Source organism: Haliotis rubra, unplaced genomic scaffold (assembly GCF_003918875.1).
Source record: "Haliotis rubra isolate DU_JTF1 unplaced genomic scaffold, ASM391887v1 Scf769, whole genome shotgun sequence".
NCBI lineage: Eukaryota > Metazoa > Mollusca > Gastropoda > Lepetellida > Haliotidae > Haliotis > Haliotis rubra.
Window position 1 is genome coordinate 67,529 of NW_025767489.1, and position 66,545 is coordinate 134,073.

At 40.9% G+C, this 66,545-nt stretch overlaps 1 protein-coding gene across 2 annotated transcripts; it reads left to right on the top strand.

Annotated features, from left to right (window-relative positions):
- The first annotated feature begins 6,936 nt into the window (after window positions 1–6,936).
- On the top strand, window positions 6,937–51,966 carry LOC124260542. 2 transcript variants are annotated; one of them, XM_046694869.1, is made up of 7 exons: window positions 6,937–7,337; window positions 31,488–31,843; window positions 34,149–34,209; window positions 39,799–39,942; window positions 41,042–41,128; window positions 44,263–44,392; window positions 49,561–51,966. In XM_046694869.1, exons 2-7 carry the CDS (start codon window positions 31,538–31,540, stop codon window positions 49,640–49,642), a joined length of 810 nt encoding a protein of 269 aa, XP_046550825.1. In that variant the 5' UTR covers window positions 6,937–7,337; window positions 31,488–31,537; the 3' UTR covers window positions 49,643–51,966. The 2 variants fall into 2 exon arrangements, with proteins under 2 accessions (XP_046550825.1, XP_046550824.1); XM_046694868.1 differs by having other exon boundaries at window positions 6,938–7,337; window positions 31,488–31,849.
- The last annotated feature ends 14,579 nt before the right edge of the window (window positions 51,967–66,545 follow it).

Consider the following 66,545-nt stretch of genomic DNA (forward strand, 5'->3'; position numbering starts at 1 on the left):
ATAGAGAGCAGCACTACGCCGTCAGCAGCACTACGCCTTCAGTTTCAAACAAACCAGTGTCTCATTCAACAAGCAACACCCACACCGTCAGTTTCAAACAAACCAGTGTCTCATTCAACAAGCAACACCCACACCGCCAGTTTCAAACAAACGGGTGTCTCATTCAACAGGAAACACCCACACCGCCAGTTTCAAATAAACGGGTGTCTCATTCAACAGGAAACACCCACACCGCCAGTTTCAAATAAACCGGTGTCTCATTCAACAGGAAAGACCCACACCGTCAGTTTCAGACAAACCAGTGGTTCATTCAACATCCACACCGTCAGTTTCAAACAAACCAGTGTCTCATTCAACAAGCAACACCCACATCGTCGGGTACGGTGTCGCATACTTAAGTCACCGAATCTGACCAGCCGATCTATTAACTTGTCTTTTACAGATATATAGTATGACCAGAAATTATTGAGAATTTTAGGAATATGTTTAATTGGATTTCTAGTATAAACAACCTTGACCAGCTATCAAGTGCTTGGTTTCATTCAAGAGAGACAACTCCGTTAATCCTTTTTCATTAGTTGTGAAGAGTTATCCCCCTTTGTTTACTTGCTAGCGGACGACATTTTCAGTGATCCTCAGTATGGATGATTTAGAGAAGAGGAAGTTCATTTTAGAGTATTATAACAAGGACATCAGATCAGCTAAAGTGATTTCAAGTAGAACAGGCATCCCTTTGTCCACTGTTTATCGTGTTTTGAAAAATATTGCAAATGGATATGGCATTGAGCACCAGGGAGGCGCAGGTAGGCCCAGAAAATTGACTGTCGGTGACAGGAGGCGGCTTGGTATTCTTGTTTCTAAAAACAAACGAAGTAGTTTAGAAAACTTAAGGCTGGATATGATTGATAGAGGAACTGTGGCTGTCTGTAAGGAGACAATTAGAACTGAGCTGCATGCAATGGGTTGGCAGAAAAGTCGAGGAATTCCATCACCGATCATGAAACCCGAACAAAAGGAGCGAAGGTTGAACTGGTGCTTACAGCATAGAAATTTTAACTGGGACAATGTGATTTTCTCAGATGAAGGTTCTGTGTGGCTGTTTCCTAATACACTGAAATTCTGGACCAAACAAACTGAAAAACCTTTGTATCAGCGCCCAAAGTACAGTCCGAAATTTAACGTGTGGGTGGCATATCTGTGTTAGGGGCAACGCCCCTCTGTGTATTTGAAGGGAATATGAACAGTGAGCGGTACACAGATATTCTCGAGGGACATTTACTTCCATCTGCTCACGTGTTCTATGGAAATTTTTGGATTTTCCAGCAGGACAACGACCCAAAACATCGTTCAAAGCATTCACAGGCCTGGTTTCGGACCCAAAATATAACATTATTAGATTGGCCAAGCTATAGCTTTGACCTAAATCCAATAGAACATGTTTGGGGACTTATGAAGGAAAGTGTCAATAAGAAAAATCTGACAAATATTGCTGAAATGAAAGAAGAAGTGGTCCGATATTGGGACAGCATGGACCCCGACTTTCTAACTTCTTTGATCAGTAGTATGCCCGCATTGAAGCCTGCATTGCTGCCCATGGTGACTTGACAAAATACTAACTGTTCACCTGTCTTTGAATCTGGAGCTATGTTCTGCTAATATTCACATTTAATACGTGATTAATGAGTGAAAACAATTACAATCTTTAAATTCTCAATAATTTCTGGTTGTACTGTATAAGTCTGGGCTCCTCTCTAACCATGACTCCCGTATTCGTTGCACGGCGGGTTTCGTTGTCCAGGGACATCGAAGCGTTACGTGACATCCATGCCTTTACATGCAGACATGTTGATTCCTATAACTCATGCATACAATTAACAAATTGCATTTAAATATTAACAAGTGTTCAAGTGAAGCCACTGGCGATATTGATGATTTGTCAAATAACTATGGCGACGAGTCGGGACGCGACAGTTATGTGCTTTGATCGCTAAACCATCTGGTATTTATGGTACATTAAATGGCGGGAGAATACGCCGGGCTTTCTAATTCCCATATAACTAGTACCTTCGTTTGACGGTACATGCCCTACCTTGACTTGTATGACACCGGGTGTCGGGGGCCTGTGATGGTGATGCATGGCCACTGTCACACATCTGTATAATGGAAAAGTGTTTCAAGGGTCTATTTTCTTCATAAATGCCAAGTGCTGAACACATCTCTTATTAATTGAATTTTCTAGGTTGAAGGATTGCTTATTGAATGACCAAGGCGATCCTTCACCTTCGCTAATGTAAGCATGAGTTTTAGTTCACAACTATATATACTGTGCACGCCGACATGTCTACATGCATACGCAATATATTTTCCCTTCCGTTAATATTTGGTTGTTTGGAGTGTTTCTGGAAGTGATGACAAATCAATAGAACATTCACTGCTTACAGCTGGCGGACGTTGGATGTTCGAGGCTGGGCAGATATGTAAGTGTCCAAAGACAAGGAATAAAACTCTCCTCTGAGAATATTATGGAGCGTGTTGCAAAACCAGCAAGTTATCTTTTTCTACACATTCCCAGTTGACAGCAGCTGACTGCTGTAGGTCAGTCATTATCACGCCTGGACATATTGAGTGTTGGCATATGGGTTACAAACACCTTGAACAAGTGGAAACAATACGTGCGATCATGTGTTAATACTTCTACAAATATAAGTCTTCAACAACAAATGTGTCTTTAAAGTAAGTTACAGTGAGCCAATATTTCGTCTTGAGATTCCGAGCGGCACCACAGATGGGTGTGTAAAGTACCATCGCAGACCAGGCTCCACCAGACTTTGATTGGAATTCAAAGATTTCAGTAAAGCGGAATGGGTCTGTTGGCGCCCTACCCGCGGATGTGTTTTACCAATGTGGTCAATGCCTACAACGAAGTCGCCATGACCTTTCTCTGACACTAGCGGGTGAGCTGATTGACGCCTCTTTGAACCGTGTTCCACTTCTATCACGGCGTTCCAACCTAATGTGGAAGCAGCAATGAGTGTCTCAGACATGTACAGCTTTGGAGAAACCTACGAAGCCGGCTGACAAACTTAGAAGCATGATCCTGAAGTTGACGCACCATGGGTTATATATCTAAAGTTACATTACGTGATACTCACGCCCTCGTCTACAATTTCAGTTGGTTGCAGTAAATCCTACTCAATCATCTGCAGCCAGCGACCAAAGGGACTCATGAGCTACAGGAATTGTTCATATTTGTCCTTAGATTAATCCTACCTAGCTGCTAAAAAAGTCACCTTAAATCGAAATCCATCTTTGTCGCTAATGGCGGACCCCGAGAGACGGCCTGCACTCAGAACCCAGATAATGTTTCATGTATTTTGAAACTCGAGCTGAATCATCCACGGTCCAATATTAGTCAAGTATTGTTATTCTATGAAACCTCATCCCAACCTCATCAATTGTCTTTCAAATGAACAATGTCATCAATATTTCACACTGGAAGCATCATATAACAAACTGCAGTAATTAATCAGACTTAACCATCGACTCCATGAACACGCGTTCTCGCATACGTGTTTGTGTAGTACTGCCGATGTTACATCATCAGACCAGCAGGAGAAGCCCTTACACACATACTGGTGCAGTTCTATCAACGTCATATTGTCAGGCGGGCACAAAGCGCTCTCACAGTCATTTTTGCGTAATACTGTTGACATCATATTGGGAGACGAGCATAAGGAATTCTCACAGACATATTGGTACAGTACTGTCGTCGTCATATTATCAAACGGACAGAATGCGCTCTTACAGAAATATTGGCGTGCTACTGTCAACAATATATTGTGAGACGAGCAGAAGGTGCTCTTTTAGACTTGTGTACTATCGAAGATGTCATATTGTAAAACGAACAGGTGCTCTTGTCGACTTATTGAACTGACGCCATGATATTGTCAGACGAGCAGTAGATCGTCTTATAGATCTGTGTAGCACTATAGATGTCTGACTGTCAGACGAGCAGAAGGTGGTCTTATAGATATGTGTAGTACTGTAGCTGTCAGACGAGCAGAAGGTGGTCTTATAGATATGTGTAGTACTGTAGCTGTCAGACTGTCAGACGATCAGAAGGTGGTCTTATAGATCTGTGTAGTACTGTAGCTGTCAGACGAGCAGAAGGTGGTCTTATAGATATGTGTAGTACTGTAGCTGTCAGACGATCAGAAGGTGGTCTTATAGATCTGTGTAGTACTGTAGCTGTCAGACTGTCAGACGAGCAGAAGGTGTTCTTATAGATATGTGTAGTACTGTAGCTGTCAGACTGTCAGACGAGCAGAAGGTGGTCTTATAGATATGTGTAGTACTGTAGCTGTCAGACTGTCAGACGAGCAGAAGGTTGTCTTATAGATATGTGTAGTACTGTAGCTGTCAGACGATCAGAAGGTGGTCTTATAGATATGTGTAGTACTGTAGCTGTCAGACGATCAGAAGGTGGTCTTATAGATCTGTGTAGTACTGTAGCTGTCAGACGAGCAGAAGGTGGTCTTATAGATATGTGTAGTACTGTAGCTGTCAGACGAGCAGAAGGTGGTCTTATAGATATGTGTAGTACTGTAGCTGTCAGACGAGCAGAAGGTGGTCTTATAGATATGTGTAGTACTGTAGCTGTCAGACGATCAGAAGGTGGTCTTATAGATCTGTGTGTACTGTAGCTTATCAGACGATCACTGATCTGTGTAGTAACTGTAGCTGTCAGACGATCAGAAGGTGGTCTTATAGATATGTGTAGTACTGTAGCTGTCACGACGATCAGAAGGTGGTCTTATAGATCTGTGTAGTCTGTGTAGTACTGTGCTGCTGTCAGACGATCAGAAGGTGGTCTTATAGATCTGTGTAGTACTGTAGCTGTCAGACGATCAGAAGGTGGTCTTATAGATCTGTGTAGTACTGTAGCTATCAGACTGTCAGACGAGCAGTCGGAGTACTGTAGCTGTCGAGAAGGTGGTCTTATAGATATGTGTAGTACTCACTGTCAGACTGTCAGACTATATATCTGGTAGCAGTTCAGACTGTCAGACGACCAGAAGGTGGTCATAGATCTGTGTAGTACTGTAGCTATCAGACTGTCAGACGATCAGAAGGTGGTCATAGATCTGTGTAGTACCGTAGCTGTCAGACGATCAGAAGATGTTCTCACGGATTGACTGGTGCAGTTCTTTCGACGTCATATTGTCACACGATCAGACGACAAACATATAGACACTTTGGTGTGGTACTGTCAACGTTAGATTTGGAGGCGAGCAGAAGGCGCTCTTGTAAACTTATAAGTGTAGTACTGTAGACGTCATATTGTCAGAAGAACAGAAGGCGCTCTTACAGAGACATCGGTGAAGCATTATCGTTTCCTTGTCGAGAGCAGAAGGCGCTTTACCGCTTATTGATTCAGCACTGTAGACGTCATATTGTCAGGCAAGAACAAGGTGCTCTTTCGGACGTAGTGGTGTACGACTTCGAACCCGTGTTTTGGGCGATCACAAGTCGTTCTTTGATCGAGTCTATCATTTCATTTTGATAACAACGCGTGCAACTCCTGATGAATTATGTCGTCGAGATTAACATGGAACTCCTAAGGCATCTTGTTTGCGTCTACCCAGTATTGGCAAAACCAGGAAAAAATAGTTCGAAAGTAGATGCCCGAAGAACTATTTGAAAAAACATTTTGGGGGACAATCTTACTCAGAAGTTTGAGTTCGGCAGAACTTCTGTGGAAGGGAAAGAGGAAGGCAATGTACACGTGTTGGGAACAGGTAACAACTGGTTGTTTGTAAGGCCTCATACTTACCTGGCCAGTCATTGACTGAATATAATGGATGTTTTGTTTCATCTTTGTCATGCTTGGGTCTTATCATTATTTACATGTCTCTTTGCCACTAACTTATATGTCTACGGTGGACTAACTAAGAAGTAACACTGTCATAATCGTTTCAAAATGAATATTTTGCGTGGAATATGATCGTCCATAAATATAAAACCATGGTGATCAGTTGTGATCGCGCTGTATGCCGGGAGCGTGCAAAGTGCAATGTGATATCTGGCAGTGCTCCAAGAATAACACAATGAGATACATGACAACTGGGCTTAAAACCTCGTTTGTTTGAGGTGATAACAGACCACTCGACCTGCATGGCTTCTTTTCGTTTACTCGGCGTTGAATGAATCGTCCCAAACTGTACATGTGACCTCTCCTATAAGGAATAAAGCCATCCAGACTGAATAATCTCGGTAAGGCAATTCAACCAAAGTCTCAGCCATCTCATAATGAAATTCTTCTTCCTCAAACAAACACATGTTGGTTCGTTATGCCTCGCGTTAGAGACGTCAATACAGGCTGGACGGTGAGGATTATTTCGTCTGTAAACATCGGCATTCCCATGTTATCGATTCCTGCAACACCAAACACATTTGACAATTGTACAATGTAATTACGACGTGACGTTTGGCGGAGCCACGCCCCAGCTTCAGACAACCCGTTTCTCAACGGATCAGTTAAAACTGCAAATATTTAATACTCAACATCATTGTAACCCCGGGCTCCATTTCTTGGCAGTTAACAGAAATTTGAAATCAATTGTTGTCAAACTGATACCAGCTGTCTCATGTCCGTTTCTCCACCCTTGTCTACCTCGCCCTATTCACAACGCCCTCCCCACGATGGGGTTTCTTTGTCCTCGCCACTGTAAGCCCGCTGACAAGAAAACTTCATTGTGTGCAGTTTTACCAATTTATTGATTAAGATTGTCATCTTTCATGACCCATGAACAACCTGAGCTCCTTTTTACGCTAACTAGCGACCTCCCTGGCTCCCGAGTCCACAGCAACAGCAACGCCTGGCAACACAGTCAGTCGCACACGGTCCAGGAACATTTGTAGCGGGCCGCTTGAGAGCATTACACTGCAACAGTTGTGGCCGCGACGCCTACAGTTGCAGTGGCATTCCCTGCTTGTAGACGCCGTTGTTGTATGCTACTCTGTCACCCCACCACGCGGTTGTTGCATCGGTTATAGCAAGGGGCGTGGCTAGTGATGCATGAACCGTAACTGCCAATCACTCGTCAACCACTGCTGTGCCGAATCTATCGGTGGGTTCAGTGTTGTGTTTACCGAGGTGCCGTACGTGCAGTGAGCGTCGGATTCTCACAGAGCGTTACTGTGAACCTTGTGCCCAGTTCTGGAAGTGCTGGTGGATCTACCCCTCGGTGTACAGGTGTCAGGAATACTGCAACTACACGTGCTTATCACACCACACAAGGTTCAGGTTGCCGAGTGACAGTTCCAACTGAATCAAGGTAAGTTTGGTGCCAGTGTTTAAACGTAATCGATAAGAGGATCCGTATACATCTTACAAATGGTTTTTTCTCTGCTGCGGTACCTTTTTTAAACCTGTCTGGAAATGGTTAAGGATATTCGTTTCGATTAGCTACTTTTTGCAACTGTGAGTTGAATATTTCATTTTTTTACAAAATCATCAAAGCTTCATGTGACCTCATCAATACCTGTATTAACATTTCGTGCATTGTGTGACTACTGTTCAAGAATGTTTCTGTTGGGGGCTCAGCTGAGATTAATACCCCATGAGTAACGAGCCGTGACAGGTTAATGTTAGAGGCAACTTGCCCCCTGTGTTCTGAAGCAAGTCCGACGCTGGTCATATAAGTCATCCGAACGTTTTGCCCCCTCTGTATGCCACTTTGAATGTATTGTTCACCATGAAACACACTCTTAACCTGTCTTGAGAAATGCGGATTGTGAATATTCTCTTAAAATGTTCCATATTAGACAAAGTTGTAAATCATCGACACAAATAAACGGGCTGTGCCTCGCCTGTGCTTGGCAAGTTTCCAAAAGCTGTTTGATATTGAAGTAACATTCAACATATTCCCTATGTTGCGTGACACTTCACAAATCCGCGTACACGATGATTTTTCTGAAAAGACGCTTCAGACAAAACTGTCACCGCCAGCTATTTCGTAATAAACAACTATTAAGCCGCACTTTTAAGTTTGCCCTTTAACTTGATATAGCAACTCGAAACCAATACATCAGCACATGGATATAAAGGCAGATTAACCAGATTTTCGAATTTGTCTTTTCTAGACGAGGCTGTAATGTGTCCGTTCCTCGCAGTAAATGGAACGCGGCGATATATTTTATGACTATTAACATCCCATATAAACTATGTCTGACCTTACATTACCTGATTGAATTGTTTGTTATCAACCATTCAGTGACGGAATATATATTTTCCCCTATCATTTACATTGAACAGTTATGCAAAATAAACCCTGTCAAGTCCAAAACCAAAGTCGAACGAATTAAGTCATCTGCAACGGTGACATGATGATAAATTCATCTGGAATTAACAACTCGATATATATGCTATTCTTTTAACTGAACATTAATTGTGATTTAGTAGCTTTTCTTTGAAAGAAACGATCAGATGTACAATAAAAATAAACTGGTCTTCAGCACGGATATGTATGCTCATTATGGGCCCATCAGCATTGGAAAGACATTTTGAAGTGATTGATATATGTACCCTAGCGAGACCTATATAACAAGTGTGCACTTATCCCTGAACATGCATTTCTTAAGTCGTGGGAGCGAGATAACACACATGCAAGTGATTATGTTCCACGTTCTTCACTCGAGCAACTCCCACAGCCTCCCCACACTTCAGCATAGAGCATTAGGACATGAAGACTGTTAAAACAATCATATTTTAACGTTATAGGATCTATCGTCCTTTAAATAAATGTTGGCAGGTGTAAATAGGTTCGACTACGAGGATTTCACGTACTGTCCTAACTGGTCAGTTAAATATCTCTGCGTTCCACACTCGGATTGTAAGGTTGGAGTTAAAACTTGACTTGGACTATCTGTACAGAACTATATAGTATGTCGGAGTTACAAACACTGGGTGCATTTGTATATAGTGCTTTTGACTACTTCCTTTCGTCTCATAATTTTGAGTGCCCTATAAAATAGTTAAAACTAAAGAATTTGAAGGGTGGTAGGAGAACATACTGGTCGGTTAGCAGGCCCCACGTGTTAGATTCCGTGATAAGAGATGGCTCCGAAATCGACAGATGCATGTGATCTATCCGACTAAAACAATGTTGTGTTTTATCATTGTGGATTGTTAAAAGGCTTTTGTCGGGATAATCGATCAAATTCTGGCCCAGAATCGACAGCAAAACACAAGACTGACCCTAGTATAGTGCCTTAGTCAGAGGCATTCACTGTGGGCCTTAGTGTCTTTGAGTTACCAGGATGTCTCCATTATACTGACAACCCTATGAAGAGATGAAGGACAAGGGGTCAGAGAGAGGCATAACACCAGATGAACCAAGCAATGGTCCAGCCACTTGCAGAAACCAGATATAGCATCCAAACTGTCACATATGTTCTCAGTTCATTTCCCCAGTGGAGATGAGGGGACATCACAGATCAGATGTCCAATACGTACCTTAGGGCTCACCAAAATTAGGATCAATGCATAACCTGCCTTACTCTGTCCTCTTGTGATATATTGCTCACACTGTCGACCATTGGTTTGTCTGGTCCAGCCTACCATACGCTCAAGTAGCCACCACACAACAGTTGTATAACAGACTGCAGCACTGTGCAACATGCAAGGGTAAGTTTAGGTCAAGATGACTGATATACAGTTTTCATATTGAAATAGCTGTCCAGCATTATCACTGATATGGAAAGCAATTCAAGGCATTACATGGACCTCAAACTAATGATTTGTGAACTCGATATCAAACTTCCTTCATTAGAAAGTATCTGTCTGCCCATGTAGAGGAAACCGGCCGCGCTGAAATAATTCCGTAATGTGGCTAAGATGAGCGTAGTCGACTCGTGAAATGACATCAGTTAGCGCTTAGCAAATGACAATTTCCTACGCACCAAGATCACAATTGATTGGTAGAGAAGGGCAGCAGCAATCTCCTGTATATATCCCCACTCCGCTGAACCGCGAGGCGTTCCTGCCTCATTAGTCCCATGCTATAGTTCCGATAAGTTGAAAGGACTAATAATCGGTCACAACATCTGCCCGGAATTAATTACCTCATTCAATATCCCGTTGATTGTAGACCGGCGTGAGATGACACATTAACCTGGGCCAAATAGCATTCTCATAGGGCTCTGTTGATCTTTGTCTTCCCATGTCCTAACCAGAACTGATATGCGTCATGATCACTCAGGTGCAATTGAACAACACAAAGCATTGCTTCATATATAAACTACTATACACAAATGATGCATATTCATTAAAATTATCCCCCACTCTATTGTTAATTCTATTGTTTAGCGGAATCCATGCGACTAATTATGCCCCCAAATAACACATGTGCTCGTCTAAGAGGCGGAACTATACATACGGCTGATATTGACAAAGAACATGTGCTGGCTGAACACATTATTCAATATCAACCAGGTAGTATTCTGACATTCAGTTCCTTGTAGCAGAATATCTTCACCAGATGCCCTTCAATTTAGCACGAGCAAAGGAAACTGCAAAAACTGAACATTGACTTTTTCCATGAATAATCATCATATGCCCTGAAGTTTTTCCATGGTCTGATCGGCAATGTAGAATTTTACCCTGGTGATTAAAAAAACTTCAAATTGCATTCTAACTTTGCAGTTAGATGAACGATTGTAAGGACCCAAGTACCTCCCCAACTTCGCCCCACAATCATCATGTGTAATTGTACTGTGTCTGGTTTTCTACCTGTCCGTGGAGAGTATTTTTGTGAAAGAAAAGAATGTCAAAGCAACCTTTACACTTGAATTAGACGTGGGGCAAGTTCCAAAGAAACAAGAAATACCCTTTGATTTCAAAGCTGTTACAATCTATCCAAACCTTTGGTCATATTATTTCCAAATGAAAAACAACACAATGTTTCCAAATGCGATTACGCATTAATAGACTTGATAATTTACAATTAAAATCTATCAAAGTCTGGAAAGAATCTATTTTGTAGTTGTCAACTATCTGAATAAAAGACTAAAAATAAAACGTTTTGACATGAAGACATAAGAGCACAAAGGCAAAGATCAGGCAAGTTCTGGAAGGCAAGTTTGAAACTGTACCCATTCAGAACCCCTCCCGGAGTGAGACCTGTTACACCAAACGATGTCTAACGTCCAAGCACCCTGTTGTTCCCTTATTGACGAGATGGTGGAACTATCGATAGGCTACAAGGCAATGGTGTAATATATGCGGTGCGAGCATGTATTTGCAGACACGTCCTGTTGTCATGGAGTCGTGTTGACAAACGACTTGAACATCTGCATGGCAGTGCTTCACCTACAGCCAGGAACAAAGTCCTCCATCCCGCCATCTAGTGCTACATTGATTGAATCCCTGGGGTAGGTTTGAATGTTATTGTAATTTATTGGAAAAGAACATTTAAAAGGAAGAACTGTTCAGCCCATCTTTATCTTTGACAACGCATTCCGGCAGAACGATGTAAGAGTTGGACAATATTGAGTAGACGGAACCGCAATCGGAAGAAGCACGTAACGCACGAATATTTCATGAGAAGTTATTGACTGCCATTGTTTATTCAAATTCAATAGAAATCGGTCAATTTGACAAATTGAACTTGTCAGTTGAATAAGAAAGCAAACTCAGAAGATTATCAATGGGCCGTAAAGAAGCATGTGACGGAAGCGATGATGAGGTCTATAGAACTGACATGTATGTATTTTCGGTCTTCTGAAGTGAATCCTTCCGTAATAATTGCCTCAGGCAAGGAAGACTCGTGCGTGTGCATTTAGCATAAATACAGAAGTCATCGGAATTAACCGATCACCAAATGAATGCTGAATAATTGACATTAATGGTTGAGAACTATCAATGAACCTTCGGGGCTTACCAAAAATATTAGATCGACATCCGGAAGTTCTGAAGAGTCTCAATAACAGTAAATCCACTTTGAAAATCCTAATTTCTAAACCCTGCCCTTAAAATGGCTCAATCGCACTTCACTATTTTCTTTTCATTCCTTATGAGGATCTATGACGGCGAACCAGCTGAAGTTCGGCGAACCCAGCTGAAGTTCAGATGTAACAGTTAGTGGGTTGCCGGCGACTGAAGTTCAGATGCCACAGTGAAGCTTCAGATGTCATAGTTAGTGGGTTGCCATGACGGCGAACCAGCTGAGATTCAGATGTTGCTATGAGTGAAGTTCAGTTGTAGTGGGTTGCCATGACGGCGAACAGGGACGGCGAAACCAGCTGAAGTTCAGATGTCACAGTTAGTGGGTTGCTATGACGGCGAACCAGCTGAAGTTCAGATGTCACAGTTAGTGGGCTGCTCAGCGTTGCTGTTATCAAGGTCACCGCATCCGTTACCAAATTACCACATAGGATGTGTTCGTTTTCTTGTTACCATTTCAGGATAGTGCTGCACTTTACATGCTTGTCTTGTATGTGACGCTCTGGTATAATCTGGCGCTGTGAGTCTTATCATCGGACACCCTTGTATAGATTTTGTGTGCGTCTTGCCATCTAGTATATAGCCCAGGTGAGGATGTTGTCATCTGATGCCCTGTTTTACGGGAGGTATGAGTCTTGTCATTCGATCCTGTGGTATATACTAGGGGTCTTCCAGTGCCCTAGTATACATTGATGGGGGAAACATTTCATCCGATGCTGCAATAAATAGTGGAGTCTAGTCATCCTGTTCTCAAACTCTGACTGGAACGTCTTCCCAGCAACTGCCTGATGTGTGCGTCTTGCCATTTTGCTTCCTGGTTTATGGAGGAAACGTAAGCTTGTCATCCATTGCATAAGATATATAGAGTACTAGTATATACTGAAGTTGCGAGTCTAGTCACCCAACGCTCCAGTGCACAGTGGAATGTGTGTCATGAAACCTAATGCCCTGGTGTATTCTACAGTGTGAGTCTTTGCATCCAATGAACTAGTATATATTGCTGTTACAATTCCCAATTCATACAGTTCCCCTGTATATTCATTAGTTGTGGGTCTTGTCATACAATGTACTAGTTTTACAGCAGTGTGGTCTCATTATCTTAAGTCAAGCTATATACTGACGTTGTGGGTCTTGTCATACAATGTACTAGTTTCTACAGCAGTGTGGGTCTCATTATCTTAAGTCAAGCTATATACTGACGTTGTGGGTCTTGTCATACAATGTACTAGTTTCTACAGCAGTGTGGGTCTCATTATCTTAAGTCAAGCTTATACTGACGTTGTGAGTCTTGTCATACAATGTACTAGTTTCTACAGCAGTGTAGGTCTCATTATCTTAAGTCAAGCTATATACTGACGTTGTGGGTCTTGTCATACAATGTACTAGTTTCTACAGCAGTGTGGGTCTCATTATCTTAAGTCAAGCTATATATATACTTGACGTTGTGTGGGTCTCTTGTCATCACAATGTACTAGTTTCTACAGCAGTGTGGGTCTCATTATCTTAAGTCAAGCTATATACTGACGTTGTGGGTCTTGTCATACAATGTACTAGCAGTTTCTCACAAGTCAAGCTATATACTGACGTTGTGGGTCTTGTCATACAATGTACTCATTGGGTCTCATCTTAAGTCAAGCTATATACTGACGTTGTGGGTCTTGTCATACAATGTACTAGTTTCTACAGCAGTGTGGGTCTCATTATCTTAAGTCAAGCTATATACTGACGTTGTGGGTCTTGTCATACAATGTACTAGTTTCTACAGCAGTGTGGGTCTCATTATCTTAAGTCAAGCTATATACTGACGTTGTGGGTCTTGTCATACAATGTACTAGTTTCTACAGCAGTGTAGGTCTCATTATCTTAAGTCAAGCTATATACTGACGTTGTGGGTCTTGTCATACAATGTACTAGTTTCTACAGCAGTGTAGGTCTCATTATCTTAAGTCAAGCTATATACTGACGTTGTGGTCTTGTCATACAATGTACTAGTTTCTACAGCAGTGTAGGTCTCATTATCTTAAGTCAAGCTATATACTGACACTGTGGGTCTTGTCATACAATGTACTAGTTTCTACAGCAGTGTAGGTCTCATTATCTTAAGTCAAGCTATATACTGACGTTGTGAGTCTGGTTGTCGTTATTCGAGTTTAAAGTAGAGTTATCATTCAAGATAAGTAAACTTTTCGTCGATCTTAATACATATTACAGACGAAGATGTGTAGTCCACATTTCACATTCAGATAGATGGGAATAGAGAGGACATGAGTGCCCCGGGCGTCTAATCTCTGTGCTGAGTTACGTCCCTTGGGCAAGCCAGAAATCTGTGATCGTGAGTTCGAATCCCGGCTCGCCCCCATCATGTTTATAGTGTCGGCACCATACTCGCGCTCATTGGTTTTACCAAAGTGTTAAACGTGTGAGAGACATATGTTGATTTCCTCCAGCATCAGACTGGCACCCCGTGATACAACTGACATGCTGTTCAAAGTGGTATGGAAACCATCTCACACCTTCACTGCTGATACAGGAGGCTGTAATTTAATCACATCCTTAACATCCGGGTCCGTAGCCCTGGGACTCCTGGTAACCCGGTCTTGTGAGTACACTCCACCTGGCTAAACCTCGTCGACAGCTCAAAGTCACACGACTTGTAACAGTGGGCCCTTCCTGTTTGTTTACTTCGTTCACATGATGGTTATATATTTGATGATGCTCCGACAAGATCAAATAATGCTAAACAGCTTGACTCTTAGGATGGGATATGATTGATATGTTGATATTAAGATTTCTTCAGATCTATATGGGACAAAACCGGATATTTTCAAAGGTAATTACATCATTATTCGCACGGATGGTCCAAAAATGTAAACAGATAAATATCTTTCAGGATAACTTTGTTCTATTTTCCATATTACACAAATTTGAGCATTTCATCCAATAACAGATTCAAGCTTTCGTCCACTTGGAGCGCCCACAAGCCATTAGGATGACATAGAAATCTCCTTAAGAAAAGTGGATTACAGCAGCGGATAAAATACTTCCCTTTACATAGTTAGTGGGAAGATCTGAATGCAATAGAAGTGTTACTTTGAGCTTTAAACCAACTTACTTAAATAAAATGATTCCGCGAAACTCTAAAATGTGTAATTTGTGTCGGAGACGGACAGACAATTGCATTGCGAAGACTTCCAAATGAGTATTCGATACAGAATCGTAGTCTTCAAGGCTGAATCACCGTGATAGGCTCACCGCTGAGTGGCGCTAGGTGCACATATTGTGTACAATATTTATTTGACCACGCACAGATACCGTTAGAGAGATAGTTGTGTTGTGAGCTTTAGTGGAAGGCGAGGAAAGACAGCGTGCTAGAAGACACGAAGCCTAACTCAGGGCGCCTGGGGACACATCAGATGTTGTTGTTGACTTGGTAGGTCTTTATTGGAGGCGAAGGAAAACTACATGTGTCTGAATATGTGAGTTTCTCAGAATGAAATGCCGTTTTCTGTAAAAATGGCTGGATTGTATAATCTTGTATGACTTTGGTGACTAACAAAGTTTATCTGGTGGAAATACAAATATCTGTTACTCCGTTATAATCAACCACTGGCTACAGCAGAGCAAAGGCACACTTCAGCTCTACCAAACAGCAGAACAACACAGGTATATTCTTGCATTGTGAGACAATCGACCAGAAGACAGTAACATATGTTACAATCGACCATAGGATACAGTAAAACAAAGGCACATTCACTCCAGCACTACCAATCAGCAGAACAGCACAGGTATTTTCCTTGCATTGTGTGGGTACAATGTGTGAAGCCCATTTCTGGTGTCCCCCGTCTTGATATTGCTGGAATATTGCTAAAACCAAACTCACTCACTCACTCTTGCATTGCGAGACCAGAAGACAGTCATAATCCGTTATTATCAACCATTGGCTACAGCAGAGCAAAGCACATCCTGCACTACCAAACAGCAGAACAACACAGGTATATTCTTGCATTGTGAGACAATCGACCAGAAGACAGTCACTTATGTTACAATCAACCATTGGATACAGTAGAACAAAGGCACACTTCGGCACTACAAAACAGCAGAACAACACAGGTATATTTTTGCATTGCGAGACAATCGACCAGAAAACAGTCACATATGTTACAATCAACCATTGGATACAGTAAAACAAAGGCACACTTCAGCATTACCAAACAGCAGAACAACACAGGTATATTCTTGCATTGTGAGACCAGAAGACTGTCACGTCAGTTATAATCAATTATATCGAAACACCTTACAATTACAGTCGATAAAGGTTACAGCAGAAGACAGTCACATTCGTGCACCCTGTTACAATAAACACAATACGGACAATTGACCTCAGATACAGATACAAACATATCTACATTCGTGCACCCTGTAACAATCAACTCAATCCGGACAATTGACCGCAGATACAGAAAAACAGAGTTACATTCATGCATCCTGTAACACTCAATCTAATATATACTGCAACACCTTACCTGACAATCAATCATTACTACAGAAGAACATAGTCATATTCGTATTCTCTTACAACCAATCTAAACTATAGGGGAAAACCTTACCAATACAATGGGCCCTCGCTTCAGCACAAAACAGATCACCTGCACACCGTAAATGCAACTCCACCTCAGCAGAACGTACATGACAGTATTGCAGCATCTTTAACACTTACAGTCGTCAATAACGCTGTTCTAATTGTACATCGATGCCAGATACACAGTTTAGATCTTGACAGGTTTTAGACCATGAAATATTTTTAAAGTTAGTAACGTCTACACCGATCTGTTATACAGTTTATCCTATCGTCTGTTGTCCTGTTTCGTTACACAGAGCTGTCTAGATGTGAAGACGTAGTAGACCAAGCCAACAGACCATGAAGATAATGGAACTCTCCTCGCCACCAATTACGCTGGGGCAAACTAACTCATGTGACGCGTGCACGGCCTCAACATTTGGTAATCGAGATTAATCTTGCAATAACTGGTTGCTTCTACACGGCCTCCAAATTACACTCAGGATACTTATTAGATTAGACTTCAACAGAACACACCTTCATGGCAAATACATCATGGCCACCAATGACCCAGTGCGGATGAGTATAGTGATGAAAACGGTTTGTAACAACGTGATAAATAGTTGGGGATAAAAGAAAAATGGGAGCTCGATATGAAACCGTTGTAATAGACGACAGTTTGGCTTTGGACAAAACCCCATGATACCATGTTTTTTTATTGTTTCTTCTAATGTCTCTGGTAACGTTGAACACCCTCGGCCTTTCAGGCCCTTCGTTTCCTGAAAATGCAGATTGAAAAAATGCGTTCGATAATTGGTGGGCACGGCATTTAATTTACTTGTTCTTTGAAGGTGCCGTTGTATGTAAACAGACATGACAACATGGAGTCTCTTGTGGCAGACGACTTCCGGCTTCCTGACACCGTACTACCGATTGTTGTATTAGTCCGCGAGTTGAACGTCACGTGACGTCAGTAGACGATAGATGGGGTCAGATGAGTGTAAAAAATATGATGTTTTGTTCGCGTTATTCAATACAGGTCACATAGCTGTAATACATATGTGCTTTCACTGGTGTCAGAGTGGCATAATCAATCTCCTCCTCTTGCGCAAATTTCTCTGCAACTTGATGTCATGTGTTTACGCAATTTTCTTTACCGGTCTGAAAAAAACGTCTGTTTATGTTATCCTATCTGCGTAAAACTTTTCCCTGGGTTCTGGTAGTAGCGAATAAAGTGTACAACAGTTGACCTAGGTATCATCCTTTTGTTGTCAGTGTGGGTAAAAAGACGCGGAGTTGCCAGTACAGCCGGTTGATAAAACATATACATGATGGAACGATATCTCTCAAACAAGATGATCATGTTCTGAATACCCGACTACAGTTTACAGCAGAATTACCATCAGGAGATATACAGAAAATAAACTTTTTATGTCCATAAATGGTCGTAAATATTGTACAGGATTCGCATATGGACATTGCAACACTTTGACGTGAAACCTGTTGTAATGTTTATGGATTTTTTTAAGAAGCCCACAATTTAGGGTCAATGTATCTCCCTTAAGTATTTAGATATCTAAGGCTGCACGTTCACTTCGAGACGACAAAAAGGTGGATGGTAATTCAACGTTTAATGTTTGCCTGTACACATTTTTGCTGGGTGTCGATCTTTTATCCTTGCTTCATCTTGATTTCTCCCACACGAAACCTCCCGTGATGAATGTGGATGACAACTGGGTATCACCTCTATGAACCGTAAAGTACAATGTATTCAATAGTAACATGTCTTCAATATTCAAACAACACCACTTTATCAAACAGAACAGTCTCCACATCAGCCGTATTCCTTGGCATGCATATTCGGCAGAGACCTCGTAATCAACAGAGAGACGCAATTCTTCAAGCAGACATTTTGTTTTCTGATCCGATAAATGAACAATTTTAAACGACACAGGTTGAATATATAAATATATAAATGAATCATGATTGAGCTTGTTTATTCATTATAGCAACGATGTAGAAAAGCAGCTCAGAATGCGATTTCAATTGTTTTTATGTACTGAAGCAAACTTCAACAGCTGCACACACAAGAATCCGAAATAACACAGCGACATCGTGATGTGGCTGGTTCATGCAGACAACGGACTATAAAACATGTAATCCTCCTTGTAAGAACGACAATCACTCTGATAGCATGGGGCGTCACAGGTGCTCTCTAGCTGTGGAGATACTATATTTATGGCTCTTATCCTCAACTGACAGACACGAAGACATAAACTTCGGAAACTCTCAAATATGCATTAAAGTGGGGAATGATTTTTTCCTTTGATGGAACCTAGTCTATATTTGGATCATATGTTTAATACTGCGTATCTCATATGGGCTTATCACAATACTAGCCTCTGAATAAGGTTTATGGGGATGCTTTCCTCACTTTAGCATCCAGAGGAGTGGTGACGGGAGGCAGTAAGGCTTCACAGATATATGGCTTGGGGGATGCTGTGTCGTGTTGACAAGCCTGATGATCATTAAAGTGTCGTAGTTACATGGCCACTCACATTTTTGATGTATATTATCGCGTATGTGCTTCAGCATCAAACCAACTTTATGAGATGTTATTTGGCCGCATCAACTTAAGATTTACTTGTATTATCTAACTTTGAATAGCTCTTAAATTACGTTTTCGCTATCACGATGATTGCGGTAATTTTAATCATTTCAGCTTTGGCGGGTGAATCCGACCAGATTCGATCGAAATGTAGGATTGTTGCGGCAGGCAATCTAAGAAAGATAAGCGATGTGTCAATAAGTGACGAGGGATCATGAATATTGCATGAACGTCTCTCCATCAAGTATTTAATTTCTTTAAATCTAGTAAACTGAGTTTGGTGGAAGGTCAGTCTCATGACCTCGTGTTTCATTCGTATGCCCTTCATTTTCCTGACTGTAATTGATTTGTGTGGTGGGAGGGAGGGGGACAACGTCTATACCCAGTCCCCCGTTACATCTCCCCTTATCGCAGGCCCGTCTGAACATCTATTGACGAGATTAAACAATTTCCTGAGTGAATTAAGACATTCAAACATTCCCCCCGTCTTCTGCCTATATCAATATTGTATAAGACGTAGTTTCCCTGTGTTCATGCCCAACTGCTGGAGAAGGGTAGGTAGGTGGGAACAGTGCCACGCACCATCTTTGTTCATCTCGGTATACTTTGATGATGTTCTCAAAAGCAGACAGTCCGTGCTCCATGGTAAATAACCTACTTCATACTCCGTGATTGGATGTCACTGGTCTTGGAAGGCAAATGTTCGCGTAACTTTAAAATGAGCCGTCTTGTCATTTTTGTCTGTAGTTCCACTGCAATTATGGCATGCTTCCTGCGAGTTTGATGCCAATAGCCACCTTGGTCTGGGAAGATTCGCCGCTGATGTGAGTTTACAGACATGTATACTTAGAATTAAGTTCACACCAGAGTACAGCAGCACATCGATTGTGAATCAGGTTTGGTTCTGTAGCCTGGTGCCTCACAGCAGCTGCCTGCTAGATTCCTTGGGCACGGAGCGCTCTGTCTTGACTGCATAAAAAACAACAGCCACAAAAAAAAAAAAAAAAAAGAAGGAAAAAACCAATAAACCCATACAAACCTTTGTTTTTTAGGTGAAGCCTGTATTGTCCCTTCTCTGCTACTTTTTATATGAATTAAACCTGTTGAGATCAAAGTTCCTCATCACTGAAAACTGTTCATTGTGTATATCAGCCATTTCAGAAAAAAACATGACTGCAAATATGGACTCAGGTATATTCATACTATATGGTGATTATTTTACCGCTACCGCATCACCCCCCACCCCTTCCCTTTTGCCTGTCTTCATCCCTTGGTGGAAACTCAATCCGATGTGAAGAAATCGGAAAGAGAGTTATTGGCTGAAACATTGCACAGAAATCGGATCTGACAAAAACACCGCAAAAAGTCCTCAGATATGATGGATCGCTTGTATTTGCCGTCACAGACAGTAATTAAGCCTTGTAGTACTTCATAATGCTTTGATCAGCTATTTTCTCATATATATTTTACCACGGACCTTACATACACGCGTTACGATGTGTGTAGAACTTAATCCTTCAGGCTGAAGCAGGAATCGGAAACCTTTTGAAAATTCCAACCAGTCAGATTTGATACCGAGGACAACATATTACACAACAGAACGAAATTAACATCCGGAAAGTCCTAGTGAGATAAAAGGAAAGCTGTGACATGAAACAGCTAGGTTAGGCTTTGAAATTGCGTCCCCCGAGCCCCCGGTTCACCAGGGACGGGGCGCTCCTTTCAAGATGTCTCTGCGGAAACCGTCGCTTACTTCTTTCAAGGATTAGATCACGTAACAGTATCCTCGATGTAGCAAAAAACAGAAACCATTTCAATAGAGAATATGAAAAATCCATAACTCACACATAAAACAAAGGCATTGTCAATCACACCAAATCCCAAGTCCGTACAGCCCATCGCGTAGGATTGACGTTTCTCGTCGTCAAGCAAATCCAGGGTGATTCCGTTTGTGTTTTACAGTAAGATACCGCTTGATCAGATAATACCCGTGAATGTGTCCTGAAGGATGTTACGCCACGTCAGTTTCCATGTAGGAATATGAAAAGAGGCTTAAAATTAAATGTACGTGTTTATTTGTAGTTTCAATAGCTGTCCAATCAACAGTCGGATCAACGACGACGTCCGTCACAAGAAAGACTGTTAGCCGTCGGCTCATAACGTATTGACCTGCCGTCTTTCTCAGCTAAATCCTTCAACATTTATGTCACACTCACTTGATTTAATAGCTAGCATCCAATCAGTGTTGAACTGATTGACCATGACGTGATCTGATGATTTGTTTGTAAACTATTCCGTTAATACAACTAAGTGAACCGTTCTTGAGGATACCAAGGCAACCAGACAATCCTCAGGGCAGCGTCATCCAACTGTAAGATCACCCATTATGCATGCAACGTACAACGGAGACAAAAAGTTGTTTACGTTGTAATGCAGAAATCCGAGACGTTGAGCCGAAGACACGAAGAAACCTTGGTTGTTCCCCCGAATAGGGCTTCTCTTCTTTAACAGCAGAGGACGAGTTAATCATATCAACTAATGCGCGCCGATGGTCGTCGTGCTTAACGTTTCGCCCTTACTATGGATTCAAACCTTTACGTTTTTACGGTTTGGCAATTTCATTTAAATTTAGGATCGTTTGAAACATATTAGGAGAGAAAACCTTATCAGGAAGAAAATTGAATTTCCTTTTTAGAGTTTATTGTCAATTACTTACGGGAGTTTGGCATAGCCGGCAGTTTGATCTCTATAGTGGTCATTAGTTGCACTAAAACACCGTCACGCCGTATTTTTAACGTTGTTCATTCAAATGAAATCCTACTTTTTCATTATTCCCTTGGTAGGTAACTTTAGGCAGTCAAATTTCTGTTTTTTGTCTGCCACATCTCAAGAGCTAAGTGGTTGAAAATTGACATTAATTGGTTGTGTTTGTTGCTCTGGGAGAAACTGGACACAGTTTTTACTCAAGCAGATGTCCACAGGGACGCTGCAACGTGCACGTCACTCATCGGAGACGACGGCATGAAGGCACGTCAAAAAACGAAAGCAAGAAAACGAACGTTGCTGAGAAACTTTCATCCAGGAAGCTATGAATGACATAAGTATGGACGACCCTTTTTCCCACACAGTAGGAAAACACGAATGCGCGCTTGGAAAAAGCTACATTTCGATCACAAGTTGGAAAATAATTGATACTTGTGTCGAAGGCATTACCACCTGAAAACACTTCATCAATTTCTTGCTCTTCCATTTCCAGTGTTTTCTTATCCCTGACTGCGTTCTTGTATGGAAGCGTGTTGGAGAATAACCCCCGCTAATGCATCACTATGTAGCTTACATTTTCTATCAGAAGCGCTGACCTGTTGCTCATTCTAACTCATTATATATAATACCTTCTATTATCGATATCCGTGGTAATCAGAAAGAGACACTGTTCTATTTAGCCCCCTTGCACACTGACTGAAACATCATTCAATTTCCGTATAATTTTTCCATCCCCTGCGGAAGTAACAAACTGCTATGAGCCCTGAAGTAAACATCATAATTGCATTTTCACCATCATGTCGAAATTCCCCTAGTTACAATACCATTATGAAAGCATGCTCGGGGGGTATTCAATGTGTAGTCGGCCCTGATCCTGAAACTGGGCTATTCCATCCCGCTAAGAGTACAAGGTTTCACAGTGCCACAGACTGGAGTATTGTACTCAGTTGGAATGATTTGCACACAGCGGTCATATTGATGAAGAAATCCAATTTCTAGTGGTTCTGTTATGTTCCCCAAGTCCCCGACCAGACTATGAGATTGCTTATAGTTGTAATGGTGTTCGGGTATGATCTCGGGGCTTTGGTAAGATGTTGATAGCACGGAACTCGCAAAGGTACGATTTGTTGAAATGAAGACAAGTTTCCACACAGAATCCTTCAGCTTATGTTCAACACGAGATATCCCCCTGTGTCTTGGAGTACAGTTATAGAACTGCACGGAGGGATATATCGGGCACGAGCAGGAGACGCTAAGTCCGGAGTGCCATATATCACAGGGTTATCTTTGCCAACATGGTTTACTGGGATAAGGAACATGTACATCAGTTTTGAAACAGATGTAGGGGTATCGAAAACAGAACGGGTAAGTATGAATTTATATGTATGCAGACACAACGAGATGAGAGATCATGGTTATTTATAAATATTTTAACTCAATCACGCTGACAGATCTGGAGATTATTATTCGTTGCATAAAACGTAACGTTGTTATGTAACATAACTTTGTAATTTGATATGCTATTTTGACATCATGGTTTTGAATTTTAGTTATAATGGACATTAGGAGCGTCAATTTACAATCCTGTTGAAATTTCCACACGTGACCAGTGATTTTACAGGATTGTGTTATTTTCAGTGATAGGTGATTGATTACCGTATAAATAACGGTTTCATGGCAACGTGAGATATAGATAGTTCTCAACCATCTACTGGGTTAGTCCAACAGCTGTTGAATATATTAATAGTCGAGGACCCAAGTCGATGAGGCATACTTGGTTTCATCCCCAGCAAGAAATATGCCTAGAATAACTACTAGACATTTCTTTAGGTTTTGTAACATGACTAACGAAATCCAATATGACCCTTCGAAAGGATGAGCTATATAGAATTATATGCTTTTGCCTCTAATTACTGAAATATGGTGAAGGCAGTATTTCATACTGTATGTAATCATACTGTACTTAACCTAAACTTTCTGTTGACATTGTGATGTTCTCATGGCGGCTGATTCCACTTAAAATGTGTCTGGGCGTTCATGATAAATATAGAAATGCTGGAATAACATCATTTATTATAATTCTCTTACATCTTAATGTTATATTGTTCCGTTCGAAAACGATCCTTAAATGCTTGTGTGATTAAGACGTGAAAACTTTGAACAATATGAACCATTTACACCATCTCTTGCCTATAAACTAATTGTAGGAAAACTGACTACCGATAGAAGAAGATATATGAGATAAACATCTTTTAGCATGAATGGCAAGGGGTTATTAAGAGCATCATGCAAATATGGCCTATTTTGAGATGCACCATACATAAATACAGCTGGGGGTGTGGGAAATATTCAACGTTACTCAAACTTCATAAACACATCCATCCTTGCGATATAGTTCAAATTGTATAGTGCACTCTACCGCTAACATGAAGTTGTCTAACTTGCGGCGATTCGCTGTGTAGAGTTGATCGCTTGGGCACACCAGAACCCTATGCCTGTGTGTTCGATTCCCCAATTATATAGCTATGGTTGGCAGCAACATACCCATGCTAGTGGGATTCACCATTGTGGTAGGCGCCTGGCCAGGGCTTTACTCAGACTGCCATGTTGCAGTGAACCGTATCTGACGACGAATGACGTGATATGTTCTCGATGCCATACTGATACCGCACGCAGTGGACACATTGCCTTATAGCGTCGTGTCGTCACTCGCAACAGTGGTAGCTCTCGCTAGGAACTGTATTTTTCATTGACTAACAGTAAGAAATCTCCCGAGTCGTGTATTCACAAAGAGTCTGTAGTATTATCTGCGTAACGTCACTCTCATTCTAGAAAAAAGCAATTGTCATCTGAGATGGAAATTTACATAAACCTGAGAATGTAGAAATGACACGGAAGTGGTTGAATGGTTTTGTTTAGATGGTGTTAGCGGTACTAGTGGCGCAGTGGGGACGTAATACAGGTACTAATGGCGCTGGGCAGTTGTAGTGATGGTGAGGTTCACCAGGCTACATCCATGAGCGGTTGTTGTGAAGACGAAAGGGGCAGACATTCGTTGTAACCCATGAAATACACAGGTGCCTGTTCTCATTGCGAGGGGTGAGTAAAAGTGTACTGGTGGTTGTGGTGATGGTAAGGTGGGGTGTGTTGACGTTAGTGAAGCCTTTCAAGATGTACTGGTGGTTGTGGTGGTGGTAAGGTGGGGTGTGTTGACGTTAGTGAAGCCTTTCAAGATGTACTGGTGGTTGTGGTGGTGGTAAGGTGGGGTGTGTTGACGTTAGTGAAGCCTTTCAAGATGTACTGGTGGTTGTGGTGATGGTAAGCCTTCAAGATTAAATTGGGTGTGTTGACGTTAGTGAAGCCTTTCAAGATGTACTGGTGGTTGTGGTGATGGTAAGGTGGGGTGTGTTGACGTTAGTGAAGCCTTTCAAGATGTACTGGTGGTTGTGGTGATGGTAAGGTGGGGTGTGTTGACGTTAGTGAAGCCTTTCAAGATGTACTGGTGGTTGTGGTGATGTAAGGTGGGGTGTGTTGACGTTAGACAGTGAAGCCTTTCAAGATGTACTGGTGGTTGTGGTGGTGAAGTTAGTGTGTTGACGTTAGTGAAGCCTTTGGTTGTAAGATGTACTGGTGGTTGTGGTGGTGGTAAGGTGGGGTGTGTTGACGTTAGTGAAGCCTTTCAAGATGTACTGGTGGTTGAAGTGGTGTAGTAAGGTGGGGTGTGTTGACGTTAGTGAAGCCTTCAAGATGTACTGGTGGTTGTGGTGTGTGACGTTAGTAAGGTGGGGTGTGTGTTGACGTTAGTGAAGCCTTTCAAAGATGTACTGGTGGTTCTGTGGTGGTGGTGAGGTGGGGTGTGTTGACGTTAGTGAAGCCTTTCAAGATGTACTGGTGGTTGTGGTGGTGGTAAGGTGGGAGTGTGTTGACGTTAGTGAAGCCTTTCAAGATGTACTGGTGGTTGTAGTGGTGGCGGAGGTGGTGTGTGACGTTAGTGAAGCCTTTCAAGATGTACTGGTGGTTGTGGTGGTGGTAAGGTGGGGTGTGTTGACGTTAGTGAAGCCTTTCAAGATGTACTGGTGGTTGTAGTGGTGGTAAGGTGGGGTGTGTTGACGTTAGTGAAGCCTTTCAAGATGTACTGGTGGTTGTGGTGGTGGTAAGGTGGGGTGTGTTGACGTTAGTGAAGCCTTTCAAGATGTACTGGTGGTTGTAGTGGTGGTAGGTGGGGTGTGTTGACGTTAGTGAAGCCTTTCAAGATGTACTGGTGGTTGTGGTGGTGGTAAGGTGGGGTGTGTTGACGTTAGTGAAGCCTTTCAAGATGTACTGGTGGTTGTAGTGGTGGTGAGGTCGGGTGTGTTGACGTTAGTGAAGCCTTTCAAGATGTACTGGTGGTTGTGGTGGTGGTAAGGTGGGGTGTGTTGACGTTAGTGAAGCCTTTCAAGATGTACTGGTGGTTGTAGTGGTGGTGAGGTCGGGTGTGTTGACGTTAGTGAAGCCTTTCAAGATGTACTGGTGGTTGTAGTGGTGGTAAGGTGGGGTGTGTTGACGTTAGTGAAGCCTTTCAAGATGTACTGGTGGTTGTAGTGGTAGGTAAGGTGGGGTGTGTTGACGTTATGAAGCCTTTCAAAGATGTACTGGTGGTTGTAGTGGTAGTAGAGGAGAGGTGTGTTGACGTTAGTGAAACCTTTCAAGATGTTCTGGTGGTTGTGGTGGTAGCGAGAGTAGAGTAAGGACGGTGTGTTGACGTTAGTGAAGCCTTTCAAGATGTACTGGTGGTTGTAGTGACGTTATGATGCTGACGTTAGTGAAGCCTTCAAAAGATGTACTGGTGGTTGCAGTAGCGAGAGGTAGAGTGTGTTGACGTTAGTGAAGCCTTTCAAGATGTTCTGGTGGTTGTAGTGGTAGTGAGAGTAGAAGTGTGTGACGTTAGTGAAGCCTGACGATGTTCTGGTGGTTGTGGTGGTAGCGAGGAGAGTAGAGTGTGTTGACGTTATGATGCTGACGATGTTCTGGTGGTTGTAGCGGTGGTTGTAGGAGAGTAGAGGTCAGTGTGATGACGTTAGTGAAGCCTTTCGATGTACTGGTGGTTGTAGTGGTGGCGAGGTGGGGTGTGGTGACGTTAGTGATGCCTGACAAGATGTTCTGGTGGTTGTGCAGTGGTAGTAGAGGAGGTGTGTTGACGTTATGATGCCTGACGATGTTCTGGTGGTTGTAGTAGCGAGGTAAGAGTAGAGTGTTGACGTTATGATGCCTTTCGAGATGTTCTGGTGGTTGTAGTGGTAGCGAGGTGGTAGAGTGATGACGTTATGGTGCTGATGCTGGTGGTTGTAGTGGTGGTGAAGCGATGTTCTGGTGGTTGTAGTGGTGATGAGTAGAGGTGGGTGTGTGATGACGTTATGACACTGGCAAGATGTTCTGGTGGTTGTAGTGGTAGCGAGGAGAGTAGAGTGATGACGTTATGACACTGACGACGTTCTGGTGGTTGTAGTGGTAGCGAGGAGAGTAGAGTGATGACGTTATGACACTGACGACGTTCTGGTGGTTGTGTAGCCTGTAGCGGTTGGAGAGTAGAGTGATGACGTTATGATGCTGAAGATGTACTGGTGGTTGCAGTGTGATGGTAGTGGTGGGAGTAGAGTGATGACGTTAGTGAAGCCTTTCAAGATGTTCTGGTGGTTGTGGTGGTGAGCGAGGTGGGTAGAAGTGATGTTGACGTTATGACGCTGACGATGTTCTGGTGGTTGTAGTGGTGGTGAGAGTAGAGTGATGACGTTATGATGCTGACGATGTTCTGGTGGTTGTAGTTGGTAGTGGAGAGTAGAGTGATGACGTTATGAAGCCTGACAAGATGTACTGGTGGTTGTGGTGGTGGTAAGGTGGGGTGTGTTGACGTTAGTGAAGCCTTTCAAGATGTACTGGTGGTTGTAGTGGTAGCGAGGTGGTAGAGTGATGACGTTATGAAGCCTTTCAAGATGTTCTGGTGGTTGTGGTGGTAGCGAGGAGAGTAGAGTGATGACGTTAGTGAAGCCTTTCAAGATGTTCTGGTGGTGGTTGTGGTGAGGAGGTAAGGATGACGTTATGATGTGACGACGTTAGTGGTTGTAGCCCTTCAGAGATGTGACGTTATGATGCTGGTTGTGGTGTAGTGGTAAGGTGGAGGTGTGATGACGTTATGATGCCTTCAAGATGTTCTGGTGGTTGTGGTGGTAGCGAGGAGAGTAGAGTGTGGACGTTATGAAGCCTTCAAGATGTTCTGGTGGTTGTAGTGGTGGCGAGTGGTAGTGTTGACGGGTGAAGTGACGTTAGTGATGCCGTTAGTGAAGCCTTCAAGATGTTCTGGTGGTTGTGGTGGTGGTGAGGTGGGTAGAGTGATGACGTTAGTGAAGCCTTCAAGATGTTCTGGTGGTTGTAGTGGTGGCGGTGAGGTAGGTGTGTTGACGTTAGTGATGCCTTCAAGATGTTCTGGTGGTTGTAGTGGTGGTGAGGAGGGTGAGTGATGACGTTAGTGATGCCTTTTCAAGATGTACTGGTGGTGGTTGTGGTGATGGTAAGGTGGGGTGTGTTGACGTTAGTGAAGCCTTTCAAGATGTACTGGTGGTTGTAGTGGTGATGGTAAGGTGGGGTGTGTTGACGTTAGTGAAGCCTTTCAAGATGTACTGGTGGTTGTGGTGGTGAGGGTAAGGTGGGGAGTGGTGGCATTAGAGATGACATGGAAGAGGTATTATGATTGTACCGATCGAGTTTGTAGTTGTAGAGATGGCGAGAGCAAGGTAGACAGACATTAGTTATGACACATGAAATATATATGGTTGAAGTGGTAGCGAGGAGAGTAGAGTGATGACGTTATGACGCTGACGACGTTCTGGTGGTTGTAGCGAGGAGAGGAGAGTGATGACGTTATGACGCTGACGACGTTCTGGTGGTTGAAGTGGTAGCGAGGAGAGTAGAGTGATGACGTTATGACGCTGGCGACGTTCTGGTGGTTGTAGTGGTAGCGAGGAGAGTAGAGTGATGACGTTATGACGCTGACGACGTTCTGGTGGTTGTAGTGGTAGCGAGGAGAGTAGAGTGATGACGTTATGACGCTGACGATGTTCTGGTGGTTGTAGCGAGGAGAGTAGAGTGATGACGTTATGACGCTGACGACGTTCTGGTGGTTGTAGTGGTAGCGAGGAGAGTAGAGTGGTGACGTTATGACGCTGACGACGTTCTGGTGGTTGAAGTGGTAGCGAGGAGAGTAGAGTGGTGACGTTATGACGCTGGCGATGTTCTGGTGGTTGTAGCGAGGAGAGTAGGGTGATGAAGTGATGACGCTGACGACGTTCTGGTGGTTGTAGCGAGCGAGGAGAGTACAGTGGTGACGTTATGACGCTGGCGATGTTCTGGCGGTTGTAGTGGTAGCGAGGAGAGTAGAGTGATGACATTATGACGCTGGCGATGTTCTGGTGGTTGTAGTAATTGGACAAGTGGGAAGTGGTAGCGGTTATTCAGTTGTTAACGACCTTCTCTGATCTATTGGCGATGATCGGTTACGTGTTCTAGCCTCCAGTAGCTACGCAGCAAGATATGATAAAATGATTATTTCAAATGTCACAGACAACTGTTGCAGAATATTTAATATCCCATTGCGGCCTATTCTATTATTTCAACACACCGGACGTTATTCATATAATCTCGCCTCAAGCAGTGCAAGACCCTGTCTACCTCTCCTCACATTAATGATCTCTCGGCACCAGCTGTTTGGAGAAGCACATGCTTCATTACTGAAGCTCCTCTGATCTCGTGGCGTAATACTCTGAAGACATAGCCCTCTCCTCGCGACATTCTCAGATGCAGTGAGCGGAGTGCAAGATCTCGCTTACTTATGTCGTGTGACTGCATGTTGTCCTGATGTTGGTATTGTCGTGTGCCGGCGTTGTGCTGGTCCGTCAACTGACTCAACATATACGTCCCATCTGATTTTCACCCAGCTAGATACCAGCTGTTAAGTCATTTCCAAAATAGACTTCACTGTCTCACGTTTGTGGTCGCACTTGGTCGCTCCCTTGTCATATTCTGTGGTAATTAACTCGTGTCTAGGTCATATCCATAGAAATCCCTCTTAAATACTGACTCGTCCTCATGCTGCGAGATCTAAAAAACGGTTAAATCTGCTTTATCGTCGGGGTTTTGTCGTCGAAAGCTTTCAATTAGTTGATGTCGACCAGCCCACACATTCATCATCCGTGGCAGGGTTTCCAAAGGTTGCTCATATCTGTCTTCTATGCGGCGTATTCCCTACCGAATTATACGAAAGGTTAAAGAAGCGAAGTAATCTTGTCTCCAAGCACTTACTGGAGTCTGTTGTTCTACAGCTTATATTCTGATTAGTTCACCTGTGCGTGTTGTAACGGATGTGTACTGTTTGACACCTAATACATAGAAACATGTACATCCCTCCAGAGCGATTTGCATGAATCTTCAAATGTGAACATAAAATTTCGTTGGAAATGTTGGCATACGATACAATAGGTTATGTTGACACGCCATTTTATGCCATATCTGGTTAGGATGTGGGTGTTAGCATGTAAAGTCGATATATGACTCGACGCCTTGTTCTGAACTTTTAGTAACGTTAAACACCCTGCTTGTACTCGCACAGTTAGATGATAGACAAACACAGACTACAGTCGATTGTCGTGAAAGTAAACTCACAGTTAATCGGTATTTATTAAGCAAACAATTGTAGGCAGATTATGTTTGGTGCTTACATGAAGTAAATGTGTGCTTGTCTGTCTATATGGAGGGGTGTATAAATATTGTCATCCTCGGTCTTTCATTCTGTCCTTCAGTTTAAAATCATTCAGTTTCCGGTGCAGTATCAATAATCTATAAAATAGGTTTATACAGTGAATCACACACGTTTCAGATCACATATATCAAGTGAATTTTGGTTTCAAATGAAGGCTGGCAGTTTCCGGGAAAATGTGTCAACGATCAATAGTTCATATACTCTTTGGGAGTGTCTGGGTATATGTGCAGACATTTGGACTCTGGTTTGTTTTTGACCTTGCTTTTTACGCTTTAAGTTATAACTTATGTTAATATACAAATTCCACGTGACCCATCCAGTTTCGCTTATGTTAGCTACTTTGACTATGCAGCTGGTAAATCGGTTATGTGAGTTGTACTATTTGTGTTATCCACGTCTGTTTAGTTTTGACACATAAGTCTGATTTGATTTGTGAGTTAATATATTTGTGTTATGCATATTTAATCTCAGACACCAAGGGGTTATTTTGTGACTTGTGAAACTTATTTGTGCTTGATTGTGTTATGATGACTCTTTTGAGAGTGAAGTATATTCTACGTGTATTTGTGTTGTGAATGTTTGTGTTGTGTGAATGAATTATTCAATTTGTGTTATGCATCCTTGTATAGTTTGGAAGTTAATCATGCAAGGCTGAAACGTCTCGGCACATCGTGACTGGAATCTACCACGCAATGTTTCAGTAGCTATTTCTAGACGCACGTGATTCTGTATTCTGACCTGAACTAAACACTGTCTTGTTTTTCAGCTGATCACGACGTCGAAGACACATGTCACTCAGACAGCCACATCCGCAACATGAGGCCGGAACAGTCTGAAACCGAGAGTTCGGCAGATCCTCTACACATTACCACATTAACTGATGACGTAGAACGCAGGGACGATGTGCCCGTGTTAGCTTGTGAGAATGGTTTGTGGAATGGAATTCAACCCAAACCGAAAAAGCAGCATTATGTTATAAAGAAAAGATTCTGGAACATGAGACGTCCCGAGAAGTGTCGAGAGGCTACTATCCTGACGACTGGTATTGTGTTGACGTGCATAGCACTGGGTCTGATCGTGGCGGGGTCGGCGAGGCTGCGAGAGTGTCAGACTATCACCATGGTGAGGGTATGTGCTGTTTTACACAAATACGACATGAAACACATGTGACATCATTTTGTCGGAATTCTCCGTTGCCTCTTCCCATTTTAGAGCAAATATTGTATGGTGAGGACCTATTCACACATGACATAGAAAACGTCATTTGTTGACAGGAGATAGGTATAATCAAAGTAAATTCGGAACTTGGTAAAGAGATATCAAAGAAATACCTTTGTATGTATTTTTATATATCTGGGTTAAATTTGATATTCAACCACCCAAACGTGTCGTAACGGAAACTATCGAGAGGCCTGGCTCGTTGACTTGGTTAAGGCTTATCATCGTATCCCAGTGTATAGATTGATTCTCATGATGTCAATCACTGGATTTACTGGTCCAGAATCGATTATTTACATACTGATATTGCTCAGAGCGGCGTTAAACAACAATCAAACAAACATGGAATACCTGACATAGAACACTGCTCTAGTAGCTTCTCTGGATGCAGCGTGACCTAGTTGGTCTACAGGATCTACCTTCCCTTGCGGAACTGAGCTCCTGAACCTTGTCCACATACAGTGATATAAGTGTCGAGTTCTAGCTTCTCTACGATATTGATCTTATTTGGTCAATACAATAACCATGGTTTTTGGTTTTATCAAAGTGAAAACAACAATAAACATGCCGCGTTCGTCGAGTCAGGGATCTCAGACATTAACTTGTCATGTAGCTGAATTTATGAAATTCTGTTCAAAGCGCCATTAAACCATCCAGCTGGTGTTCCGTAAACATCAGGAAACGTGACACATAATCTGATATCTTAATCATCTTTGTGATGAGGCTGCTGATCGTTTTATCAACTCTTGAAAACATACAGCTGAGTAATAATGGTTGTTGTAAAGCCTTCGCCTTTCCATTAATCTGAAAACTCTCAGGTTTCTTGACATTGGGAAAAGGCTTTTAGGCAAATTAACCAGAATAAAGGAAGATTTTCCATCATCCTCAGGTAATTCGTTACAGATAATATGTATTGCAGAAATAATGCTCAGCACATGGCTCGGAATCATCTTTAACAATAATATATCGGACTCTGAAAAATATTAATGATGTGACATGGACTAAAGAAACATAATCAAGATATTGGATTTAAAACGTGTAAAGGTCAACGGAAAACAAATTATATGAAATATTAAAGAAGTAAGGCGAAATGTGGGATTCAGGAGCAAAGTTGTTAACTTCCGAGGAAAGGGTTGCTGTGGTAACAGTCGACAAAAATAGGAAATGGTTGGTCACGACGTTGGCCTCACTGGATATGAGTTAGTATATCCCGACGGCGTATGAGGCATTATCGGATTATAGAACGAGTGTTAATGCTGGATGTATGTATAACTAATAATTGATGAACTGCATCTGAAATTGTCTGTGGGCCGAAAGCAATATAGAGATGCCTTGTTTCAATATGAATCTAGATTTACTATAGTGTCGATAAACGTAATGCAATACAAAAACATAGTATGATCAATGATGAATAATGAATAATTTGGTAAGACTTTACCATTCATTTTTCAAGCTACTTGTAAGATTCGTTGCGCTATACCAACCGGAAATATCTCCTTGCATCCTACCTAGCCATTTAATAAACATCGGACATGTTAGGCTTAAAGTTCAAATTAAGCTATAGATCTACATTTCTGGAACTTTAGAGCAATGAGCACATAAATGAGTGGCTGAGTGTGTTATTGCGCCGCTTATGGCAATATTCCAGAGACACCAGAAACAGATTTCACGTTTTGTACCCACTGTGGGGAATCGAACCCGGGACTTTGGAGTGGTGACGCTTGAACCACAAATGAATTCACCGCCCTTATGGCAGGGTATGAAACTCCCAAAATATTCAGCCAGACCACAGGGCTGGTTAGATTTAAAACTTGCCAGCCCTGACCAAAACTTACCTGCCCACAAAATATCTTCATATATACATGTATAAACCTTCACCGGACTGTCGGGCAGGTGAATTTGAGAATCTGGCAGTCCGTGTTCAAAATAACCCGTCCCGGGCTGTCGGACAGGCAGGTATTTCGAACGCTGTTATGCATAAAATGCTGGTACAATAGTAGTACAAATATTGGAGTTGTGTATTTTATGTACTGACATACTGATACTTTGATATATAATGCCACTGTAATGAGGGCAGAGTTCATCAGCATGTACGTCCCCGTTGCATGCTGACAATGATGGATGCCGTGCATCAGTAACACATCAAATCAGAGAGATATCAAAGAACACACCATGTCTCACCAAGCCTTTAGTACTGCTTCTGTTGCAGCTGAAGCACCCGGTGGGAGAAACCACAGTGGAACACATCGGGGACGAGTTCTTCACATACAGTGAGTAGTTCATTTATCTCATTGCAGCTGTATGGACGCATGTATACAGGTAGATCAATCCAAGACATGAATAAATAGATCACCATTAAAACCTGAAGATTTGTTTGCTTGTTAACCAGTATGGCATGATATAACCAGTATGGCATGAATTAACCAGTGCGGCATGATATAACCAGTACGGAATGATATAACCAGCACGACATGAATATAACCAGTATGGCATGATATAACCAGTATGGCATGAATATAACAAGTATCGCATGATATAACCAGTACGGTATGATATAACCAGTACGGCATGAATATAACCAGTATGGTATGAATATAACCAGTACGGTATGATATAACCAGTATGGCATGAATATAACAAGTATGGCATGATATAACCAGTACGGTATGATATAACCAGTACGGCATGATATAACCAGTATGGCATGAATATAACCAGTACGGCATGATATATCCAGTATGGCATGAATATAACCAGTATGGCATGATATAACCAGTACGGTATGATATAACCAGTACGGCATGATATAACCAGTACGGTATGATATAACCAGTACGGTATGATTATAACCAGTATGGCATGAATATAACCAATACAGCATGAATATAAACAAACAAGCATCAAATATCGCGTATTGTTGAACTCATGAACTTAGATCATGAAATCACGAATCATGAACGAATGAGTTGGTCATCTATTAAACTTAGTGAGACTTATATTGTTTGTATTTTAGGCAACCGATATTTTGATAGATAGGTATTGCCAGCATCATCTCATTCCTTTAGACGGAATTTCTAGGAACAAAATCAACTTCCGAACAAGCGTGATCAAACCAGATTGGTCACGCAAAAACTGAATTTCCAATATCTTTCGAGGTAGAAAACGACAATATTGGATGCAAAAAGCATAGTTTTATGGTAAAGCATAATCAAGCATAAACACGTGGGACCATTGCCAACCCCAGTGATTGGTCTAACCGGTGGAGGATGAAGGATATTCAAGTCAGAAGGATAAACATTGCAATCTCTGTTACTAAGAATTCAAAATCAATTTCAGTTTGGTTAAGACTATGCATCACGTAATTAGTAAGATTTATACTGAAATTATCGGGAGAGGTTTGTAGGAAACACAATTAAAATGACGTTGTCGGATAATAGTGGGACCTTATTTAATCAATGTCATTTGTTTTAATCTGAACTTTGCGAGGAAGGATGTCGCCAGCTGTTTCCAAGTTAACTCGTGACTGTAACTGTGTTGTTTATAAAACCTTGGAGAAGTCTCTGGAGATTTAAAAGCAGCCAGTAAATCCCTTAAGCCGGAACTACGGAAGTTCCGGCGAAATAGGTATTGACTGCGTGATTTCACGACCTTGTAAGTGACATTTCAAGCCTGAAGCAAGTAATGGTCATCAGCTTTCCTCCAAACTGTTTACGAATTGCCTTTCACCAACACAGTTCACATCGTCTTGACGCAATTTTGTCAATGATAACCTCGGGCTTGTAAAAAAGTCTGCAACTCCAGATTTCACGATGAACCAATTTCCGTAGTTGTTGTCTGGAAGCAGACGATTTTTGCCCGGTCAGCGGCGTTATTGACCCCCTGTCGAGAACTGTATCTCCTCCCTCAGTGGTTGTCCGGAGAACGTGCCAACACCACAACATCCGACGATGGTTCATGCACGCCGTATTTGCCTGCGGGTCTTCATTAAGACGGCCATATACCACTGGCGCCACATTCCAACCGTCGAGAAGTCAGACCGCTCACGTACTTCTGGGAGATATGAATGCTTAGAAGATATAGGCATGGCCGATTGATAGATTTAATACTTAGACCAGACACATTTGAAAGCCATTTATCTTGAGAGGCAATCAATGATTGAGCATTTGGCTCAGGTCAAACCCTAACGTTGATAGGACTGTGATTGGACCCCTAGAGCACAGTACGTTAACACGATGTCAAGGGACATTTTGGCGATGTAAGGTACCTTTTTACGGCAGAATGGCAATTTCTCCACCTCAACCAGTCATGTTCGTCATGCACTTGGCCTGGTAGAAGTCCGTTTCTAAAACACTGTGTGTGCTATTTGGCTTATATTCTAAGACTAAATTCATTTCCTTTTTAAACACCAAAAGCAAATATACTTCAATCGAAAAACACAGGAGTTTCTACAAATATATTCAAACCGGTGTTGTTAGATGCGCTCACAAAGTCGAAATGCGGAAGGTTCTTTGACAAAGACTCTTGACCACATCTTGACCAGGTAGTATAAGTGGCTAGACATGTATACTGATATCAGTTGACTTCCACTGCATACTAACAAATCTATCTCAGTCAAAATATGGTTCCTTTTTAGTTCAGTTAAGTGGACAATATTTTAAATATATATACATGCACACTTTAAACGTTGCAATACGTATCATAAACGAAATACAACTTAAGTTTTCCGAGATTATGAAGAACTTTTCCAATTTTGTTGTAAGTAAAGCGTTACCTCCCTCACACATTCACAACCGGGGCATGGACGATCGCTAATCAATAAAACGTATAAACCTCAGAGATAAATGCAAAAGAGCACATTATATGATGGCCTAAGCAACGCTGTGATAACCACGAGAGAAGTTCTTCCACTAGAACTCGTTTCTCTGACAAATTGTCTGATACTCCAGTAATAAGACAATGGATCATCCTTACGTGCAGTCAGCCAAATATAAAAAGGCCAGAGGGAGGCCAAGATAACTTCAACGTAGGCATACTTTGAATATATCAAACCAAATATTTGCAATCCATGTATAATAACTTTGGGCCGATGATCAAATAGCTTTGGTAAACAGCCTGATCCTCACCCTTGAAGATCATCAGCATTTGACGTACGCAAATCTTGGCTCCATGCTAGATCTACCTTGGCTTACGTTATCATCAGTGGGCACGGTGTACAGGTCTGTGGGAGAGAGATAAGGCCCTTTCAGAAGCACAGGGTGATACGTGACTCGTTGTTACTTAGGGACTAACGTATCACCCATTAGTCATTAGCAACATGTTCCCAGCTAGAGTCCAGACTGTCATATGTGTCTTTCATTTCCGAGTGTTTGGGAAGATTTACAGCGCTAACTGTACTCGGAGACGTAAGGAACCAGTTGCCCCAGTAACCTCAGGTTTCCTTCCACTAACGTTTGGCCAACACGGCCTGGCTTAATTATTTATGACGATGCCTCTGCGCATCCAAGGAAACGTCACGACCAGAACTTGTAATCTTTTCCAAACCGAGATAACTTTTTGTCAAAGGACACAGCAAACACAACTAGAACCCGAGGCGACCATCTTAATGACGTCCCCTTTTGTTACTTTAGTCGGTTATGGCAGTTTTCAAATTTAATTCTGCAAAAGTCTGTGGTGTGTCTTTGCGTGAATACACTAGTGAGGTCCGGGTTAGAATTGATCTTCAGTAACCAATGCTTGTCGTAAGAAGCAACTAACGGAATCGGGTGGTCAGGCTCGCTGACTTGGTTGACACATGTCATCGTGTCCCAATTGCGTAGATCGATGTTCATGATGTTGATCAGTGGATTGTCTGGTCCAGACTCGATTATTTTCAGACCGCCGCCATATAGCTGGAATATTGCTGAGTGCGGCGTAAAGGTAAACTCACTCACTCACTCACTTTGCGTGAATAAGCGTCTTCTCCCGACGGTTCTGCCCAAAGCTTGGTATCAAGAAACGTTACCATTGCAGTCGACATTGCGCTAACATTCATTCCCAGAATATTTCGCACTGTGAGTATTTTTATGGCTGATTAAAATCATTTCATTTCATGTCTGATCTTTGAATCTGATGTTGAGGTATATGTTTAAAAAAATATGCTTGACAACGATGATATGCTATCAATGTTTCTCGTTGACCTGCCTTATCTGACGTAAGTTAAGGACGATGCTTTGAAATACATTATACTGTCTTTTTGCAACTTCATTTAGAATTTATAGAAACATCGTATGTATAGGTGCTAGACATATATATTCCCTACTGCACTCAACATTGTAGGTCGTAAGTTGTGTATTTATGAGCCCTGTTTCATATGGTTTTATCGTACGCAATTTCATCGTAAGTAATGCAAATGATACGTCGTAAGTAATGTACTTACCTATGTATGATATTCGGATTGCACTCTGGAGGATATAAGAGCATTTTCCCTTCGTTCTTCCCTGCATTCCTTCCTTCATCATTTTGTTTAATTAAATATGGCTTATAGTCCGCTGTTTTATTAAATATGATGTAACATAATTGCTTATTGCTACCTACTTCAATATATATTGAAGAAATAAATATTTCCATACCACTTGACTGTATAGTCAGTTGTTCAACTCTTGCTTGTATCACTAAGCCCATATTCTGATTACAAAGCTAGCATTAGAACCTACATCCGTGATCTGATGCAGAAGAAGTGGGACACCCAAGTAGGTATTAATAAATTACATGCAATAAAACCCTACATTGGTTACACCTACTTGGGTTGTCAGTCCAGATTTGAAGAGGTCATTATGCGGCGATGTCGCATTTGCCACACTAGATATACTCATGAATATTTATTGAAAGGCGAAGATCCTCCGTTTTGCATCCCTTGTGATGAAAGAATCACAGTCAAGCATGTCCTGCTTGACTACATTGAATATTCCATCACAAGGGATAACTATATCAAAGTAAACACTATGAAGGATCGGTTTTAATAATGTCAGTTCTCATGTAATTATTGCATTTTTAAAAGAATTAGATTTGTTAAGTGATTTGTAAATAGATATATATTTTATTATTGGTAGTTTGAATTAGTGACTGAGATTGTTAGTGGTTGTACCCTCAAAGGGGGTTGAAGTATTGTAAAATTATTGTCCTCCTGAGAGGGTACGTAAGTCCCAAAACTTTCAAAGTTAAAGTTTTGCGTACCCGATTTTTAAACGTAGTATATTTGTTCCTTTAACTTTCGGCTAAAGATGTCCTACAATCGCCAGCGGCTGAAGGGATGGTGTAAATCCAACTAGGGTCCATGCAGGTAGCAAAGGCACTGTAAGTCCCCATGGTCCCTAGTATGGTGATCTAACTTCAGTTGTTGGCGATTTATAGCCCAATTTTACATTGTATTGTCCCAAAATAGTTTTCTCCTTTAAAGATATATGCTAGCTAGTTTTAACTCAATCTGTGATAATCTAGTGGTTTTACTGTCCTTCGTTGACAGGGTTTTATATATTATATGTATGTATTATAAATTTAGAACTAGTTTTAGTCACGATATGGCTGAAATATTGCCGATGTGACTTTAAATCTTAACTCACTCACTCACTGTATCACTAAGATAAGGTAAAGGAATGGGCAATATGTATTTGACTGGTAGACTAAAATATTCCACATTTTCAGTGAGTGTTCATATATACTGAGAGAAACAAATAAAGGAATACAGGACCATGACCAGGGGCGGTGGGATAGCCTAGTGGTAAAACGATTCGCTCATCGACACGGTTTCGATTCTCCAGATGGGTACAGTGTGTGAAATATTGGTAAAAGTGGCGTAAAACTAAACTCACTCACTGTTGCAGATCAGCTGACATCACTCAACAACTACGCGTTCCACAAGGCCAGCACTCAGTCCTCCACCGACCTGACGGCTGATTTCAAACCGGAAGAGGACGGGGATGCCGTGTTGGCCGTGGACGGCAGCATCAGCACCTGCTCAAGAACAGGTATAGGCACCTTTCTTGTTGGGAACCTTCTTAAAATTTATCATAATTTATCATGGTAATGATATAAAAATGATTATGCACATATATATGATTCATATAATTAATAGGAGCATATTTAAAAACACGCCGATAACGAAACATCTATTGTAATTAGGTAAACAATTTATCAATAATAAATGCTCTCTGAGGTTATCGGTATTTTGATACTTACTAGCTTGTTTGTTTGTTGTTTGTGCTTGGGAGTGAAACTACCGAAAATGTGTTTACAAGTGATGTCGCGCGACCTTTTGGGCATGTTGCTGTGGAAACCGAATTTAAAATTCCTTGAGCGCAATAAAACAAACGACACTGCCTACTTTTTACAAGAACGTAATTCTCAGAAAAAAGGAAAGCGTCTTTGCGTTTCAAAAGAATATTAGACACTCACAAACTATACAATTCGGCGTGCGGACTGGTGTGGAAATTAATCGAGTGATCTTTTGGTTTTCCGTCTGAACTGTATGAAATACTAATGGCATTTAAGGCAGATCTAAGATGGAAAGGGATATGGTTTATGTACGACTAAGCTATTCAGCATTTCCCTCCGACTGACAGTAAAATCTCCCATCAGGAGGAGTGGGAGACAATAGGCAATTTCAAGAAGCTGCAAGAGCTTGCTGGATTCCATCCCTCGAGGAGGGTGGAAAAAGCTTATTACATAGCTTCGTGGAAAAAAAGAAGTGTCATTTTGAATTAATGTTTTTATGATAGAGTAACGTGGAGTGTGTTTGTGAAAGATCCCTGTACTATGGAATGAATATTGTTGCCTAGGTATAATCAATCTATCGAGTATGAAGGGCTTGGCATCAGTCACTTAACCGTATATTACATTCTCAGCAGTTTGAAGGATGGAGCCCGACATTCTTGACAGAATGTATTGGACCGGAGTTTGGCGAGAGAGGATGCTGATTTGACTGTTTGTCCAGCTTCATCTGGCATCTTGGTCGTGCTTATTTTGCCTGTTATGTTTGATCTACCTCATTGTGTGCTCCCCTGATCTTCTTGGTATTTCAGACATAGTCAATAAAAAAGTATTTATTCATGTTTTATGTATCTATAGACGCTGAGACCGACCCAAAGTGGCAGGTGGATCTGAGTCGTTTGATCGCCGTACGGAGCATCAGGATATTCAGCAGTAATACCAGTGGTAAGAAAAACATCAGCTGAAGCTTATGACTAACTTCAGCTTATACCCCTGTACTTTAAAATGCACCGTTTAAAACTGTCCTTGTGGACTGGTGATCCTGTAGAATTGTCTGAAGACGTTTTCATAGATACTCTAAACTAGAAACACTACATCTGAAGTTGCTCACTTAAAGGTCCAGTCCACTGACGTTGCATTTTCGTATCTTATTATGTCAGTTTCTATATTGTCTGTAAGCGGTGGAGTAGCCTAGTGGTTAAAGCGTTCGCTCGTCACGCCGAATACCCAGGTTCGATTCCCCACATGGGTACAATGTGTGAAGCCCATTTCTGGTGTCCCCCGCTGTGATATTGCTGAAATATTGCTAAAAGCGGCGTAAAACCATACTCACTCACTCACTCACTTGTCCAGACTGAACTATTCAATATAACAGAATGAGGCATTAAACAAACAAATAAAGACACACAACAAGTGCTCACAATAAAGTCAGTACTGTACAATCCACTATGCTTTTACTAGAGATATCTTATGGATGTGGAAAGGAAAACCAAGTGATCACTTGTTTGATAACGGTGGTAGTACCTACACCGGAACGTCGCTCTCATTGCAATAAAATTGACTATCCATAGAACTTGATTTTCCTTCGTCTTTACAAATTCTAAAATGCCTCTCGAAGAAGATGTGGAAAGGGTTTTCCCTTATATTATTATTGCTAAACCGTAGGATGAGCCATATCAATCTTTGATTTTCCTACCGACTTGAACATACAAATAACGCTAAAACTTACGGAAATAATAGCTCATGCTTATAGAGATGCGAAATGTTTTAGGGGAGTTTAAAGGATATCAAAATAATGACTGATTGAAGTCTCTCATACCAGCTAAGGAACGTATCCCTGTTATGAAGAGGGACATATTGTTGAATATCGATTACTTAAAAGCCAGGTCGACGCCAAGTCCCTAATCTGTATCGATCATGGTATGTGCATATGGTCTTTTGTGAAGTATTTACAGACTGGTATCGCTTTCCTTGTAGAATTAGATTGCACAAGCATGACCGTATTTTGATCGAGGTGTTTTTATTTAAGTTGGACGGGAAATGGTATCGATTTGTATCGCTTGTGTTTCTTTGTTTATTCTGGCTCAAAACATTCGTTAATCAATTCTATCACTTTTTCGGACAAGGAGTTATTTGACTCGATGTTTGGCACGCCAGTAATTAACGATCAGACATCTATTGCTCATGCTTCTATTTTTTTTAAAACGTAACAGAAGATTGAAAGAAGATTAATATAGTTCTTTCACAAATGAACTGGTTGATTCCTGAAGAACGCGCAACAAAAAAATAATGTTTGTTAATACGAGATCGTCATTCTTCGAAAAGTTTAATCTGGACTTAATTCTGATACCAATGTAACAAGTTTCACCTCATCGATGGAAATTGTACTCTGTTCTGTACAAGTGTCACATGTGTTCTCCACAAGTGTCACATTCTGTTCTGCACAAGTGTCACATGCTGTTCTGCACAAGTGTCAGCTTCTGTTCTGCACAAGTGTCACCTTCTGTTCTGTACAAGTGTCACCTTCTGTTCTGCACAAGTGTTACCTTCTTTTCTGTACAAGTGTCACCTTCTGTTCTGCACAAGTGTCACCTTCTGTTCTGCACAAGTGTCACCTTCTGTTCTGCACAAGTGTCACCTTCTGTTCTGTACAAGTGTCACCTTCTGTTCTGCACAAGTGTCACCTTCTGTTCTGCACAAGTGTCACCTTCTGTTCTGCACACGTGCCACCTGTTCTGCACAAGTGTTACTTTCTGTTCTGCACAAGTGTTACCTCAGTTATGAACTGGAAACTAATTGTTAAAATCAAACAGTTTCGAAATCTTGCTTTTCGTCTAAACCTTTATGGTTTCCAACAAACAACTATTCAACCATTTAAGATATAACCGATACTTCCGATGGATCGACTTTTGGCGAATACATGTGCTGATCATGTCTCAGCCCTCTTAGGTGCCTTTGTCCCACTGCAGTAACTTCTTGTTGAACTTCTAATGTTAATACGCTAAACATAACCACGATACCACGAGTACTTTGATACTACTAATAGCACAACTATTTCCAGTGGACGTTGTGCAATATTAATTTCACGTATTTATCGATTTCTATGAATATCGAGATTACATGTGTACTCTTCCCGTCTATCATCATCACAAAGATTCAGCCACAGGTCGTATTTCACACTTCAGTTTTATGTCATAGTTCTCTGTCTCAGTCGTAATCCGATGAGAACGAAAGGAACAATCTTCCTCTCACCATATGAACGTGAGATAACTCGTTTCGATGCCTGTCTACAACAGGAATGCCTGTCTAGAAATCTATTAGAACTGCCAATCAATTAGTAATTTATCGAGATATTGGCTGTATCCCGAGAGAGCTCACACAGGGAGAAGCGAGTGGGTGAAGAATTGAGGTAGACAGCACATGTAGGACTTGAGATATCCACTCAGACAAGACCTACAGAATTCATATCACTTATTAACTTTTGGATTTTGGATATTGAAATATTCTTTTTACTTTGTCATATTAAAAAATCAATTTGACTTCCTGAATCCTTGCGGATTTTCAAACTAAGCAAGCATTTCAGCCAAATGTGATTGAGTGGTGTTTTCTTGAAATGGAGAGATGCAGCTTTCCAATTTCAAATAAATGAAAAGCTGGTACTGTTAACTCATTTCTTGTCACACTACGTGTCCTCCAAAATGTGGCTAAGTGGTCAACCAACGACACTGCGGCAAACAACCTATATCACTCACTCGTTCCTGGTATGGTGATCTACCTTCAGTTGCTGGCGATCAGTAGCATGTTTTTATTTTGTATTGTTTTCTGTAGTAATAGATTTTATTACAACATACTACTCTTATATCAAATCTGTGATATTCTTGTATTCATACTGCCCTTCGACGACATATTTATAAAGTATAGATTTATTTTGGTTTAATGTATAGATTGTTGTCGTCACGATGTGGCTGAAATACTGCCGATGTGACGTTAAATATTAACTCACTCACTCACTCACTCACTCATTTTCGTTCATACTCACAGCAAAATGGCGAGGTACTAAATCATATGTGTTTTTCCAGTTCTCCACGATTTTGACGTGTACCTCGGGGTTGCGCCACACGCCAGTCACAAGAAACTGTGCTTTCATCACCAAGGCATCGTACAATCTCGTGACACACGGATAGTGTGTGACGAAGCAATGAGTGGAAGGTATGGGTTTTTCACGTTTATAGAAACAAATATTATTTTGAGAACAATGTATATGAAGCTAATGAAATAAACGAATAATGATATGACGATACATGCTACATGTACGTGCTAGTGCTGTCATTTTTACGGTAATAAAACTAATCAAAACTTCATACATAACACTGTTCTATGAACATTTATACAATGTGCACATACATGTATACATACATTACACAGAATATTGTTCTATACACACACTGTCCAACGAGACCTAGAACTGCAGTAGGATGGTTTTCATGTCCAGAGAACAGCCAATGTTAACTTGGTGGAGTCCCACTTAACGCGTCCGTCACTTAGGGCATCATTTTTTGTGTCTCACGTAGTCACCAAATTCTGAACATGGGTCGGTCGGAAAAAAACACTTAATAAAGACAAAATTATCTGAATAATGTTCTTGATTCTCATTTATTGTAATTCTTATTACAATTTCTCGCGTTCGTTGGACTTGTGGCAGCGACTGATTATAAGATAAACATTATATATGACAAGGCGGTACGTTTTAGATTCGAGACGGCGGTGTTGGAGTGAAAAATAGTTTGGGGGAGGGATCGGCAATAAAAATAGAAGTGTCGGTCGGGCGATGAGAAACAAAAAAAAAATTAAATAGTTGCCCTTGTAATTTAGGAACAAGGTTGATGTTCATTAAATGCTGATGCCTTTGCTTCATACCAATTGCTTCGAATATTATTCACCACGAGTGACATATCATGAAGCGTGTGGCTACGTCATCAAACAGCAATGTCTCTGGGTACGAGATGATCGGTAGACGATGATTATACGTCTCTGTCTGCTAGGTGACTGGCCAATGATGAATATACTCTCTGTATACTAGGTGACTGGCTATACCTCTGATGTCTGAAGCCATATCGGCAGACAATGTATATACTTTATCTTCCACTAGGTCCTCTCAATAGACGATGAATATATATTTCTGACTACCAAACTAAACTCTGTCAAAAAAGAAACGCAACCCCTGTCCTCAGATATGAAAAATTCGTTTGAATGAAGTTATTGCTTCCAAACTAAATTTTATTCGAATGTATTGAAATGATACACGTAATTAATGAAGATTACCATCCAAACAACTGCATTTGTACGCATAAGTGTATTTTATTGCTTATTCCGTCACAACGCATGAAATGACCCTCATGGTGACTTCGCACAAAAAAAACACATGCAAATCATGAAAATGGCAGTTAATGTAGGGGTGTATAAAGCCCATGTGCTTCCGTATTATATTCATTCATTTGTCGCCGAAAAGCTGTGTTAAAATGCCACGATTGAGTGCTGCCGACCGAAATATCGCCATTGGTCGTGTTCAAGCCGGAGAAAGTTTTGGAACTGTTGCACGGCACCTAAATGTTCACAAAACAACGATATCCCGACTTTGGAGCCGCTACAACAACTTCAATTTGACCAACGATCGCCTGAGAAGTGGAAGGCCAAGAATCACGACCCCTTCAAGATCGGTACATCCGGGTCCATCACCTGCGTAATCGGCATGCCCTACCAACCGTGACTGCCACACAAATACCAGGTTTGAGGAGAGTGTCAGCTCAAACGATTAGGAACCGTCTGAAAGAAGCGGGTTTACGTGCCTGTAGACCAGTTGTTGACCTGTACTACGCCCCTACATCGACGCCGACGACTCAGGTGGTGCAACAACGTAAGGATACGGACTTTACAAAACTGGAGGCGAATCTGGTTTTCTGATGAATCACGTTTCTTTGCAACGTCACGACGGAAGACAGCGTCTGTATAGGAGACGTCATAACGTTTTGCGCCCATCTGCGTCCGACAGGTGGACAGATTTGGCGGAGAAAGCGTCATGGTTTGGGGAACCATCTCATACAACCAGAAATCATCAGACTTGGTGATCGTTCCAGGGAACCTGACAGCCCAACGTTACATCAACCACGTGTTAGAGCTTCACCTTCTCCCGATTATTGACCAACAGACACAGATTTTCAACGGGACAACGCCCGGCCTCATACTGCACGTGCAACAATGAACTTTCTGCAGAATTCCAACGTCAATGTCTTGCCATGACCCTCTAAATCACCAGACCTCAACCCTATTGAACACCTGTGGGATACTCTGATCGACGCGTACGTCAACGTCAGCCGCCGCCACAGACGCTGCAACAGCTCGCCGTTGCACTGCAGGAGGAGGGAGAGCCATTCCCCAGGAAAGAATCCGGCGTCTTATCCGTTCTTGTCCAAGGAGATGCCGTGCAGTGATTGCAGCGTGTGGTGCTCATACGAGATACTGAGAAAGACGCCCCCTGGTGACAAACTGGTGTCTGTGAGATGACTTTGAAATGACAATTTTAAACATGCCCATCTGGGTTATTATTCTGCCAAATTTCAGACTTCTGTCTTAAATAATAAAATGCCGTGTCGTCCTAAAACTTCAGATCAAAATCTCTAAAATACAGGGGTTGCGTTTCTTTTGACAGATTACATGGATAGGACTTATGCGACTGGCATTTGATGTGATATATTTGCAACATGAACATACTGTAATTGGTCTTATGCCGGAACCCTTTGCTCCATTGGTAATACATACTGGCAATCAAGTCTAACCTTACAGCCATTTCATGTAATATTCTTCAATTCGCTTACCGCTGAAGTCAAATATGCGTATAATAACCAGCTCAGAACATAGTATAGGGTAGAGGGATAATCTACCCGTAGCATGTTTTATTCATTATCCGCACTGATAGAGGGGCCTTGCAGAATTCGTTTGCTGCAAGATGGACTGGCTCGTAAGATGATTTAATCAATATGAGGTATAAGTGGAGTAATGCCACGCTGCTGCAATCGATTTCATCATTATCAGATCAATAATTTACTAGTTATATGACTGATTAGCTGCGGGATCAATAGCAGACAGATAATGAGCTAATTTGGTCAGTGGTTGAATATAATCTCATATCGCGCGACCTTGCAGGACGTGTCCCTGTAAGCTTAATACGGTGAAATATATTGGCGAGAGTCTGGCTTAACTCCGCCTGCAAGACGTTTGGACATCAGCATAAATCACAACACGTATAAATATCTCACTGAGTAGATTTGGTTTCTGTTGTTTCCACAAAGATATATATGGCTATGCCGGCCACCTTTATGGCTATGCCGCTATGGCCTTGCCGAAGTCCAGCTGATACTGTATCAGTGATAGTGACAATATCCCATGGACGCTGTCAATGATCATGTCCAAGCAATATTGTCCCTTTGACCCCGCAAATCGAAATAGTGTTACATGTTTTTGGATATATTCTCAGTGAAACTAAACCATTCTATTAAAGATGTTTAGTTAGATGTGTAGAATCGTCAAAAATATAAGAGTAAAACAAATCTGTACATCATATTGAATGGACATTGCAGAGGTACTATGCTGGCTTTGACCATGACGATGTCCATCACTATGGCCCCGGCGATATAAAAGCGATATTGTCCATTTGACCATGACGATGTATAAGCGATATTGTCCATTTGACCATGACGATGTATAAGCGATATTGTCTATTTGACCATGACGATGTGGAAGCGATATTGTCTATTTGACCATGATGATGTGGAAGCGATATTGCCCCTTTGACCATGACGATGTGGAAGCAATATTGTCCCTTTGACCATGACGATGTATTGTCCCTTTGACCATAACGATGTGGAAGCGATATTGTCCCTTTGACCATGACGATGTATTGTCCCTTTGACCATAACGATGTGGAAGCGATATTGTCCATTTGCCCATCACGATATGGAAGCGATATTGTCCCTTTGACCATGACGATGTGGAAGCGATATTGTCCCTTTGACCATGACGATGTGGAAGCGATATTGTCCCTTTGACCATGACGATGTGGAAGCGATATTGTCCCTTTGACCATGACGATGTGGAAGCGATATTGTCCCTTTGACCATGACGATGTGGAAGCGATATTGTCCCTTTGACCATGACGATGTGGAAGAGATATTGCCCCTTTGATCATGACGATGTCCAAGCAACATTGTCCATATGACCATGACGATGTCCAAGCAATACTGTCAATTTGACCATGACGATGTGAAAGTTATATTGTCACTATGGCCAAAACGATGGCCAAACGATACTGTTGAAAGTGCCTCCTTGTCGGTGATAGTGATACTGGCAGCATAGCCTTTTTGTCTCAGTTATCGTGTTACCGAACAATAGTGTCATTCTGGCGGTGACTGTTCCAGCGATACTGTCTGTTTGTTAGTAACACTTTAGAAAGAATAACGAATATATGGCCATGGCGAAAGTAATGTTTTGAGGATGACTCCAGATTATATTGTTTCTCTAAATGTGACAATGTAGAGCATTAGTTTCACAAATCCATGTACATCTTTGACGAGTCATTGGTACTCTGAAGCTCTGAGATTGTTCTTTTTAATATTTCTAGTGGTGCATTGTCACTTGTGGATCTGTCAATTTTGAAAGTGCACACAGAAATTCTAGTCAAATTCATTCATGTTCTTTGAATAGAAACATCCATTCCCTCTTGCTTTTTCTTCACAGACGCAATTAAAGTTGTGCCTTATACTCAGTCAATACCGCTACAACAAATGCATGTACTTATAAAAACACTCTACCTGCTTCTGTCAGGTATGTCTTTGAACACACTAATAGCGAATCGATATTATTTATATGGATTTGCGATACCTCTGAAATAATTCATGTAAACTACTTTCTTGCAGCATTATGCTCTGGTATAATGCGCAGTGTGATTACAATACTTTATATCGTACAATACTTTATATCGGTTTTTCGTCGGGAGTGCGTCATCATCTTTCTTTTGATCGCGGCTACAAATAGCTGCACAATTGTTGATGTTAGCAATAGTGTTTTGTTGTACGTCAATATGAAACAGAAATGTATTTTAATATACAGCCTTAAGATATGTGTCGAACGCAGATATGGAGTTATTACGATTTCAAATTCATCATTCTGAAAAACGTTTTCATGCTTGATTCGTTTTAACGGAAAGGAAATAGTTCCTCATTATTACAGCAAACAACTTTTGTCCTAAGCAAGAATAACATATATACATTGGATAGAGATGAAGAAATATATTTTGCTTGAACACTCTGCTATTGATGTTTCAGGTTTCTGACGATCGTTCTACGAACTAGTGGCTACAAGCTGGAACATTTAGTATTGTGTGAAGTCATGGTATTTGGAAGGTGACGTCATACACGTGACATGCGATGTCGTACGAAGTTCTTGTCAGATACACTTGGATGACACAGGAGTGAAACCTGAATGACGGAGGACATGTTTCAAAGAAGTCAGACTGACCCTGTTCAGTGTCATCAGTGCTGCCCAACGGCGCCAAAGACATGATGTCTTGTCGAAAGACCTCGCTGCCTTTCTGTCGGTGTTGCTTTTGACATATGTATACTGAGACAGTTCGGTATGGAGTTTTGACATCTGCTTCCTAAAGCGGAAGGAAGTATATTGTGCTTTGTATAACTTTACCAGACTGTACACACTAGAGACTGTACTCATATAGTGCAAAACTGCACCCATGTTGTACAGAAGTACGTGACATTACTGCACGCAAATCAACTGTAAAGGCCGTGTGATGCTACAGTAACATATTATTGTCACAAACAAAACCATGATGGAGACCCTGCCATGCGATCCTGGAACTTCATTTAGCAGGTCGTATACATCCGTGTATATGTAGGAACAGATGCCTTCTGTGTGTTTTAATCGCAGCATTTTGTGCGACCAACGGGATATGATCATATACTTCATGTCAATATTATTTTTCAAAATCCGGTGTATATATTTTGTATCATGTGTTTTATATTGTCAATTAACATGATCCCCAAAATGCTTGAAGGATGGTCTTGGTTCTACCTTGAAAGAAGTCGACATGCTATCATTAGATCTGATTGCGTATTGTGTTTCTTCACTTGGTCAAATTGTTACAGGTCACGTATAACAATTACTTATTTTCTCTTTCTCGTCTGGCGGTATGTCAGATAAAGCCCGACCCTTAATTTAACCTGGCTAAGCATGCATTGTATTTGCCCAAGGGTTACATGTAACATATGTAAGGGAGCCTTGCACGTGTCAGGATGTCTTCAATGGTCTCCATGGTTACAAGTAACTGTCCTACGTTGAACGAGTTTGAATGTTTTCATACATATGACCGCCTTGAGACACGTTGCTTTTCTAACACCTGTACGTGCTGAAGGTTGTTTGTTGTTTGTCAAAAACAGGTTTCTTGGCTACTCTGTCTCGATTCCAGTACATTCGTGTCGAGATACGTGTTTGGTGCTACCAATCATGTCGTAGTTCCTTCATGACATGCTCGACTTCCCAATGTATCTATCTTCCCTCTATTGCAATACATATCCGCAAGCCCAAGTTCCGTCGTCACATCAATTTCTCTTATCCTACAAAAAATTGGATTTCTGTAGCCCATCAGTGTAATTACACTGAATATGTTTTAGTTCCATGTCATTTGATTCGGTCTCAATACGTGTAGGTCAGGTAGAAAATTGTTTCAGGGCATTTATCACAACAGAAGGAAGATATCATAACTTGGGTAGTCGAGGATTGTTTCGTGGTTGCCTTTTAAATGTTCATTATAACAAAAGCCTGTGGTGTAAATATAGTCTTTTGTACGGAACAAGACTTTGTTTTTGGCAGAATTAACACATATTAGTTGTGCTTTGCTTAATGTTTTTTTAAGCTATGATTTATAAGTAATTCTGGAGTCGCACAGCTGAACCAACAGATGCCGTTGTTGTTGTCTCATTTAACTGTAGAGTTAAGGGTTTATCAGATTGTCATGCCTATGACCCAAAACTTACTGGACAAAGCATAGTTCCCTCATGACTTCAAAATACCTTCATGTGTTTGATACGAAATCCACAAACAGACAATAAACCTTGATCCGTCATCAATGCATTTACAACACTGTCAGTGTTGGTCACACAGTGCTGACACGCTGAGATACAACAAATATTCTGTTGTAATACATGGTAAGCCATCTCGATGTCGTGTGACAGTTCTGCCAAATGGAAACTTGAAATCCTTCAAATGTCACCAAGCTCTGTCCCACCGTCATGGGACTAAGGTGAAAAATGAAATGACAGTGTTGACATTTATGTTAACATTCTCGTGCAATAACAATATTACATGTTGTTTTGGTGCCAATGCTGATGATGATAACAAATGTTGAAGAATGTTTCTCTGATGTTCCTTAAAGACTGATTGTTTAATTATCCAACTCATTCAAACGTTTAACCAACATAACCTGTTTTGACAATGACTCATTCGGTTTTAGATTTCGCGTTCGAATAAAGTGTACTTATTTCAAATATTGTTACACATTTCAATATTTCCATTGCCTTCGAATTTTATACAACTTAACAGGGTACTAACACCCTCCTCAAGCATATTACAAAACAATATCGTACATTCGACTGCTTCTCTCCATTCTTTGTATGAAGAAACTATGATGAAATTTACATTTAATAAAACTGTACAAAGGATGCACTTTTTTGTTGTTTTTTCCTCTGGTTTGTGTTCTGTTGTTTAAGCACATATTAAGAAATAGATAAGCACATAACCAAATTCTGAAACCAGTACTTGACAGCACAAGATCAATACATAATCAATAGGTTATATTGAAACATCCATGTTTAGTTTTACAATGAAATATGACAATACGATTGGTCAAGTTTGTAGTAGCAATAAGTGACAGGCCCTTGAGGTAAATGTTCGTGCACTCAGAATAACGACACTGTTGAATGTCTTGAAAGATGGCTTGTTTCAGGTCTAAAATCCAGAGTAGTGTTGGAAGCTGGCAGGAAATTCGGAGTCTTGGAATAGGTTCTTAAATCTCACTAGGAAAGCAAAAAATAATAAAAAATCCCACTGGAGGTCGAAAAAGGCATCTAATCCCTCTCCCGCCCATCTTATAGTGGACCAACAAACTTTGTAGAAAATGTCTCTTGGCGAATCATCTATAGAACAAACAAGGCTGTTTGATGTACACACTAGGGCAGATAACTCTACATCCGGTACATAACCTTTCTGGAAAGCTTTGTTGTCAACTGCGGTTCCAATCTAGCCATGAGAGCACTTGATATGTTCTTAGTCGTAGTTCCATCACATGCCTACACTAAAAAATATCATCATGTTATTCATAACTGTCTCTTCAGCCACTAATCAGCACATAAACAGACAGTTCGAAAGTATTTACAGGGTAAAGTCTCAAAAGTCCAACATGTAGAAATATGTAACAGGTCACTTTACAAAATAGCACATGACACTTTAAAACAGTTTCAACGCATACAGCATCTTCCAGTATGTAGTCATGTTTAAGGTACCGTCTCATTCAGTAATAACATAACAAATTTGAATGAAAAATAATTCTTCCTCTTCACATGTGATTCTCGCAGATATTCACTAAACATCCCGCCAGACATTTCGAATACGTGCGATCAGGAAATAAACTACACCTTGTCGTTATTTAAGAGCTTGGTTCGTAACATCCAATCATTAAAGTTATATTAAATCTTTTCACGATCTCATTACAGTTTTAAAGTTTTAATAGGAGACGTTACATTAACCTTTTGTCAGACTTTAGTAGACATTGTTCCAAGTCCTCCTCTCAATTCCAAATATAGGGTGAAAAGGGTATTTGTGCAGCCGTACATCAATCCCGCCCCAAGTCGCTGTCTTCGTGTGATCTATCGCCTGTCGTATATTCCTGCAATACCGAGGAACCTGATTCATTTTATTTTTTTGTAATTTTCAGTCGTTCATAAGATGGGCTACCCAACAGCCAGTTATCTCGATGAATTACTCCATATATCATCAACTGCAATAGCACCAAGGTCGGAATAATTGTCGACACGCGTTCCTTCAAATGCCGCAATTTTTAAACATATACCATTTTATAAATATGAAGAACGAAATGTTGTCATAAGATGTGACTGCACCAACAACAGTAGCCTGGGACAAGGGGTTGCCACATGAGAGAGTCCTCGTGGGTAACAGTACTTCAACTTAGAAAATAGTATACGATTTGAGCAAACAATCTTCAGGCAATCCTATGTTTAACCATACCAGTATGGTTACTTTACAGTGTGATTAATTTACTCATTTTCCGTACATTTGCTCATTTTCCGTATCTAGGGAGATGGGGTCGGTAGTCTGAAGCGCCACAATTAGTCGTTGATGAGCTCTTTGTCTTTGACGTCCATGAATCCTGCAGTCGTGGGTTTGAATCCCAGCTTCTCCCTGACAATGTTTGTAGGTTTGTCAGAAGCAGTTGCTCCCTGCTCGTGAGTTCCAGCAGTGTGGCAAACGTCGACTTCAGGACCCTTATTCTCGAAACGTTCGTAGCCCTAAGAATTCTAACTTTGATCGTAGCCAATGTGTTAAGAATGGGCTTAAGAAGTTCGTAGGGCTACGAACGTTTCGAGAATAGCTAGCCAGGATCGGTCCATAGGCCAGACGTCTTTGAACGTAACATAACGCAAGCAATCATTAGCGTTAGAAATATCCACAACCGTTGTGGGTGGATCAATACACCCACCCTTGTACGGAGGTGTGGTGTGTCCGATAAAGTACACGTCCCTGAAAGAGTAACACCATGGTATTTTCTAGAATGACAGAATACTGTGCATTCTGCTTGACGCTTCCGGGGCCGAGACGTTAATCTCAGTAGACAGTATAACCTATTTAATCGTTTACAAACCGAATAGTTAACTGCCACTGACAGTGAACGTGGTGTCATCCCTGGTCTACAGTGCCGATTCATATAATGTCATCATGTTATTTTTCTTTCACGCCCGATGGAATTGTTTCGAAAGATAATTGAGACTGATGTTTCTCAGGGGTGACGTTATCAATTTTCATTGTCGACTCAAAACTATATGGCAAATACGCATAACCTTGAAGTTATGCTGACATACAGAACTGACAACTTTCTCCAGCAGCGGAATGTTGTTCATCAATACGTTGACGTATGTAGAAGAATCTGCTGTGAAAACAACAAACAATAAATAAGTGTTCACCAAGTTGACAAATGTATTCTGAATTATGGAGATTACAAACGATACAAGTTACTGGAGAAGGAATCACGTGGCAGTACACAACAGCAGTACAAATACAATGGCGATGTTGTGATTACAGTAATAAAGACAGTGATGAAATATTACCCAAGCTGCAACAGTCATCAAGCTTCTAAAAGAATCCCAGCCAAGGAATTCAGGGTGAAAGATGATCTTCACATAACTGCTGTTCCTGTTGGAATGCGATTTGTAATTCGAGATGATCCTGACATAAATGCCCCTTTATCTATATTGAAGCTATAGTCTATAAATCATCAAAGGGTGCCATATCGTTTCAGATTCATCGTCGAACCAAGGACCTTAGATAACAGGGAGAACGCCTTGTTTACATTACCTAAGAAGCTAGCCCTGTCAGTAGGTTAGAAAGTCGTGGGCCTGGAACATGTTTTATTTATCAAAGGAAACTTGGCTTGCCCATAGTTCAGACAAACTGATTTCTTTTTTAATTGTTTAAAGTTGGTTTATTATCCTTAAAAAGTATGAGAATTATCTGTCACGATGTATGTATATACTTATTTTCGTATTTTTTATGCTTCCGTGAAAACAGGAACTTTGAAGTTTGTATTTACGTTTGACCGCGATCTGCCACAATGACGAGAGTACCTCTGTTTCCAGGCTTAAACTTGGAAAGTATTTCTTCAGCGCGCCATTAAACAGCTCTTGCGCTTATTTTTACCTCTATGGCTACACGTACATGTACATTATCTGAATTCATAATCAACCAAGAGTTGTTTAAAAGAAAATTCTTTGCCATTATCATATGAAAACACATTTTTTTTTAGTCTAACCTACATGTACATGTACCTAAAGTGCAGGTGTTTTATGTATGTCTAGGAACATGTGTTTGACTCCAGCGTTGTGCAGGTGTATTTGTTACGTTTGAGTTAATTGCTATTGCTCTAGGATACACATATTGATTTATTGTAATTACAGCAATGCTAAAATCAACTAACACGTGGCTTCTGAAATTTGTCATTTATAATGGAATAATTCCAGAGGGAGCCACTAAGTGCCTAGCACAGAAACAGTCAATTGTAGTTCAAAAGACTTTTTGTGATCCTTTCACAAGACCGACAGCAAAGCCAATAAACCATGTGTTATTCTGCACATAGACAAAGAAGGTGCTGTATGTCTGTATGTGGAAAAGTGTCAGAAACATTGCATTTAATGAAGAGTATGCGGAGATGTAAATGAAACAATGTTCCAAACAAAGATTCTAAAATCGACGTGTCCTTAAAGTTCATGAACTTTAGGCAGAAGATACACTACAGCCAAGTCAGCTCTTTGTCTTTCCAAACAATGACGAACAGACAACACTTTTGTTGTTGTCCATTTAAATGTCAGGGAATTAGATATTGTGACAAAAATATCAGTTTTTCCATTGAATTTTTATTGAACACATTGCTTGTAGAAACCTATTAAAAGGTAGTCAAGTGAATTACCCAGACAACTATATTGATGGGAAGTAATGCACTACATATGCTCATTGCATTGTCGATGCACAATTCAGCCTGTCCCAGTACCACAGTGACGAGCCCGCCAACAGCCTATCTGCAATGCGAGTCAAGCACGACAGTGCGTCAGACTGGGAGCTTCCCAGACACCTAACACAGCACATATGTATGTAGAGCATATTCCCCATACATAATCAGATTAACGTGTCAGTCTGACCTGGTGCGAGGCTCGGGGTCCTAAACAGCAGGTCGCGTTTCCACAAGAAAGGCCGGTGAGCCCGCCTGCAAGAGGGTGTGACAAGATGGTGTTATCATGTCAGCATGTCAGCACATCCGCACTCCCGCCAGCACATTAGGCAAGTCAGGCAGCAATAACGCTTGTGCAGATGACAGGAACGACTCACTTCAGACAAGCGACGTCGGGTACTCATCACTAACAAGAACTACTATCTCTGGATGATCGACCAGGAACACTCTTCATTAAAGGCTACCATGTACTACCTGAAATCGACGCTGGGCTAAGGACAGGGAGAACATAACATGATTCAGGTCATGTCCAATCCAATCTGTGATTGCCTTTGGCAGTTTGATCAAAGGTACGTACTAGGTCTCTGATTAGTACGACAAGTAGAACTGAACCACGAGAACCATCTAAGAAGCCCAAATATGTGCCACCAGCAGCTGGTAAAAAACGTCAAAGTCAGAGAAAGACCGGTCTCAATTATCTGCCTTAACAGATTCCAAAGGGCCAAAAAGGCCAAATAATGGTGAGAGTTATATGAATGGATCACTCAACAACCTTCACACCCCCAGATTGTTTGTTCTAGCACATACTTCAGATGTAATGTTTATCCCGCTAAATCTATACCTCCATGTATATTCGCCATGTTTCATACACCAGTGTGACTGAACAAGGTCGAGGAGCGCGACAAAATCAGGTCATGTTCTCATGGAAAATGCTGCAGATGGAGAGGTTGCCTGTAGCGGGATGTATTAAGAAGGTGCTGTCATGTTAGCGCTCTGGCTCTTCGACCAGCACAGTAGGCAAGTCAGGCAGCGATAACAAAGACGTCGGCGATGTAGTTGACAGGTACGACTCCCTTGAGATATGTGACGTCAAGTACCCATCACTTACAATAACTACACTTTTGGAGATCGATGGTGATTTGAAAACCATCAAAGGCTGGCATGTCCCCGCTGATGTCGGTGCCAGATTAAAGATCGGGAGGAAAAAATATCTAATTACTTATTAATTGTCAGTCGCAAGTATATATTTTGTGGATCGCCAAATCCTCATATTTCAGACGTAAATGGAGTAGCTCCTAACACTCAGTGCTCATAGCATGATTTCTCCCAGTAGCACCTACATGTGTCCTTAGATTGTACGAACTTAATGAAATTAAAATGCAGGTAAAATGATAATGAATATATTTATATTGCCTTTACAGAGATACATCATTTTCTATGACTGGGATTAACACCATCTCAGCTAATTCATTATGACATATGTTATTACACATATACTCTTATATCGTTATTGATGGACATTTCTCTGATGCTCTCACAGTAATTCTCTACTGTTCTGCTCTTCAAGTTATTAAGAATAACATAAACATAACGCATATCTGAAATGTAAAAAAACCCCTAGGAACGGAGAATACGTATGTGTAGTTCTAATGTATGTGTGATCACAGTTCCATATACACATACCCATTTAGATCCGGATGTAATTAGTCACCAGTAACCCATGCTTGTAGCGAGAGGCATCTAACGGTGACTTGGTGGTTGATGTGTGTCACCTTACTCCATCGTTCATCGATGACAGTGAAGCCAATCGTTGGATAGCTTGGTCGAGATTCGACTTATCACAGACCACCATGTGGCTGCACTACTGTTGAGTGAGGCATTACACAACAAACATATTAATCGGATCATTGAAATGTAGCTGACTATATGTCTCTCATAAGAAAACAGTGACGGCGAATGGTATACTCTAGTAAGCATTCCAGCATTCCAGCAATTTCATCCCAGAGTGAGTGAGTTAAAATGTCACATCGGCACTAATTCAGCCATATCGTGACTATATCAAGTTACAGATTTAATAAACTAAGGAGAGTTAAATGACTGGGTAATCACAGATAGAGAATAGAAACTAGCATGGAACTCTATCATAGACAACACAGTATATAAACGGGCTGGAGATCACCAGCAACTCATCTCTGAAGACATCACAAAACGTATACTCATGATGGATGCGGAACAAGGGGCTGGTGGCATGCCAAAACTTTAAGGTTACCCATCCGCGTTGACAATGAAGAGAAACCTTGAACTGAGTTATAATATCTCAACGGCATAATTACTACTCAACGTCAGCAATGTTACACATATTCATCCCTAATATACTTTAGTGTCGTTAAAAATAAGTATGTACGGTCGAGTTATGGGACCCAACAAAATCTCAACATGACAGATAAAATTATGTCTGACGATATATTTTTCCGTTAGTTTAATTCTGATTTGATCTCGACGTAAACGAAACCATGAGTGGATATAACTCACGAAACAACATGCCAGCAATCAATAACCAGCAATGATAACTGGTGATAAATCGTTCCATTATATGTTTTGCCAGTCGACTTTATTGCCTTCTGTTGACAGAATTCCAATGCAGTGTATCCGTTCCTTTACTAACTTGCAAAGAAAGAGTGAAAGTGTGTTTCCTCCGTTATAGATCATTCTAGTGATTGCAGGCTGCTCCTCGACGTGTCTCCTAGATGCATCAACTTTCCTGGTTTCCTGCAATACCGAGGAACCTGGATCAGTTCAATGTTTAAACCTTGCATTTGTTCTTATCATGAACTCGGAACGTTATAACTATTTCCCGCAAAGTATTGTTTGATCTCAGACCACCCTTCAAGAGAAAGACTTTAAAGTCCTCCTGTCGCTTTTTTTCATTTCCAATAAACATATGTTTTCAATATCTTGTGAGCGAGTTACGACAAAACTTTTAAAATCCACTGGCACGTATCCACCATAAGGACGAGTATCCATGTTTTAAAGTCTGTTAGCGCTGGGAGAGATTAACTCACATCTTTTCGATTTCACCAACTTATCATGTTTCAATTAAGAGACTTCAAAGGTTCGAGACAAATGTCCTGAAGGTAATCCCTGTATAATATAACTATTTGTAGGACATGTAGATATTGATACAACTATAACTTGAAGACAACATAATTGACGGCCAAGTGCTGGGTTAACGACAAACCAATGGCTCATATTGAAAGGAATTGCATTTTCATCTCGTTTAGTTTGGTCCAAAGCCCGTGAAACTCTATCTTTACAAGCCAAACGTGCATGTTTCTCTCTGTTTCAACTGTTCATCAAGTATCAAAGAATGTCTTTGTCTATTGCTCGAAACATATTTGTCAGTAAGATATTACCAATTTTTAACCAATGGAAGTGAAATTTGGGGCTATACTTATACAAAGTGTCTACTTCATGGTAGACTTTAAACAACGTTATATAGATATTAATATACAACACTGGAATAGTAACATAAGTAACTCATCATTACTTGTAAAATACATTTGTCACTTCTAGAGCCTGAACTGTTTTTCAAAGATAATGCTTCTATATAATGAATTAGTTTGTAACAAATGTAATTTAAACTTTCTTGAAGATGAATATCACATGTTGCTAACATGTCCATTTCATAACAGATGTATTCCAGCCTATTTCTACATCCCACTTTCAATTGTCAAAGATACTAAATTATGAAGATACTAAATGTCTCAAATGGATATGTATATTCCTGAAGCAAAACCTACGTTAACATGATTGTATTATCATTTATTATATTTCAACTCTACACACCATGACAATGTTGTGTTACCTGTTGTATTCTTGGCCACATGTCCTTCAATTTTGAATAAAGTTATCTACTGAAAGGAGAAAGAAGAATGTGGTGTATCTGCACCAAACACTTGACCTCGTTTCTGGACCTAATACCTACGAAGTTCCGTCTATATCAATCAAAGCTAGTGTTGGTATTAGTTAATAGTGGTCCATAGTCTTTGTGGTCAAAGAAAACTGTTGCTGCGAGTGTTAATTAGATGTGCCTGGCAACATCCGTCACGTATTAGTGAGTGAGTTAAAGTTTATAGTCACAGCGGCAGTATTTCAGTCATATCGTGACTTAAGATAGTTATAAATTCATGACAAATGTGCAAATTTTAAAAACCTGTCGACGAAGGACAGTAGTAAGTGAGTGAGTGAGTTAATATTTATCGTCACATCGGCAATATTTCATCCATATCGTGACGAGAACATTTTATAATTATATTAAAGATGAATAGAGTTAGAAATTAAAAACCTGTTGACGAAGGACAGTAGTAGTATATCACAGTAATAGGAAATAAAATTAGCGTATATCTCTAAAATAGGATTTCAAATTAGGACAATACAATATATAAATAAGGCTAAGGATCGCCAACAACTGAAGGTAGATCACCACTCTAGGGACCATGGCTGTCACGTATTAAATGCAAAGGAAAAAACTTCTTACTCTCGCTTCGCCTTACCTGCTTATTAAATGCATTCATGACAGTTGTGAAAAAACAGATGCCAGTATATGTAAATATGTTTGTTGAAATGAATAACATTAACAAAAACATCACTTGTCATGTGATATGAGGCTAACTGCGGATAGGATTGCCATAACTTGAAACTGTAACGGTAAGAAAACGTAATTTCACTCAGTGAGCACAGTCTGAGCAATAGTGTGGGCGGTAATAAGGCATGATTTGTTGTTCACATTAAAAAGAGATAGAGTTTCTCAACAAATGTCCAAGGTACGTAATCAAACACGCGTAAGTGATGTGAATCCAGACATTGTCAAATCAATATCAACCTGGACCAGCCATGTGGCTGAAAGTAGAAGTAGATCCCTGCAGTATCAGATTATTGTATCAAACAAAATGTCACTGGAACAGATATCCTGTCACATTTAGTTTTTCGCCGTCAGAAAGTTCAAATCAAACGTCAAACCATTTCCAATTGAAAGGAATGCACCAACTGGAATTAAATATGCTAAAGGAAGAGAATTATCATTCAAGAATAGCTGCCGTGTCAGATCTCAAAGGACAGGGAAATCTGTGATGACACCAGCTTGTCCAGCGTTTCCAGTATTACCCACCACACAAAATGTAAACGTCATCATCGGGGTCATAATACGGACCCGCAGTCAGTAACGTCCTCTGTATTGGATTTCATGGCGCATCGTGTTCACAAGTGACGAATCACAGTCGTTTTATTCCTTGTAGAGGCTTGCCTTTCAACTCGGGTGACAACTATCGTAGTGAGTAAACTCATCCGTAACATTATTGGAATGACGAGGCGAAACCTTGATTGAAACGTCCATCTTCTAAGCAAATTGAGTCTTTACTTGAAATATAAACTTGTACATGTTCCAAAATACCGACTGATCGATGTACAGTATACCGTTAACAACTGGTACATATAGGAAATTACAGAGCCTCGTGCGGGTCCGTGATATTTTAGGGCTAATGAGAGGCGCAGGGGCGGGGGGGGGGAGGGAATACATTTAATAAGCTGGTCAGGCTCGGTGACCTGTCTGATTGTATGTGATCGTACCCCGACAGCGTGCTCATGTTATCTACCGCTGGACTGACTTTGTCATACTCAGTTCTGCATAGGCCGTTGTGATAGAGCGGGAATATTGTGGTCTGTATGCAGTGTGAAACAACGATGTAAACAGGATATTCAGTCATGGATAACAGGCACACTCGTAGATCTGACAAAACCTTCACTCCTTGCTGTACCCACACGCATACTCAGACCACTCCGAGGCAAATTTGGTTAGCTGGCAAAACTCTTGGTGGCGTCGCATCATAGGAATAGGGCTTGATGTTAGATTCGATAAGACTAAATCTGTTTATTGTAATCGCAGGGAAAGTGGCTGTGTTTTTAATCTTTTTTTTAAAAAACGTGTTCCTGATTGCAGGATGGGTTAATGTTTTAGAAAAGTGTTCCCAATTGCAGGGATGGGTTAATTTTTTAGCAATAAGCATGAACATGCATGGCATTATTTACTATCAGGACATTACTGACTCATGTTTGTTTGAATGTGTTGTCTAACGCCGCACACAGCAATATTCCAGCTGCATGACCGCGATCTGTATAATCGAGTCTGAACCAGATAGTCCAGTGATTAACATCACGAGCATGGGATGCGATGACATGCATCAGCCAAGTCTGACCACCCGATCCCATTCGTGGCCTTTTACGACAAGCATGGATTATTGAAGACTGATTCTTACCTAGATCTTCACGGTTCAGTTGACTCATGTTTGATACAGTTACTGTATTGTCTTCTGAAGTAATGTAATTTTTCCTTTCGTTTACTTTATAACACCGCTTTCGTGTTAGAAATGTGCAACAATACTTGTCTCATAATTACATGCACATGTGGCTACCCGTATGACCAAACGTCTCTCCTCTATATCAATCAAAGCTAGTGTTGGTATTAGTTAATAGTGGTCCATAGTCTTTGTGGTCAAAGAAAACTGTTGCTGCGAGTGTTAATTAGATGTGCCTGGCAACATCCGTCACGTATTAGTGAGTGAGTTAAAGTTTATAGTCACAGCGGCAGTATTTCAGTCATATCGTGACTTAAGATAGTTATAAATTCATGACAAATGTGCAAATTTTAAAAACCTGTCGACGAAGGACAGTAGTAAGTGAGTGAGTGAGTTAATATTTATCGTCACATCGGCAATATTTCATCCATATCGTGACAAGAACATTTTATAATTATATTAAAGATGAATAGAGTTAGAAATTAAAAAACCTGTTGACGAAGGACAGTAAAGTAGTATATGACAGTAATAGGAAATAAAATTAGCGTATATCTCTAAAATAGGATTTCAAATTAGGACAATGCAATATAAAATAAGGCTAAGGATCGCCAACAACTGAAGGTAGATCACCACTCTAGGGACCATGGCTGTCACGTATTAAATGCAAAAGAAAAAACTTCTTACTCTCACTTCGCCTTACCTGCTTATTAAATGCATTCATGAAAGATGTGATAAAACAGATGCCAGTATATGTAAATATGTTTGTTGAAATGAATAACATTAAAAAAAACATCACTTGTCATGTGATATGAGGCTAACTGTGGATAGGATTGCTATAACTTGAAACTGTAACAGTAAGAAAACGTAATTTCACTGAGTGAACACAGCCTGAGCAATAGTGTGGGCGGTAATAAAGCATGTATTTTGTTCACATTAAAATGAGATAGAGTTTCTCAACAAATCTCCAAGGTACGTAATCAAACACGCGAATGTGATGTGAATCCAGACATTGTCAAATCAATATCAAATCCCTGACCAGCCACAGGGCTGAAAGTAGAAGTAGATCCCTGCAATATCAGATTATTGGATCAAACGAAAGGTCACTGGAATAGATATCCTGTCACATTTAGTTTTTCGGCGTCAGAAAGTTCAAATCAAGACGTCAAACCATTTCCAACTGAAAGGAATGTACCAACTGGAATTAAATATGCTAAAGGAAGAGAATAATCATTCAAGAATAGCTGTCGTGTCAGATCCCAAAGGACAGGGAAATCTGTGATGACACCAGCTTGCCCAGCGTTTCCAGTATTACCCACCACACAAAATGTAAACGTCATAATCGGGGTTTGCCTTGCGTATCATGTTCACCCGCACGTCCCAGCAACGTAAAGTCCTCTGTATTGGATTTCATGGCGAATCATGTTCACAAATACGGCCCACAGTCAGTAAATTCTCTGTTGTAGATTTCATTGCCTTTCAACTCGGTGACAATCTATCGTTTCAGTGAGTAAACCTCGGTCCGTTGTGAAAATCCATCCGTATTTTTTTGAATGACGAGGCTTGAAAAACCTTGATTGAAGCGTTCATCTGCTTAGCAAATTGAGTCTTTACTTGAAATATGAACTTGTACATGTTCCAAAATACTGACTGATCGATGTACATTATACCATTAACAACCGGTACATATAGGAAATTACAGAGCCTCGTGCAAGTCCGTGATATTTTAGGGCTAATGGGAGGCGCAGGGGGCGAATACATTTAATAAGCTGGTCAGGCTCGGTGACCTGTCTGATTGTATGTGATCGTACCCCGACAGCGTGCTCATGATATTTACCGCTGGACTGACTTTGTCATACTCAGTTCTACATAGGCCGTTGTGATAGAGCGGGAATATTGTGGTCTGTATGCAGTGTGAAACAACGATGTAAACAGGATATTGCAGTCATGGATAACAGGCACACTCGTAGATCTGACAAAACCTTCACTCCTTGCTGTACCCACACGCATACTCAGACCACTCCGAGGCAAATTTGGTTAGCTGGCAAAACTCTTGGTGGCGTCGCATCATAGGAATAGGGCTTGATGTTAGATTCGATAAGACTAAATCTGTTTATTGTAATCGCAGGGAAACAGGGAAAGTGGCTGTGTTTTTAACCTTTTTTTTTTTTTTTTTTTAAAGTGTTCCCAATTGCAGGGATGGGTTAATTTTTTAGCAATAAGCATGAACATGCATGGCATTACTTAAGGACATTACTGACTATCAGGACATTATTGACTATCAGGACATTACTGACTCATGTTTGTTTGAATGTGTTGTCTAACGCCGCACACAGCAATATTCCAGCTGCATGACCGCGATCTGTATAATCGAGTCTGAACCAGATAGTCCAGTGATTAACATCACGAGCATGGGATGCGATGACATGCATCAGCCAAGTCTGACCACCCGATCCCATTCGTGGCCTTTTACGACAAGCATGGATTATTGAAGACTGATTCTTACCTAGATCTTCACGGTTCAGTTGACTCATGTTTGATACAGTTACTGTATTGTCTTCTGAAGTAATGTAATTTTTCCTTTCGTTTACTTTATAACACCGCTTTCGTGTTAGAATGTGCAACAATACTTGTCTCATAATTACATGCACATGTGGCTACCCGTATGACCAAACGTCTCTCCAACTATTTTTATTCAAGCTTGACATAATTTCGCTTTTTTCCTGACTGCCATTGTTAAGTTGGTTACAACTTGTCGTGTCTGAGCTCTGCAACCACTATACCTTTGCATTTGCCTTTGCATGTATTTATGACGATGCCACCTATGAGACGTTCACCTTTTGCCGTTCATCTTTACTTTTTGATAGTGACTCGTAAACGTTCATTACATAATGGTAGTAAATTGACTGTTTTTAGCATTATGAAAATGTGTAGTCGCTTTTAATATAGAACAATACGGCCGAAAAAAGTTCAAATGACTACATAACCTTCCTGTATTTTACTACATGGAGCTGTAGCATCTGAATCATCTCATATGTCGTGTGTAGTCTCGAGAGTATGCTGTAGTTGGGGTGAAACCTCAACATGGACATGCCTAAAACTAGGAATATCTCGTATATGTTTCGTTTAAAATAATGTAAGAATTGCTTGCAATTAAAAACAAAGGAAAACAAAATTATGAATATAATTACGATATGATTGTAAATATCAATATGCCGTGATGTACCAGCAATCGAAAACCTGAAAGCTATTCCTTTAATTACCTCCGTGCATTTGTACAGCATATTATGAGGCATGCTGACGATATTCTAGGTGAAAAAACTACAGCAAACTGAATGTTAGACATGACCCTCTTGAACGAGATTTATTTACGTCTGATGTACGGTGCTCTGTTAAGATGGTGGCAGCTTCCTAACTTCATTAATTACACACTCTGACAAATGGTAAAGAGTTCACGTGACATTAACACCCAGACAGCGAAGTGATAGTTGTACCGCGGTGCGCTGTAAGATGCTGGTTAAACCTGACAGTTGCTGACAGATGCTATAGTTATCCAGACAATAACCTATCAGGTATACAGAAAGTAGCATATGTTTATACAATTACCTGACAAACATGACACGTCTGTGAGTGTAAAATGTCAACTGTGTGACAGGTAGCATGATACAGATTAGCAGTATTAACAGTACAGAATGATTTATGAAATGATTTCATATAGTTTTAACTCCTGAACTATGACAACATTCTACATTAACTATATTTTTCAATAATGCTTCGATCACTAGCGTTTGTGGGGCGTTGGGGTAGTCCAGTGGTTATAAGCGTTCGGTCGTCACGCTGAAGACCCGGGTTCGATTCTCCATATGGATACAATATGTGAAGCCCATTTCTGGTGTCCCCCGCCGTGATATTGCTGTAACATTGCTAAAAGCGGCGTAAAACTAAACTCACTTACTCACTAGCGTTTGGATTTCGTTTCTGGCGCAACTAACGCTGACACTAGGATCACATTTGTCCACTCTGCCGTTTTTGTTTTGTCAGTGCCGATGTTTCAGCAGATTGTTTCTTGCTTCTACTTGGGTCAAATTATTTCTCTGAGACGGAAAACGCACCCAGGGGAGAAAGCCACTGACTCTTTCCTTTTCACGTTCATCAGAGT

Excerpts from the sequence above, each read along its gene's own strand:
- LOC124260542 (XM_046694868.1), top strand. The coding sequence starts at position 31,538 with ATGAGGCCGGAACAGTCTGAAACCGAGAGTTCGGCAGATCCTCTACAC. Across the intron at positions 39,943-41,041 it reads CAGCACCTGCTCAAGAACAG|ACGCTGAGACCGACCCAAAG; the intron begins GTATAGGCACCT and ends ATGTATCTATAG. Across the intron at positions 44,393-49,560 it reads GACGAAGCAATGAGTGGAAG|GTTTCTGACGATCGTTCTAC; the intron begins GTATGGGTTTTT and ends TTGATGTTTCAG.